The sequence below is a fragment of the Salvelinus fontinalis genome, chromosome 5 (assembly GCF_029448725.1).
Source record: "Salvelinus fontinalis isolate EN_2023a chromosome 5, ASM2944872v1, whole genome shotgun sequence".
NCBI lineage: Eukaryota > Metazoa > Chordata > Actinopteri > Salmoniformes > Salmonidae > Salvelinus > Salvelinus fontinalis.
Genome location: NC_074669.1, coordinates 21,474,822 through 21,546,910, shown reverse-complemented (window position 1 = coordinate 21,546,910; position 72,089 = coordinate 21,474,822).

Sequence of the window (72,089 nt, the reverse complement as noted above, 5' to 3'; positions counted from 1 at the left end):
TTCTTGGTCAAATATCCCTTTACACAGCCTGCAGGTGTGTTGGGTCATTGTCCTGTTGAAAAACAAATGATAGTCCCACTAAGCGCAAACCAGATGGGATGGCGTATTGCTGCAGAATTATGTGGTAGCCATGCTGGTTAAGTGTGCCTTGAATTCTAAATAAATCACTGATAGTGTCACCAGCAAAGCAACCCACACACCATCACACCACCTCCTCCATGCTTCAAGGTGGGAATCACACATACGGAGATCATCTGTTCACCTACTCTGTGTCACAAAGATACGGCTATTGGAACCAAAAATCTCAAATTTGTACTCATCAGATTGGACTCACCGGTATACTGTCCATTGCTAGTGTTTCTTGGCCCAAGCAAGTCTCTTCTTATTATTGGTGTCTTTTAGTAGTGGTTTCTTTGCAGCAATTCAACCATGAAGGCCTGATTCACGCAGTCTCATCTGAACAGTTGATGTTGAGACATGTCAGTTACTTGAAATCTGTGAAGCATTTATTTGGGCTATAATTTCTAAAGCTGGAAACTCTAATGAACTTATCCTCTGTAGCAGAGGTAACTCTGGGTCTTCCTTTCCTATGACGGTCCTCATGAGAGCCAGTTTCATCATAGCGTTTGAAGGTTTTTGGAATGTGCACTTGAAGAAACTTTCAAAGTTCTTGACATTTTCCATATTGACTGACCTTCATGGCTTGATGTAATGATGTAATGATGACCTATTTTCTCTTTGCTTATTTGAGCAAATTGCCATAATATGGACTTGGTCTTTTACCAAATATTGCTATCTTCTGTATACCACCCTTACCTTGTTACAACACAACTGATTGGCCCTAAACACATTAAGAAGCATAGAAATTCCACAAATTATCTTTTAACAAGGCACACCTGTTAATTGAAATTGTCACGATCGTCAAAGGGAGAGAGAGAGGACCAAGGCGCAGCGTGTGCAAAATACATCTTCTCTTTATTATGAAGATGAACACGAAACGAAACACTTATACAAACTATACAAAACAACAAACAACCGTGAAGCTACAAACGAAAGTGCACACACAAGCTACTTACGTTCAACATAGACAATTCCCCACAAACAGCTAAAGCCTATGGTTGCCTTAAATATGGCTCCCAATCAGAGACAACAATAACCAGTTGTCTCTAATTGAGACCCAATTCAGGCAACCATAGACTTTCCTAGATACCTACACTCAACCATAGACACAGCTAGACTTCTATACTAAACATAAACCCAACTACTCTAACCTGTTGGGGATGGGGGCGCTGTTTAGACTATTTATGCTAATTTGGTAATTTTTGAAACGGCTTCCCACAAAATCCTTGATCGTACAATATGCATTTTATTATTATTATTGGATAGAAAACAGTCTATAGTTTCTATAGGAGTTGAAATTTTGTCTCTAAGTGGAACAGAGCCCATTCTACAGCAATTTCCCTGACATGGATTCAGATTTCAGAAATGTTGGCCACTGTTCTGAAGTCAGTTAAAAAGGCACTGATATTGCTATGACTGTACGGACACTTCTTACGTCTTCCCCTGGATGCCTTTACGTGATGACGATTCCAATGGGGTCGATTGCGCGTTCACAGGCCCCACAAATGAAAAAACCCTGAAGCTAGTCATTCTTTTGGAGCTGCGTCATGCGCCTAGAGGACACCGGCCCTTTCCTGTTCCAAGCATTAGTGAAGGGGGTAATATTACTCGGGTCATGTTTCTACTCGTTATGGGAGTTAAAAACATCATAAGGTAGTTAATTTAAAGCGTTTTATAGCAATTTATATCCGTTTAGTGCGATTTTGGGACATTTATTTTTGCAACGATGTGAATAGTTGGGCACGCTTTTCAGTTCATCCCGAACGCAGTAGGCATTTCCACATGGCAAGAGGACAGCTTTCCACCAAAAGACGATTGCTCTCAAGAAAGGATCCTTTGCCCAAGATACTGATGGAAGAACAGCTCAAGGTAGGACATTTTTATTATGATAAATCGTGTTTCTGTCGAAACATTTTAGTGGCTTAGGACGCCATGTTTTATGACGTAGCTTCGCTAGGCGCAAACTGTATTGAAAAGTAAGGATAAATTAAAAAATGTTATTCCGCAATTGTATTAAGAATTAAATTGTCTATCAATCCCTGTCCACCCTATATTTTTTAGTCACGTTTATGAGTATTTATGTATAAGAGTAGATCACTGTCTAAGTGGCGCAAGGACTTTTTCTGACCAGCTTGTCTACATTTCACATTGTCTAACCATGATTTTGGTGGCTAAATATAAACATTTGCGATCAAACTCTATATGGAATGTGTAATATGATGTTACAGGAGTGTCATCGGAAGAATTCTGAGAAGGTTAGTGAAAAAATTAATATCTTTTGGCGATGTTGACTTTTATCGCTCACTTTGGCTAGAATCAATGCTGGGCTGCAATGTGCTATGTGCTACGCTAATATAACGATTTATTGTGTTTTCGCTGTAAGACACTTAGAAAATCTGAAATATTGTCTGTATTCACAGGATCTGTGTCTTTCGATTCGTGTATGCTGTGTATTTTTACGAAATGTTTGATGATTAGTAAGTAGGTAAACACGTTGCTCTAAGTAGTTTTTCTATTCCATTTGTGACGGTGGGTGCAATTGTAACCTATGCCATCTACCTGAAATATGCACTTTTTTCTAACAAAACCTATCCCATACCATAAATATGTTATCAGACTGTCATCTAATGAGTTTTTTTGTTGGTTAGGGGCTATAAATATCTTAGTTTAGCCGAATTGGTGATGGCTACTGGTGTTGGTGGACAAATAAAAGATGGTGGATTATGCTAATGTGTTTTTAGGTAATAGATGTACATCTTTACATATTGTGTCTTCCCTGTAAAACATTTTAAAAATCGGACAAGTTGACTGGATTCACAAGATCTGTGTCTTTCATTAGCTGTATTGGACTTTAATGTGTGAAAGTTAAATATTTAAAAAAAATATTTTTTTTGAATTTCGCGGCACTGGTTTTTCAGTGGGGGGGGGGGGTGTGCCGCTAGCGCCACGCTGATCCTAGACAGGCTAATAAACCCCCTAAACCTTACAACCACCCTAGACACTACAAAAACACATACATTCCCCATGTCACACCCTGACCTAACTAAAATAATTAAGAAAACAAAGAAAACTAAGGCCAGGGTGTGACAGAAATGCATTCCAGGTAACTAGTTGTTTGAAGCTGGTTGAGAGAATGCCAAGAGCGTGCTGTCATCAAGAATCTCAAATATAAAATACATTTTGATTTGTTTAACACTTTTTGGGTTACTACATGATTCCATATGAGTTATTTCATAGTTTTGATGTCTTCACTATTATTCTACAATGTAGAAAATAGTAAAAATAAAGAAAAACCCTGGAATGAATAGGTGTGTCCAAACTTTTGACTGGTGCTGTATATCAAGTATGTATCACACTGGTGTTCTTTTCCTCCCAAACACAGATCCCTCATTATCACCTACGACTGTCACACAAACCGAATGTCACCTTCTGCTGTTCAAAATGAGGTCTTTCCCTTGTGTGACATAATGATGATGATCACACTGCCTGTCAAAAAAGTATTTCTAAAAACACAAGGAAATAATGAAGGTTATTTTTGATGCTACAGGTGGGCCCTTCTCTTTTCACAGGTAACTGCCAAAAAAAAGGAAACACCATCATAAAGTGTCTTAATAGGGCGTTGGGGCACCACAAGCCACCAGAACAGATTCAATGCACCTTCGCATAGATTCTACAAGCGTCTGGATCTATATTGTAGGGATGCAACTTCATTATTCAACTTGAAATTGCATCATTTGGTGTTTTGTTGATTGTGGTGGAAAACACTGCTCCAGAATCTCTCATAAGTGTTCAATTGGGTTGAGATCTGGAGACTGATGCACACACACGCACGCACGCACACACACACACACGCACACACACACACTTTAAACCCCATATGCTCCTTTGAGACCTCTCTTTCAAAGTCACTGAAAACACTTCTTCTAGCCATGGTAGCCAAAATAATGAGCAACTGGGCATTTTTATACATGACCATAAGCATGATGGGATGTTAATTGCTGAATTAACTCAGGAACCACACCTGTATGAAAGCACCTATGTTAAATATACTTTGTATCCCTCATTTACTCAATTATTTCCTTTATTTTGGCAGTTACCTGTTTATTCCTTTACTTAATTAACTCAGGAACCACAGCTGTGTGGAAGCACCTGTGTTAAATATACTTCGTATCCCCTATTTACCCAAGTGTTTCCTTTATTTTTGCAGTTACCTGTATATTTTTGATTTCCTCAGTGGACATGAGGACCTGAACTGTGTGTGTAGGGTTGACGTGTAAACTAGATATGTAATTGGTCATCACCTGCGGTGTCTCAGACGTGGAGGTGACATGAGTCCTTGTGGTGTTATACAGACCAAAGGTCAGCTAATTTTGAGTGCATCACAGCTCCCTGAAGTCACATTCATCAGACACTGTTCTATGTCTGCACTAGTCCCATCAGTTGGATGTCACTCATTATAACCTAGGCTACACTGAACAGCCTGCATGCCCTTCATGTTAGATGTCACACATACTGTATGTATGATGCACTGTGAAAGGTAGCTATCAAGGTAGATATCATAGAGAGAATATGTGTTTAATGCTTTGAATGCTATTACTTCTGTTCTATTCACATGAAGACCAAATAAACGACTCCAATTCTTTCCAAGAAGCATGTTTCAAGTATTACAATGGCTTATCGAAAAGTTAAATTACTTGCAATTCCAATTATGCGTCATATACAGTAAAACTTGCATACAGTATAATTATTGCAAGCCAAGTCTGCGCTATAACATATGCCTCACAATAAGTCCTCGATATAGTTCATCACAGTTAGTATGAGAGCAAGTTCTCAAGCTGCCGCTTCATTGAGTTGATGCTGAGAGTAATTATATTTAGTCCTGGTACTTTTAAATATGCTTGGGCCCATTAGGTTGTGTGAAGAGGGTGGTGTACCTGACCATCTGGCAGTACCCCCTCTCTCCCATCCCTCCATCCACTCACCCAGTGCTACAGTACATACCTCCAGATTGCAATGCACTCCAACACGTGAGCTACCTGGCACAGGCCTCAGTATGACTTGGCTAACAGATGGCTCTGCAGCAGGTAATAATGACCCAAGACAAACTCTTCAATTGATTATGCGTTCGCGAGGGCATACATACAAAGTATCAGACACGTGCAAAGATAGGCATAAACCTGTGCCCGGCACATGCCCCTTTGCCCTACCCACTCGCCAAGTGCCCTTTGCCCTACCCACTCGCCAAGTGCCCTTTGCCCTACCCACTCGCCAAGTGCCCTTTGCCCTACCCACTCACCAAGTGCCCTTTGCCCTACCCACTCGCCAAGTGCCAATTTGCCCTACCCACTCGCCAAGTGCCCTTTGCCCTACCCACTCGCCAAGTGCCCTTTTAGGTGGTGGTATAATACTTTTTTGTATAAGGTTTTGCCGTTGTTGTTCTGAACCCATTGCCTGCAAGTCGTCGTCAAGTACGCCATCCCCTATCCTACCCTGTCAATTGGTTGCACCTGTTGGTCTACCCTGTACAGAGCTCTCGTGCACCAGGTTGAGCCTTTTTACCAGTCTACCCTGCACTCCTGGTATACAAACATGCATGGCTTGAGATGCGGTCACCAGTCAAATGTGTAGCTATCTACCTAGTTTAAATGTCAACAGTGCTGCCACAGCAGCTTAACATTTGATTAACACTTGATAACACTTGATTTACATCATCATCAATATTCACTCTGGTTGGCTGATATACGCAGCAGAGCAAAGCAGAAAGAAAGAGTGGAGCGGCTGCATCAACGACCCTAGCTCCGACCCAACTCCATCCCTTCCTCAGTCGGCAGCAGCATCACAGCTAACCACCATACTAAAATATCCACACAAGCCGCTAGCCAGCCAGCCATATATCTTCAGCTAGAAGATTATGAATGTTATATTATGAAGTTATTATTTAAGAGCATTGAAGATAAATTATAATCAATTAAAACAAATCAAGCTAGATAACTAGTAGATTCACATCAATCATCAACGTCAATGGTCAGATGATAGTCCACCCTCTTTTCCTGATGTCAGTCATGTCTTTAGGAGGCACTGTAACTAGCTCGTTTACAATTTGTGATGAGTGAGTGTGTTGTTGCAGAAATAAATAGGCCTATGATCATACATTTAAATTTAAAAAATTCGCTACGAGAGCAGTTGGTATCTTATACATTTGAGATGTGAATTATGAAAGTCGTTTTGTTTCCCATCAGGGTGTGGTGCACTTATTTCAGTTTGAGCATCTGCTCCCTGAAATCTCAGTTTTATTTTTTATTTATTTAACTCTATTTAACTAGGCAAGTCAGTTAAAGAACAAATTCTTATTACAATGACGGCCTACACCGGCAAAACACTAACCCGGACGACGCTGGGCCAATTGTGCATCACACTATGGGGATCCCAATCACGGCCGGTTGTGATACAGTCTTGAATCAAACCAAGGTCTGTGCACGGCCTTGCAAAGTATCACTGCTACAGTGGGGGAGATAGAGCAAAGTCAAAATCGCTGAAACACGAGGCAATGGCCAATTCAGAAATGAAAGCACACACATATGCACACACACACACACACACACACACACACACACACACACACACACACACACACACACACACACACACACACACACACACACACACACACACACACACACACACACACACACACACACACACACAATGACTAATATGTGAGATACTCTGCATTCAGAGTGAAAGCGAAAGGGTTATTCCACCGTAGAGTATAAATAGAGATATTCACACACTGTCTTTAATTTACATTCCAAAAAAGGCTCAAATTGCATCTGATGGCAGATTATGTTTATTGGGCCAGTGGAATCCAGGCAGGCTGCTCTACCTGCAGGGGCAATTACCTCTGGCCTCATATTCCACATAATGCATATTGCAACCCTACGGCTATCTGGAGCAGCCATTTTCATGCATCCACACTGAGATGTCTCACTTCTGCCACAGAGTGAGCTGGGTAGTCAGTCAACAATGGATCATGGCCCTGCTACAGTACAGCTGACTTGGTGGATGAATTCCCTTTGGTTTGCTCTTAGGGAGCATCCATAATTGTCTGAATAAGCATTACAACTTTACATCAGCCACCAGCAAGACATAAAGTACCAGTGGATGATCCTATGGGGACGTGCACCTGTCGTCTCTTTCCTCTTCCTCACTGTCCTGGTCTACCGCTGACACCTTTCCAGGGCGTCGTGAAAGCCTGTGTGATACCCAAGGTAGCCATATTTTACCTCTTAAAAGGGGTCTTTAATCTTTGGTGTGAGTCCCTGGGCTTGCTGGGCCATAATTCAAGACCCCCGTGTCAGCAGCAAGGGTTGACAGCTCCCCGTGGAGTAAGAGGTCTGGATCATTTAGAAAAATCTATATTCTCTAGCCATTAGTTTTGTTGGAGGAACGAGGTGCTTCCCGTGGGGGGGTAAGATCAGGGGTATAAGAGAGAGCCCTCTCAGCAAATAACCCCCTCTACAGTGCCATGCAAGCTCACTGGAAACTGTCACTCATGTATTTTAGAGCGGGAGTGTGAAAACATTGGGAAGAGCAGTAAGGTGAGATTTTTTCTGCTCCTTTGTATTCCAATAGGAACACTACTCAGGAAGTTGGCATTTGTCAGCTGATTGTGAGGTGGAAAGTCACAAAATCCTTTTCATACAGAGAGAGAGAAAGAAATAATCTCAGAATCATGACTATGGAAGAGATGGAAATAATCTGAGGACCTTAATTATAAAGCTCTATGGCAGAAGGGTCACAAAGGGTGAAGGTCTGCCTGAACCTGAAGGTCTGCCTCGCCTATTCTTCCACCAAATCAACTTCCTGCCACCTCGCTGAAGCAGTCACATTAACACTACACATAGAGAAAATAACACTCTCTAACCGCACCATTATTTCTTCTATTAATTAATAGTGACACAAAGTGAATCAATATTTTTCAGTGAATTCCCTGAGGGGCCAGATGAAATGATGGGGAAGCAGCAACAACGCTACATAGTGGAAAATCCCAGGCGACAGTGGAGATAAATAGAGAAGCTGTGGCTGCATTGACCAAGCCTTTATTTAGAGGTTCATAATGAAATAATCACCTCTCAATGTGTGATAGATTTTAGCTGCCCCTCGCGATTAATCATCCACTTTGTAACCAAAGATAAAAAATTATGATTGGAGAAAAGTTCACTTCCGCTTCAACCGATAGTCATAATAAAGCATTAGCATAGTTAAAACCGGTGTAAATCCATTTTAATTGATTAACACATTATGAAAAGTTTGAAATGAGCAAACGGTGGTGTTTCATTTCATGTAGCAACATGGTTGTTTTGTAATTAGTGTCTAGACATGAATTAATGAGGGAATGATAAACAATGAGCCACTTACATTATCCTTATATCCAATTATGATGTAATTACAGCCAACGGCTCTTAGTACAATGCATTGTCACAAACGATTGAGTTATGAAAACCTGTCAGACCTATCTCTGACCTTTTGCTACTGTGTACCTTCTTTACAGTAACTGGAATCCTATGTATAGCTTTATGGGCAAGTAATACCCTACAGGTAGTTCACATTTTTACCTACATTTTTACTCTACAATACATTTCCTACAGTTACATATCCTCCAGGTAAATGCCATAATAAAGAAAACATTGAGTAAATGAGGGATACAAAGTATATTGGAAGCAGGTGCTTCCACACAGGTGTGGTCCTGACTTAATTAACCTGACTTTGAAAGAGGGGTCTCAAAGGAGTGTGTGTGTGTGTGTGTGTGTGTGTGTGTGTGTGTGTGTGTGTGTGTGTGTGTGTGTGTGTGTGTGTGTGTGTCAGTCACCAGTTCTCAACCCAATTGAATACTTATGGCAGATTCTGGAGCAGCGCCTGTGACAGCATTTTCCACCACCGTCAACACAACAGAACATTATGGAATTTCTTGTGGAAGAATATAGGCGCATCCCTCTAATAGAGTTCCAGATACTTGTAGAATCTATGACAAGGCGCATTGAAGCTGTTCTGGCGGCTTGTGGTGGTCTGACGCCCTGTTAAGACACTTGATGTTGGTGTTTCCTTTATTTTGGCAGTTACATGTATATCCCAAGAGTGTTTTGGTGTTTTATTAGGATCCCCATTAGCTGTTGTGACAGCAGCAGCTACACTTCCTGTTCCTGTTCTATAACAATAGCAAAATACTGTCACTAAACAGTATTCACTTTGAATTCACCCTCATAGCCCCGCACCCAACAGATTATTCACAGTAATTTGTCAATACAAATGAAAAGTGGAAGAATTAACAACCTAATGTGTTAGACTGTTCCTAACTTCTATATACCAAACGCATATAAATGTTGCCTAATCACAGTAGGTAATCAAAACAACTCGAGTGTTGACTTAAATTGTATGTTGTTAAGTGCTGTTTTTCCCACAATGCATCACCCCGATTACTCAAAGCCAGTGTGTGTGTGTGTGTGTGTGTGTGTGTGTGTGTGTGTGTGTGTGTGTGTGTGTGTGTGTGTGTGTGTGTGTGGACGTGTCCCCACAAGAATAGCAAACAAACAACAATTTGACCAACTGGGGACATTTTGTTAGTCCCCACGAGGTCAAATGCTATTTCTTGGGGGTTTAGGGTTAAGGTTGGAATTAGTGTTAGGGTTAGAATTATGTTAAGGTTTAGGGTTAGGAGCTAGGGTTAGGAGCCAGGATTAGAGTTAAGTTGAGGTTTTTGGGTTAAGGCTAGGGTTAAGGTTAGGGTTAGGGCAAGAGTACGGGTATCACGTTTAGGTAAGACCCAGATGCAGACAGTGTAGAAGTAATAAGAGTTTATTACACCCACAAGGGCAGGCAAACAACAGGTCAAGGCAGGCAGGGGTCAATCATCCAAAAAGGGTGTAACGGGTCCAGCACGGCAGGCAGTCTCAGGGCCAGGTCAGGCAGAGGTCAAAACCCGGGAAGGACTAGAAAACAGGAGCAACAAACAGGCAGGAGCAGAGAAAACAAAAGCTGGTAGGTTCTATGATAAGAACGAACTGACAACAGACAAACAGAGAACACAGGTATAAATACACAGGGGATAATGAGGAAGATGGGTGACACCTGGAAGGGGGTGGAGACAAGCAAGAAGACAGGTGAAACAGATCAGGGTGTGACAACGGGTTAGGTGTCACGTTCCTGACCGGTTTTCTGTTATTTTGTATGTGTTTGACGGTCAGGGCGTGAGTTTGGGTGGGTAGTCTATGTTATATGTTTCTATGTTGGTAATAGGGTGACCTGATATGGCTCTCAATTAGAGGCAGGTGGTTTTCATTTCCTCTGATTGAGAGCCATATTAAGGTAGGTGTTTTCACACTGTTTGTTTGTGGTTGGTTGTCTCCTGTGTCAGTGTCTGTGTATGTTATGCCACATGGGACTGTTTCGGTTTCGGTTTCGGTTTGTTCGTTCGGTTTTTGTGTAGTCTGTTTTTCCTGTTCGTGCGTTCTTCGTTTCATGTAAGTTCTTACTTTCAGGTCAGTCTACGTCGTTTGTTGTTTTTGTATCTATTCAAGTGTTCTTCGTGTTTTCGGTTTTGTTTAATAAATATCATGTCATATAACCACGCTGCGTTTTGGTCGAATCCCTGCTCCCCCTCTTCGGATGAGGAGAAGGAGGAAGCCCGTTACATTAGGGTTAGGGATTAGGGAAAATATGATTTTGAATGGGACTGAATTGTGTGTCCCCACAAGTTTAGCTATTACAATACCGTGTGTGTGTGTGTGTGTGTGTGTCTGTTTCTCTATTTCTCCTATCCTATTTGTTATCTCAGACTGAAACCCTGGCATTGTTATTATACTTCTACTGTAAAGTATAACCCTGAGGGGGCCCTGCTGGCAGCGAACAAGAGGATCAAACAGGTCATGACCCGACCATTGAGACGATTAATACAGTTTAATACAGTTCACATGGAGTGTGGACTATTTGTACTGGAAAGGGAGCAAGAGAACTGGCTACTGTTTTCCCATTGAGCGGTATAATTGCTTGCTGACACAGTCTCGTCAGGATGCCGCCTCACCTACCTTCTCTTTTGAGTCCCGGGGATTAGGGCCTGGTCTGGAGGAAGCAGAACGTCCAGAGCTGCTGACTCGTTGAAGTGGAAATATTCATCCAAATCGGGGTTAGTGATTGCTGTTCTGATTTCCAAAAGCTGTTTTTCGGTCATAGGAAATGATGGCGGAAACGTATACAAAAAAAGTTAAAAAGTGTAAACAAACACAAAATAGCAGACTTGGTCAGGAGCCTGTAAGACCACTGCTATCCAAGCTCCATCTTGTTAGTAATGATTCATCGTGTTACGAACGGTGGTGAGTACGGCCCAGTACATCACTGGGGCCAAGCCCCCTTCCACACAGGACCTCTATGAGTCAAAGGAAGGCCCAAGAGGAAGGCGGTGTCAGAGGAAGGTCCCAAAAATTGTCAACGACTCCAGCCACCCAAGCCATAGACTGGTATCTCTGCTACCGCACGGCAAATGGTACCAGCACACCAAGTCTAGAACGAACAGGACCCTGAACAGCTTCTACCCCCAAGTCATAAGACTGCAAAACAAGACTGCTAAATAGCTAATCAAATGGCTACCCAGACTACCTGTATTGACCTTTTTTGCAATAACTCTCTTGCACTAGCTCTATGCAAACACACTGTACTCTACCCACACACTCACACATTCTTACACTGACACCCCAACACCCATACACACACACCACATACACCCACACACACATGCATAATGATGACACACACACACGCAGACAGACACACTTTCACACTCACCATATACGCTGCTGCTACTGTCTTATCTATCCTGTTGCCAAGTCACTTTACCCCAACCTACAGTATATGTATATAGCTACCTCAATTACCTCATACCCCTCCACATTGACTCTGTACTGGTGCTCCTGTATTTAGCCATGTTATTTTTACTTATTATTGTTATTAGTTTGTTTACTGTGTAGTTTTTCCTTGTGTCACTATTTCTTTTATTTTTTTTATCTTTAACTCTGCAAAGTTGGAAGTAAGCATTTCACTGTTAGTCTACACCTGTTGTTTACAAAGCATGTGACAAATAAAATGTGATATTGATTTGATTTGAGTTAGAGTGTTGTTGACATACCAATATATTATATTAGTCACAGATATAAATAGCCATGACTGGTGAAAAGAAGATGAGGTCTTTGTATCAACACTACAGTGGTGTTATGTATACCAATATCAGCATATAATCTAACCTATCATACCATGCTATTGTTGAATACCAACTAAACATATGACAGCAGCATACCACCCCACAACCCCCTGCTGGCTTGCTTCTGAAGCTAAGCAGGGTTGGTCCTAGTGTTGAAGGGCCAGTAGGAGGCACCCCCTTTCCTCTGGTTAAATAAGATAAGATTTGCCCTGTGTAGGGTGCTGTCTTTTGGATGGGATGTTAAACAGGTGTCCCAACTCTCTGTGGTATTTAAAGATCCCATGGCACTTATCATAAGAGTAGGGATGTTAACCCCAATGTCCTGGATAAATTCCCAATCTGGCCCTCATACACTCACCTAATCATCCCCAGCTTACAATTGCCTCATTCATCCCCCCTCCTCTCCCCTGTAACTATTCCCCAGGTCGTTGCTGTAAATGAGAATTTGTTCTCATTCAACTTACCTGGTTAAATAAAAGACATATTTTCATGAAAAAAAATATTTTGATGAATTTATTCATACTATTTCATCCTTTCACAAGATATAGGCCCGACACAAACCTAGGGTTTCTACCCAAGCCAGCTGGTCGTTCATTCTATCGGTTCAGTTGCCAGAGACACAACCCAGTCGTTCAGTCTTTTTGTTCTGTATCTATGGACGTGACCCAGTCGTTCAGTCTTTTTGTTCTGTATCTATGGACGTGACCCAGTCGTTCATTCTGAATGTTCCATTGCCATATTGGCTGGTTTTAACATTTTTAACCCTTGCTTGATAGCTAGCTATCTACGACTAATTTACAGTCAAGTCAAGAAGTGCAGCCAGAATAACAGCAAAGTAGCTGTATTTACATTTGTTTAAGCTGTTTTCTAGTGACATTTATTTGGATACATCCATAACAATAAGATAATGATGCGCAATTTCGCCTGAGCTCACTTGTCAGGACACTGTTGTTCAGAGGAGCTAGCCAACAACACAGCTAACACAATCACACAAACTAGCCGCACCTTGTTTCGTTTTACCTTTTTTCAATTGACATTTCTTTGTATATATCCATAAAAATGATGCCAACTGATTCATGGTTTTAACTGACTGAGAAACTCGGTCTGTCCTTCTCATCCTGACTCCAGACACATTCATTACTATGGGACAGCTGGAGATCGAATTTGACTATTGAAACAATGTTGCAAATGTCGGAAAGACAGACAGTAAGGTTTATATAACTCTCCACTTTTGAAAACGAAATGTTAGTCTAAAGGAAATGTGAGATAATGTCTAGATGCTTTTTATAGATAGCTTGGCTGGGCTGATGAGACAGTGGATCGCACAGTCAGATGGAACAGAGTAAATAGGCATTTTAATGCCATAGATTTAGCTGGTGGTAACTTGTGGAATAGACACCAGCTGGAATGAGGTTTTAACCAATCAGCATTCAGGATTAGAACCACCTGTTGTATAATTCTTTATAACGCACGGTATAATTGCACAGTATAATTAAATTGCTATGAAGTTAATTCTTACATATTCTATTTTTTAAATGCTTTGAAAGTAAAAGCTGAATTGAAAAATGTACTGTAATTTTTGAATTGGATTTTCATAATAGCAAGCTAGGATGATGGTTTGGTTGGCTAAGCCAGCAAGTCTGTTTGTTTGGTTACCAAGACAACTATGGTAGTTATCTAGCTAGCTATTCAACTTGCTAGCTACTTCAGTGGATGCTGTCACATTTCTACTGGCAAATTAATACATTTCTAGCGGCAAATATGTTAAATTATAGCCATGGTATAAAAGCGACAATCAACTCAGTGTCCCACCCTGATCTGTTTCACCTGTCTTCTTGCTTGTCTCCACCCCCTCCAGATGTTTCCCATCTTCCCCATTATCCCCTTTATATTTATACCTGTGCTCTCTGTTTGTCTGTTGCCAGTTTGTTTTGTTCATAGAACAGCGTTTTGTTTTCTCTGCTCCTGTCTGTTTGTTGCTCCTGTTTTCTAGTCCTTTGACCTCTGCCTGCCCTGGCCCTGAGACTGCCTGCCGTTCTGGATCCTTTACACCACAGGTGTCAAACTCATTCCACGGAGGGCCGAGTGTCTGCGGGTTTTCGCTCCACCCTTGTACTTGATTGATGAATTAACATCACTAATTAGTTAGGAACTCCCCACACCTGGTTGTCTAGGGCTTTATTGAAAGGAAAGACCAAAAACCTGCAGACACAAGGCCCTCCGTGGAATGAGTTTGACACCCCTGCTTTACACCCTTTTTGGATGATTGACCCCTGCCTGCCTTGACCTTTCGTTTGCCTGCCCCTGTGGCTGTAATAAACTCTTGTTACTTCTACACTGTCAACATCTGGGTCTACCTAAAACGTGATACTCAGGGCTTGATGCGTTCTCTGGAAAATAATGCAACATTGTGGAAGGTTAGTACCACTCGCTAATGTGTCGTGCAAATAATCATAAATTAATAGTGCATAATGATGACTGAGAAAGTTAGAGGCACAAAGATCATATCCCCAAAACATGCTTACCTCTCACCATTACCAATAACAGGGGAGATTAGCATTTTTGGGGCGCTGTGATATTTTTGTAACTTTATCACTCATAAATGATTATGCATAATCATGGCAGGATCCACATTAATGTAGAAGTGTTCAGAAACATATTATATTCTTATTTACAATAAAAGTAAAAAATGCTGCATTATAGAGGGAAAAAATATATAATTGTTTCACTGTCCAAATAAATAGGTACATACAAGAAGGGTACAGCATTTCCACTAACCATTAAACTAGTATCTGATAGCTCTAAGAAATTAACAATCTATTCCAAATAAAGACTAATAGCATGTTAAAATCCCCAAAATCCCACAAACCCCAATTGCAATAAAAACAAAAATGGCCGCACATTTTACATTTGCAGCAGGCCAGTATACTTCTGCCACAAGCTTCTTATCTTGTTAAGTGCTACCAAAGTTTATTTCCCAAAACTCACTTTATTCATTGGGGGGGAAAATGTTGCATGTACAGTACAGTTACACCAGACGGGGCTTCCTAAAAATACACTTTTGGAGGCAATCTACATCTCACAAAGGGGCCAAGTCGAGCAGAAGGACAAATAAATTGGTTTTCTATCGAAGGGCTGCATATTCTCTGTAGCTTAAATCAGGTCAGTGAGGCCTACCTTTCCACAGTCAAACAGCAGTGGCAAGTCAGAGTTTGGGGATGCACAGCATGGTAAAGCTTGTGAAGAGAAGAGCATATAGTGGGAACATACAACTATGTTAAATTCTGAGAGCAGATTCCAATCTAGGATACGGGAATGAAAAAGCAGGAAGTGATAACAACAGCTTGCAATTGAAGTTTCATGCTTATATGCTTGCAGCTGGGACTGCTTTACAGTGTTATAGTACCTATCATATACAGCATGAAAAAAACGACATTTTAAGATTCTTAAAGGGACAAATCCAAAGAGAATATAATTATGGTATTTGGTTCAGATTTCTCCATACGTTTTTTCTTCTTCACCCTTTTCACCTTCTGACTGTTAGGCAATGATACAGTTCATAAAATAGTTAGTTAGGGCTGGCAGTGACAGTAAACTGGAAGTGCCAGCATTTTTATACCATGGATATCTGTCTCTCTTGTGGTTGTGTCCTGCAAAAATGCCATGTATTTTAACGGAGATTGACTGCTCAGACAATAATATTGCCATTACCAAAATAAATAATTCGGGTACTTTGAATCATGACGTGAATACAGTGGATAAGCTAATAACACAAGGACAGCAAATGGGCATTGAGCTTGTCACTGCGAGACAAAAATGAAATGTAGTTTATGAAAGTTCAATTAGTAAGGCTGGTCTGAATGTATCACTTTTCATGCATCTAGTAAACTCATTATTCACATTGCTTCCTATCCCACTCATCAGCATAGCAGGTATTTATAGGGTAGTTTAAAATGTTAGCTGCCCATCATAGGGCAGCCCGTCATCAGCATCTGGCTCTGAGGAGCATTACTCAGAGACGAGACCTACCTCAAACTATTCAATAAAATTCCATATTGTATTATATCTCTGTCATTTGGTTAAGCCTGCACTCAATTTAACTGTGTATCTACAAAGGTGCTCAAACATCATATCAAGATAAGATTATACCACACAATGAAGAGACAGGAAAAGCATTAATGAAAGCATGCAGGACCAGAGCGTTTTGTCTGGGGGAGTCAGTGTAAGTAAATCAGATCTCTGTCTGAAGGTATATTTTACTAAGCTGATAGGGACATTCGTCATCCTTGACGTCTGCTCCCCTGTTTCCATGACAATGTGAAAATGACTACAAGTGGGTTTCTTTCTTTCTCAGCCATTGAACACGAATATAACCCTATAAACAGTTTGAGGTTGTCATGACATGGTCAATAGTTATAATCTCAGAGTATTACAATTTAACCAGCCCCCAACTGTATTACCGTGATTCTGATAACATTTTCCCATAACAATGAAAGTTGAATCCAGGGTTCTACGTAAAGAATGTAAGAGAGGCGCTGCACCACCTTGTGGACTGGCTGTGCCACTATGTAAAAAATACTTCATTTGTTACCATATAAGGCATTTTTTGCTCTAGATTACAGGAAATGTCTGTTACAGGTGTTAAAAAAAGAACTCTGAGTCTAGTGCCTCCTCCAGGCCTCCCCCCAGCCGTAATCAGAAGCAGCACCTAGTTAAAAAATCCTGGGGAGAACCCTAGGATCCATGTATGCACTTCACATTTGGCAAAAATCCATATTACACATGCATACAGTAGCTCCGGTTAGGATTCTGCCAACAAGTTAGAGACTCTCAGGAAATCGACAGGGAAAGTAGATTCTATATCCACTATATCCAATAACTGTATATATGAATGCCTTCAATCACCATCAATCGCCATCAATCACAACATCATTCATTCCTATGTGAAGACTCATTGAAGCCAAATCAAGTCGGTTATGATGGCATCTCATGGAGATAACATGTGCAGATGGAACTACTACAGGACGTGACGTTGTAGGCCAGCTCAGTGCTGCCCCCTATTATTGAGTAACTCAAGTTAAAAGCCTTAAAGGCCGACCGGAGTACCACATTAGCAAGACCAAATTGACCTCCCAAAAAATTATCCATTCACTATAATGGAGGATTCTGCTTTCTTCTAACAATAACTGCAGTATCGCAGTCAGCCTTCAACTTCCATGGCTTCAATGAGAGGGAAAGTTGTTCTCACCTGAGCATATTCCCTCCATCCAGGAAAGTACTGAGGTATTTGCATTGTTTTCTTATTAAACATTTGCAATTATGAGTGCCAGGGGCCCCTACTCAGTGCTCTGTGGTAAACCCAGGGACCAGGCTCAAAACGGAGCCTTCAATCTCCTGTGGCCTCTGACAGCTGCCCTGAGAGACTGCCTAGACCCATGGCTGCAGGCATTACCTCAGGTCAGCTACCCTGATACACCAGAGACCCCCCATATGCAACTGCCCGCCCCCAGAGGTAAAATATTTCATACTCTACTCGTTCATATGGGACATCTGTATTACTCCTCTTCTGTTCACAGCACTAGGGACTTGACCTTGATTGAGGCTGTTTAATCGTGTGCAGTTATTTTCTAACACCCTGGAATCCATTTGTTAATTTCACGGAATGTAATTACTGCAGAATCTTGTAAAAATCAATTTTCTTCACCACTAGGCTACCAAACCTCAATGAGTTGATGGGTAAAGTTCTTTGAATTGTGCTATGGGAAATTGTGATAAGAGCGATGGATGTTAAGGTTAACTAAATAAATGCACAAAGTACAGATTCATACATTATTCCTAGCTTGACACCCACACACTGCCAAATAACCCATGATTTCTACTAACTAAAGAAAAATAATTATAATAATAAACATAATATTTATGATACAGTTGAAGTCGGAAGCTTACATACACCGTAGCCAAATACATTTAAACTCAGTTTTTCACAATTCCTGACATTTAATCCTAGTAAAAATTCCCTGCCCACACATTTTCTATAGGATTGAGGTCAGGGCTTTGTGATGTCCACTCCAATACCTTGACTTTGTTGTCCTTAAGCCATTTTGCCACAACTTTGGAAGTATGCTTGGGGTCATTGTCCATTTGGAAGACCCATTTGCGACCAAGCTTTAACTTCCTGACTGATGTCTTGAGATGTTGCTTCAATATATCCACATCATTTTCCATCCTCATTTTGTGAAGTGCACCAGACCCTCCTGCAGAAAAGCACCCCACAACATGATGTTGCCACCCCTGTGCTTCACAGTTGGGATGGTGTTCTTCGGCTTGCAAGCCTCCCCCTTTTTCGGCCAAACAAGAATGGTCATTATGGCCAAACAGTTCTATTTTTGTTTCATCAGACCAGAGTACACTTCTCCCAAAAGTATCTTTGTCCCCATGTGCAGTTGCAAACAGTAGTCTGGCTTTTTTATGGCGGTTTTGGAGCAGTGGCGTCTTCCTTGCTGAGCGGCCTTTCAAGTTATGTCGATATAGGACTCGTTTTACTGTGGATATAGACACTTTTGTACTTGTTTCCTCCAGCATCTTCACAAGGTCCTTTGTTGTTGTTCTGGGATTGATTTGCACTTTTTGCACCAAAGTACGTTCATCTCTAGGAGACAGAACGCATCTCCTTCCTGAGCGGTATGACGGCTGCGTCCCATGGTGTTTATACTTGGGTACTATTGTTTGTACAGATGAGCGAGGTACCTTCAGGCGTTTGGAAATTGCTCCCAAGGATGAACCAGACTTGTGGAGGTTTACCATTTCTTTTCTGGGGTCTTGGCTGATTTATTTTGATTTCCCCATGATGTCAAGCAAAGAGGCACTGAGTTTGAAGGTAGACCTTGAAATACATCCACAGTTACATCTCCAATTGACTCAAATGATGTCAATTAGCCTATCAAAAGCTTATAATGCCATGATACCATTTTCTGGAATTTCCAAGCTGTTTAAAGGCACAGTCAACTTACTGTGTCAACTTCTGACCCACTGGAATTGTGATACAGTGAATTATAAGTGAAATAACTTGTCTGTAAACAATGTTTGAAAAAATTATTTGTGTCATGCACAAAGTAGATATCCTAAGCGACTTGCCAAAACTATAGTTTGTTAAATATAAATTTGTGGAGTGGTTGAAAAACGAGTTTTAATGACTCCAACCCAAGTGTATGTTAACTTCCGAACTTCAACTGTACATGTAGTGCATTTTGATTCTTCACAAAACTCTTTCACGAGACCAGTAGATGATGATGTTGAATTGACATAGCCCACTGGGCAAATACTGGTTGAATCAACGTTGTTTCCACGTCATTTCAGCAACAACAACAAAAAATATATGTGATGACATTGGATCAACATGAAAAACTGATTGGATTTGTTGGATGCATTTGCAGTCCATTTTGGTTGTGTTTTAGATTATTTTGTGCCAACTAGAAAGGAATGGTAAATAACCTATTATGTCATTTTGGAGACACTTTTATTGTACATGAGAATATTATATGTTTCTAAATATTTCTACATTAAATGTGGATTCTACCATGATTACGGAAAATCCTGAATGAATTGTGGATAATGATGAGTGAGTAAGTTACAGAGGGTCCATAGGCGTAAATCCCAGGGGGGACAGGGGGGACACGACCCCCCCATCCTGGGAAAAATATGATTTGTCCTCCTCAATATATCACTGTAAACATAACTATGTAATTCAATAATATGAATAATACGCAACGAAAGCACTTATGCTGATTATAGATACATAATAGCGCGTTTTTAAGTTTCAAAAGATTGCAACCCCCGCCCTTTGCCTCACAATGGTTTGATCCACTGCCAGTTCCTTAGCTGGCAAGGTAAGAGGGTTCGTATCTACTGTGTGAAAGGCACTCAATGCACGTAACTGAAGTGAGGTTTATCTAGTCAATCGGCCATAGCAATGTTTTTTTTATGTTGGCAGGGTTCACACACACACTAGCTGAATTTGCAGAGCTAGCACGCAAACTAAAGCAAACATTAACTATCAAGCTAGCTAGTACCTATTCCATTTATGTGGCGTCGTCAAAGATGGAATCTTTGCTATCGTCAGTTTATTCCAAGATCAGCATGCAGCTGTAGTGCTTCAAAGTCCCTGTGATAAGGTTAGCGATAAACTGAACAGAACTACACTCTCTTCTACCATTGTCTTAAATATCTTTAATGGTCTCGTTGCAAAAGCTAAATTGTCGCTAGTGAACTTTTTTATTTTTATTTTATTTCACCTTTATTTAATCAGGTAGCAAAGATTATAGCAAACACCACAGAAACGGAATTGGTCCTCGCTAGCTTTGCAAATTCAGCTATTGTTGGAAGCCAGCCAATATGAAACAAACTATATTAAAATTACGAAAGGTTGCAGCATATGTTGTGTAAATGGTGAACTCATACAGCTGTCAACACTCGTCACTGCAATCCATTTCACATTTGCTAGCTGACTAGCTAGCTACCTTATAGATCGAAGCCCATCTAGAATGATATAAGATGAGATGATAGAAGCCCATCTCCTACTGTAAATAACCTACACACTGTGTGTGTGTGTGTGTGTGTGTAGCCAGCCAGCCAGCCAGCCAGGTAGAGAAATGGCAGAAAAAAAGACGGACATCAGAGTATTTTTCAGTACACCAAAACGCAAAGTAAGAACCCTAGTAGCCTAATATCTCAAAGACTAGTTGATAAAATGTTCATAAGAAAGAAGTGAAATGCTAATGCTAATGCTAATTTTTCACAATGATGTCATTAGGCAGAGCAGGCAACAGATGGCACACAGACAGCAGAGTTGGGGACAGATATGCAGGGACAGACTGGCAGAGACAGGGAGTCTCAGGTAAGTTTGTTGAGTCTTTGTTTGGCAACATTATGAAAGGTTTTCCATTTTTTTTTGTAAAATAGGGACATAATTAGAAAATGCCATGGATACCCCCACTCTCAACTTAAACTGGTGACTGAACTCAGATTTGTTTAAGGCAATGGTATTGCTGTTGTGATTAATTGTGTAGTTTTGGGTACCGGTAGTTACGAGTATGGCAAACACCTTATTTATTTTCTAGGAGACAGACTGTGAGTCAGTGAGGGTGGTGAAAGGGAAAGAGACAGGGAGAGAGACTTCAGAGAACAATGTCACAGCCACGGTGTCACGAACGTCGTAGTGAGGAGACCAAAGCGCAGCGTAATGTGAATACATACTTTTATTGTAAGACGAATAAACACGAAGAACACTAAACAAACTAACAAAACGAACGTGAACGCTATAAACAATGAGTGCAGACATGCAACTTCACATAGACAATAACCCACAAACCAAACTGGAAAATGGCAACCTAAATATGATCCCCAATCAGAGACAACGATAAACAGCTGCCTCTGATTGGGAACCAATCTAGGCCACCATAGACCTACATAATACCTAGACTATACACACACACCTAGACATACCCAAAACCCTAGACAAGACAAAAACACACATACCACCCTCGTCACACCCTGACCTAACCAAAATAATAAAGAAAAGAAAGATAAAGAAAAGAAAGAACTAAGGTCAGGGCGTGACACACGGCAGGACCAGGTGTCACCCTTGTTGCCAGCAGCACCAGTATAGGGGACAGTGGCACAGCATTGTCCAGTTACCTCAGTGATGGCACAAAACTATATCAGCCACACCCACAATTTATAGGACCGCAAACTCTTGCCAACAGAGTGTTGACGTTTCAAGAGAGATGGTTTCGCGATTTCCCCTGGCTACATTATAATCCATCAATAAAAGGAGTGTTGTGTTTTCACTGTTGCCAAGGGTTTTCAAGCCAGCCATCTTTTGGCCAAAGAGCAGATGCTGCCTTCATTAGTGCAGGATTTAGGAACTGGAGAAAAGCCATTGAAAAATTCACAGCACATCAAAACTGCCAAACCCACCTCACTTTGTAACTGTAACAGCACACCAGCTAAATCCAATCAGTGTCCAGTTATCCAGCGCGTGGGGTAAACAGCAGGAGGAGGCAAGGCATTGCTTGATGAAAATTGTTAGTTCAGTGCGGCATGTAGTAAGACAGGGACAAGCCTTTAGAGGCCACACGGATGACAGTGGAAATTTATACCAGCTTTTGAAACTTAGGGCAGAAGAGGATGATCCCATTTTACTGAAGTGGTTAACAGAGCGTACCACAATGTACACAGGCCCCAAAGCACGGAATGAAATTCTGAACATCATGGCCAATACAGTCATTCGAGGCATTGCAGCTGAGATTAGGTCTCTTCCGATTGTACAATTTCAGTAATTGTTGATGGTACTCAAGATGTCTCTGGTGCTGAACAGGAGAGTGTCTGTCTGCGTTATGTTGACCATGACCTTGTCCCTCACAAGGAGTTTATTGGGCTATACAGGGTGTCGGAGACAACAGGCGAGGGCATTGCGAAAGTGGCAACTGATGTGTTGTTGAGGCTCAATTTGCCCATGTCTGGCTTACGTGGGCAGAGTTACGATGGTGCCTCAAACATGGCAGGAAAATACACAGGTGCACAGGCAATTGTGAGGAGGCAGCAGCCATTAGCCCTCTATGTGCATTGTGGAGCACACTGTGTAAATCTGATTACACAGGCTGGCTGCTCAGCCTCCCCACTGATCCGGGATTCCCTTTCTTGGGTTCATCAGTTAGGTGTCCTCTATGGCCAGTCAGGAAAGTTTAAGAGCATGTTTGAATCAATTGCCACGTCCAAAGATACAAATCTGACCACCCTGAAACCCCTATGTCCAACAAGGTGGACTGCGTGGAATACTGCTATTAAAGCTGTGCTAGGGCAGTATGAGCGGGTACTAAGCAGCCTAGAGGAGATGGCAAAAACTGCATCCAAGACAGCTTCAACTGCCAGTGGCTTATTCGAGCACTTCAGCAAAGGCAAGACTGTGTTGGGCCTCACACTTGCCTCTGCTGTTCTTGGAGGGCTTGGATGTCTAAACATTTCACTGCAGAAGAAAACTCAGACTGTCTCTGGTATGCAGGCTGCAGTCGAGTGTGTGTGGTCATCTCTTAGGGGCAAGAGAAATGACGAAAGCTACCTTTGACTGTATGAGAAAGCAACAACATTGATTGACTCTATTGAATCCATTGAGACGCACTCAAGATGATTTGCTGTCAAAGCAGTGGATCACTATAGGGCAGAATTTTTTTAAGTGTTGGATGGTGTGGAGGTTCAGTTTGGCGACCGTTTTGACCAGGACAGTCTAAACGTCCTGCAAAAGTTGGAAAGAGTGTTTCTCACGGGGGAGTAGGATGAGTCTCTAGATCAGTACCCAGAGGTGAACATAGATTCTCTTTCAGTGCAGATCCCACTCTTTCACAACAAATACCTCTGTAGCAGCAGTGGAGAGGCAGCAGAGGTCCTCAGGAGGCTTCCAGTGGAGGTGTGGGGGTTGTTTGACCAAGTTGAGGTGCTGATCAGAATTTTGTTTGTGGTGCCAGTGTCTTCATGTGAGGCTGAGAGGAGTTTCAGTGCACTCCGCAGGTTATAGACTTGGCTACGGGCTAGCATGGGCCAAGAGAGACTGAACGGCGTAGTTGTCTGTAATGTACATAAAGACAGGCTGGACAGTCTCGAGAGGGAAAATATCTGGCAGCAATTTGTCGGATCCATTGAAACCCGCAAACATATGTTTGATTATTTTGTTCAGTAGTGTGTATAGCAGTTGTTCTCAACCTTTTGGGGGGTACTGGAACCCCTGCATATTTTGAGGCAAGGCAGGCAAGGTTTTGAGCAGTCCTCAGGGACCTCCACCCCCTCTATATTATATGTAAAGTTACTGGAAACCTTGTGGTGCTGAATACGTTCATTACACTTTCTTATTTCACGGACCCCTTGCAATTACACCAGGGACCTCTAGGGGTCCATGGACCCCTGTTTGAGAACCCCTGGTGTATAGTATATTTGTTCTTTTGTTTAGTAGTTTTCAGTTTTTAGTACATGACAGTACACTTACTAATTATTTATTTAATGTTATTTTATTTAAAATTGCATACTTTGTGTGACATAGCTGCTGTTTGAAGAGTTGAGATACTGACTGAAGGATATTTTGGTTGATTTATTTTGGTTATTCTTTGAAGTTGTTATTTTGCTTTTAGAACTGTACTTATTTGTATCTTTTTATTCTTGTAAAGCTATTGTAGTAGACTCAGGCCAGTGGCACATATTTAATGACTATATAAATGTATCAGAAAAAGTCAAATTTAAAGGTCAATTCAACACGGAAACCAACTTTGTGATGGTTCTCAATGGAGATTATTTTAGACGAGATCACACCATGTTCATTGTATTTACGAAAACTGCACCTATACAGTGTACAGTACCATTGTCACCTACTGGCCTTTCTTGGTATTGCCATTGTAAGTACAAATACCTGCATACATACTGGACCGATAAGAAACACTGCTATAACTATTATTAGTAGTAGTATTATAATGATTTAAACATTTGAACAAGTTGGGACAACCCTTCAGTTAACTACTGTACCTATCAATTATCCAGTAGTAGTGATTATGTTTCCTGAATATACATTTAACATATTACAACGTAGGCTATGTGTTACAGAACTACTTTTGGTGTCCCCCTCAGGAATTGCTCTTGATAAAATGTCATGTAATTGTCCCCTCCAAAGTTGATATCAGATTTTCGCCCCTGAGAGGGTCAAAGATCTTAACCCCAAGACATGTCAACCTCCTCCATTATTGGTAACGGTGAGATGTTAGCATGTCTAGGGGGTAGATGCATCCAACAAGTTTGTAGACTCACAAGCTTGATGTAGTCATTGAGTGCTAGGAATATGGGACAAAATACAAAACTTTGGACCGCTACCTTTTTGAGAAACAAAGTATAATTTGTTAAACAAAATCAAATAAATTTGTATTGGTATAAAATAATTTTGACCATACAATATAGTTCAGTATTTTAATAATGTATTTTATACAGTCATTATTGCTTATCTTTACCAAGGGTGACAATAATTTCAGACACCAATAGCCACAGTATTTACTTTTTAGCTAGCACCTCTGGTATAGAAGTGTACAACACACAAGTGTTAGGGAGTAGATATATTCATTCAAGTGGGTAGATTACCACCTGTTCTAAAATGATAGACTCCTAACCTCCCTGTTGTTTACCATACTGACATACTGTACACTGAGTGTTAAATACAATAGGAACACCGTCCTAATGTTACGTTGCACCCCCTTTTGTCCTCAGAACAGCCTCAATTCGTCAGGGCATGGACTCTACAAGGTGTCGAACGTGTCCAAAAGGGATGCTGGCCCATATTGACTCCAATGCTTCCTACAGTTGTTTCAAGTTGCCTGGATGTACATAGGGTGGTGGAACATTCTTGATACACACAGGAAACTGTTGAGCGTGAAAACCCAGCAGGGTTGCAGTTCTTGACACACTCAAACCTACTACCATACCCCGTTCAAAGGCACTTCAATCTTTTGTCTTGCCCATTCACACTCTGAATAGCACACATACGCATTCTGTCTTAATTGTCTCAATTGGCATCAATAAGGGATCATAGCTTTCACCTGGTCAGTCTATGTCATGTAAAGAGCAGGTGTTCCTAATGTTTCATACACTCAGTGTAGAATCAATACAAGTTGATTCTGTTTCATTTTTTAATTAAACACTACACAAGGAAGTGATGAATTATGTTAGGCTGACAACAAAGTGAATACAAAGCGTCATTTTTTCCCTCCAGGTTGGTTTACACAGCGATTCAGATAACTTCAGGCAAATCAAAATGTAATCTAAAATGTGCTCACTCATCCTGCCGTTGCATCCCATATCTCACTCCCCATCTTGTATGTGTGTATCTTCAATTGTATCAGTCATTATAATTCCGTGAAGAAATGTGACAGCTTAATTTTCTGATCGACTTTCAAAAGCAAGTGCAAGCACATATTGCTTAAAATGTTATTATTAACATTATGGCCATTTCTAACTGACAACATTTAGTTAGTGTTTCTGTTTCAATATTGGTGTGGCATATTGGCATTATGTTTATTATGTACTGTGCCTTCAGAAAGTATTCACACCCCTTAACTTTTTCCACATGTTGTTGTGTTACAGCCTGAATTGGAAATGGATTAAATTGAGATTTTTGTCACTGGCCTACACACAATACCCGTTAATATCAAAGTTCCATTAGGTTTTTAGACATTTTTACAGTTTATTTAAAATAAAAAAATTGAAATCCTTGAGTCAATAAGTATTCATTCCTTTTGTTATGGGAAGGCTACATACGTTCAGGAGTAAACATTTGTTTAACAAGTCACATAATAAGTTGCATGGACTCACTCTGTGTGCAATAATAGTGCATGGCTACCTCATCTCTGTACCCCACATATACAATTATCTGTACGGTTCCTCAGTCGAGCAATGAATTTCAAACACAGATTCAACCACAAAGACCCGTGAGGTATTCCAATGCCTCGCAAAGAAAGGCACCTATAGGTAGAAAGAAAAGCAGACATTGAATATCCCGTTGAGCATGGTGAAGTTATTAAAATTTGGATTCTGGATCAATACACCCAGTCCCTACAAAGGTACGGGTGTCCGTCCTAACTCAGTTACCGGAGAGGAAGGAAACCGCTCAGGGATTTCACCATGAGGCCAATGGTGACTTTAAAACAGTTAGAGAGTTTAATGGCTGTGATAAGAGAACATTTAGGATGAATCAACAACATCGTAGTTACTCCACAGTACTAACCTAACTGTCAGAGGGGGGGAAAAGGAAGCCTGTACAAAATATAAATATTCAAAAACCTGCATTCTGTTTGCAACAAGGCACGAAAGTAATACTGCAAAAAATGTGGCAAAGCAATAAAACAAATTGTCCTGAAATCAAAGTGTTATGTTTGGGCCAAATCCAATACAACCCATTACTGAATACCACTCTCCATATTTTCAAGCATAGTGGTGTCTGCATCATGTTACAGGTATGCTTGTAATCATTAAGGACTGGGGAGTTTTTCCAGGATAAAAAAGTAATGGAATGGAGCTAAGCACAGGCAAAATACTAGAGGAGAACCTGGTTCGGTCTGCTTTCTACCAGACACTGGGAGATAAATTCACCTTTAATTAAGACAAAAACATAAAACACAAGGACAAATCTACTCTGGAGTTGCTTACCAAGAAGAGAGTGAATGTTCAATTTGACAGAGCTTGAAGAATTTTGAAAATAATAATGGTAAATATTGCAATCTCCAGGTGTGGAAAGCTCTTAGAGACTTAACCAGAAAGACTCACAGCTGTAATTACTGCCAAAGGTTCTTCCACAAAGTATTGACTCAGGCTGTGAATACTTATGTAAATGAGATACTGCATTTCTGTAAAGAATTTTCAATACATTAGCAAACATTTCTAAAGACATGTTTTCACTTTGTCATTATGGGGTATTGTGTGTTGGTACTGTAGGTAAGAAAAAACATATTTAAGCAATTTTGAATTCAGGCTGTAACACAACAAAATGTGGAATAAGGCAAGAGGTATGAACACTTTCTGAAGGCATTGTTTCACTAAAAACCTTGCTCAGAGTGATTTTGAAATGTTTTGGCTCCAAAACACTATCACTATTATCATTGTCTTTTGTGCTTAATCAACAGTATACATCAACAGTCTTAAACTATGCCCATAAAATCATTGCTATTGTTAAACCTTCTGTGAAGTATATTGTTGGTAAAGATAATTAAACAATCTACATAAATGTGGATTAATTAGTGGAATAACCAATCCATTAATATGCTAATTTAATCGTGCCAAGAATATGGGCTAAATCTTAATAGAGCACCTCTCTTCAGCTAAAAACCCAATGATGTGTTATATGCCATGTCTGTCTACCCAAAGGTATTTTAGTCACTTCTGATCTGATCACTTCTGTTTAGGGCATGTCTTTCAAATGACTACCTAGATTAAAACGAATTATGATATAATCAATGTGTCAATTGTGTACACATGACAGTATTTCACTAATGCACAGTATATTGCATTTTGATTTTGAGAGATTCACATACTAGTATGATATACTCTGATGTTTGTCATATTAGTAATGTATGCTTTCTGTGTCAAACACTTAACTTATTAATAAGCTTTTGTGAAAACAAAGAGCTTATGCCAACATCAGCATAAGAGTGGCATTATGTAGACCTACTGAGGTAATATAACAGTGAATTAACAGATATACATCTCTAAAATGTACATTAGAGCTAGTCACATTGGTATATATTGACTAAGTAGATGAAGATGTGTTCCTGAGTTAAAACCCTTGTTATCCCTCCTCCCATATGGTACTACGTCAGGTTTAGATTGTGCTGCACTGTATAGTCGCACGTTTTGCAAGCGCCGACCGAACTTTGCCATTTTGTGATTCTTTTGGAGTTTATCTTTACTCTATTTTTCCTAAATGTATCCGCTATCATTCTTATAACCGACAATAACTTTTTAACATCAGATCAGCAGTTAAAGTTATCCAAATTCAATAATCAAGCCCTGCTCATTATACCTTATCCAACCTTTCAGTTCCACCACCCACACATGCGATGACATCACCTGGTTACAATGATGTTTCTAGAGACAATATCACTCTCATCATCCCTCAATGCCTAGGCTTACCTCCACTGTATTCACATCCTACCATACCTTTGTCTGTACATTATACCTTGAAGCTATTTTATCGCCCCAGAAACCTGCTCCTTTTACTCTCTGTTCCGGACGTCCTAGACGACCAATTCTTATAGCTTTTAGCCATTCCCTTATCCTACTCCTTCTCTGTTCCTCTGGTGATGTAGAGGTTAAAGCCTAGCTCCACTCCTATTCCCCAGGCGCTCTCTTTTGATGACTTCTGTAACCGTAATAGCCTTGGTTTCATGCATGTTAACATTACAAGCCTCCTTCCTAAGTTTGTTTTATTCACTGCTTTAGCACACTCTGCCAATCTGAATCCTGGTTTAGGAAGACCACCAAAAACTCTGAAATCTCCATCCCTAAATACAACATTTTCAGACAAGATAGAACGACCAAAGGGGGCGGTGTTGCAATCTAGTGCAGAGATAGCCTGCAGAGTTCTGTCCTACTATCCAGGTCTGTTCCCAAACAATTTGAACTTCTACTTTTAAAAATCCACCTCTCTAAAAACAAGTCTCTCACCGTTGCCGCCTAGTATAGACACCCCTCTGCCCCCAGCTGCACTCTGGACACCATATGTTAACTGATTGCCCCTCCATCTATCTTCAGAGTTCGTGCTGCTAGGTGACCTAAACTGGGACATGCTTAACACCCCAGCCATCCTACAATCTAAGCTTGATGCCCTCAATCTCACACAAATTATCAATGAACCTACCAGGTACCACCCCAAAGCCATAAACACGGGCACCCGCATAGATATCATCCTAACCAACTTGCCCTCTAAATACGCCTCTGCTGTTTTCAACCAAGATCTCAGCTATCACTTCCTCATTGCCTGCATCCGTAATGGGTCAGCGGTCAAACGACCTCCACTCATCACTGTCAAACGCTCCCTGAAACACTTCAGCGAGCAGACTTTTCCAATCGACCTGGCCCGGGTATCCTGGAAGGATATTGACCTCATCCCGTCAGTAGAGGACACCTGGTTATTTTTTTTAAATGCCTTCCTCACCATCTTAAATAAGCATGCCCCATTCAAGAAATTTAGAACCAGGAACAGATATAGCCCTTGGTTCTCTCCAGACCTGACTGCCCTTAACCAACACAAAAACATCCTATGGCGTTCTGCATTAGCTTCGAACAGCCCCCGTGATATGCAAGTTTTCAGGGAAGTTAGAAACCAATATGCACAGGCAGTTAGAAAAGCCAAGGCTAGCTTTTTCAAGGAGAAATCTGCTTCCTGCAACACAAACTTAAAAAAGTTCTGGGACACTGTAAAGTCCATGGAGAATAAGAACACCTCCTCCCAGCTTCCCACTGCACTGAGGATAGAACACTCTGTCACCACTGTCGTGACGTTGTATTAGTTAATGTGACGACTGTTGCTCATCCAATGATTAAAGGTTTATAATTGCGTGATTAACTGAATCAAGCAATTATTAACTCATTAACCGGGCTCCATGGGAAATTACTTTTAGGAGTTTCTATTTCCCAAATTAACTCAAAGAATATCAGAATATCGATTTTACAACAGCCACTAATTAATCAGTTACCTCTACAGTCTCGTTTTGAACGTCGCATAATCCGGGAATCTGCACGGACCCGGGTCTCACCAATGAGTTCGTACCACACCAATCTTAGTTGATTATTTATTTACTAGAAAGCTAAAATGATGATAAAAGATACACATACACAAAAACACATTCTAGGCTATTGATTAGAACTTAATATAATGGGCCAACACACTATGGCACGTGTTACCCAAAATGGAGACTTAAAAGAGAGAAAAAGAGAAAGTACACGAGAGAAATATAAATTTGGGTGAGTTTGTCAGCTGTGCTTATTCTAACCCTAGCCTTGCCTCAAACTGCCGCTCTTATGGGTCAGAATATAATGATGTAATTACGTGTGGAAGGTCTCCGTGGATTCCTCGCGTGGACCGTTCAGGCTGCTCAATGACGCACTTCTCCGGCGCAACTCTGGTTGTCCTCACGATGTCAGTGTCCTTTTGGCTTAGGGTTCTGTTCCCTTGCCCTTGCTCTGGAAGGGGTCTTCTGGGGACAGACAGCTCTGTAGCTCAGAGCTCACAGCGTAGGAATGAAACAGTGTAGATACCACGATTCGATGGGGAGTGGAAGCTAGGTGGTTGGGCTTGAATTCACCGGCTTAGACACAGCTACTCATCCGTAGCTTGGGTAGAAAAAGATTTCTTTGTCTTCAAACTTGTGTTGCGTTTTGGGTTCGTTGAATTTTTTAGACCTTGGCTGCAGTTCGGGTCACTTAGTCTGATATGTTAATTCTTCACTCACAGGTTTTATACCCTCGGGTCAGAAGTGGGCGTAACCGCCTTTAGGGCAATTCTCTGCGCGTACCAAGTTAAGAGGCAAGGTCTAGATTTGATCAAATCCAATTTTAGACAACTAACTTCACATTTCATCTTTACCAAAACATTCTCTATGATTTGGACATTTTCCACACAAAGTACAATGTATAAACATCAAACATATACTAGGAAAACTCTTAACGTTACAATGTTTTCGTAATAACGTCATCTAGTAACCTTTAATAACAAAACAAAATGACATACATTTTCATATTCCATCTATCGTCAAGACCACCATTGTGGCTGACGGAAACCATTGTTCCAAAGTCCCTTTATTGCATGTTTAGTGTTCTGAGGGTGGTTCTCCATATTGAGGGTACACCGGAATGTTGTGTGGCCTAAGATTTACCAGGGGCGTGAGGGGTCAAACCCCCACATCTTCAGACCCCTAGATCTCTCCTCCTCTGTTGGGGTTGAGAGATAATCTGTGGTGTTGTGGTCTCCTGTAACCTGACCTGATCAGGAAAGTCATGACACCACCGATAAATCCACTATAATTGAGAATTTCAATAAGAAGTTTTCTACGGCTGGCCATGCTTTCCACCTGGCTACCCCTATCCCGGTCAGCAGCACTGCACCCCCCACAACAACTCGCCCAAGCCTTCCCCATTTCTCCTTCTCCCAAATCCAGTCAGCTGATGTTCTGAAAGAGCTGCAAAATCTGGACCCTTTCTTTCTAAAATTATCTGCCGAAATTGTTGCAACCCCTATTACTAGCCTGTTCAACCTCTCTTTCGTGTCGTCTGAGATTCACAAAGATTGGAAAGCAGCTGCGGTCATCCCCCTCTTCAAAGGGGGGGACACTTGACCCAAACTGCTACAAACCTATATCTATCCTACCCTGCCTTTCTAAGGTCTTCGAAAGCCAAGTCAACAAACAGATTACCGACCATTTCGAATCCCACCGCACTTATGCAATCTGGTTTCAGAGCTGGTCATGGGTGCACCTCAGCCACGCTCAAGGTCCTAAACAATATCTTAACCGCCATCGATAAGAAACAATACTGTGCAGCTGTATTCATTAACCTGGCCAAGGCTTTCGACTCTGTCAATCACCACATCCTCATCGGCAGACTCGTTAGCCTTGGTTTCTCAAATGATTGCCTCGCCTGGTTCACCAACTACTTCTCTGATAGAGTTCAGTGTGTCAAATCGGAGGGCCTGTTGTCCTGGCCTCTGGCAGTCTCTATGGGGGTGCCACAGGGTTCAATTCTTGGGCCGACTCTCTTCTCTGTATACATCAATGATGTCGCTCTTGCTGCTGGTGAGTCTCTGATCCACATCTACGCAGACGACACCATTCTGTATACTTCTTGCCTTTCTTTGGACACTGTGTTAACTTCTTGAGAATACAGGGGGTGCTGTTTCGCATTAGCATAATTGCCTCTACAGACTAAACTGCCTCTTATTCAATTATTGCTGTTACTATATGCATATAACCATATAGCATTGGATAGAAAACAAGCTATGGTTTCTAAAACCGTTCCAATTGAGTCTCTGAGTCAAACACAGGTCATTTCACAGCACTTTCCCTGAGCCTGAAAAAGATTGCAAGATGTGTATGCTCGCTTCAAAGCTCTGCCTATATATGGTCACGCCACCTATGACCCGAATGACACTTCCTTCTTCTTCCTCTGGGTGTCTGGAAGACGTCAGAGGAGAAATTTTTTGTTTATCTTGTACTGACGTGAAATAAGACCTATTTCTTTAGCGTGACCGACAACTTCCGGTTTCTGAGATGCGCGTTTTCAGAGGTGGCATTGTCTTTTGTTATGCTGACGTTACGGATGAAAACTATCTCCGTGTCGAAGTTTGTTTGATACATGTGACCATATCACCGTAATGTATGTTTTTTCAATATAGTTTAATCAGATTATTAGAATTTTTTCGGGAGTTTTGCCGTGTTCCGTTCTTTGAGTTTTTTAACTTTGGGAATTGACCGTGCCAGTCGACCAGTACCCAGGCTAAATGAAGAGGGGAGGTTGCCATTGTGAATGGATTGAACGACTCATCAGGACTAAGGACACCTTGATCAACATTCTGATGAAAGACCAGCAATAGTAAGACCCAATTTACGATGTTATTTCATATATCTGTCGTGCATGTGAACTGGTCGGGCGCGTCCAGCCGGTTCTGGCTGGCCTGGTTATGCTAATTAGCGATACATTTTGTTTTCGCTATAAAACATTTAAAAAATCTGAAATATTGTTTGGATTCACCAGATGTTGGGCTTTCAATGTCTGTACGCTGTGTATTTTTTCTGAAATGTTTTAAGACAAGTAATTAGTTATATAACGTTGGTCTCTGTAATTGTTCTAGCTGCATCAGCACTATATCAGATTGCAGCTGCAATGTAGAACTGTGATTTATACCTGAAAAATGCACATTTAAAAAAAAAAAACTATGCTATACCATAAATATGTTATCAGACTGTCATCTTAAGAATTTTTTTGTTGGTTAGTGGCTATCAATATCTTAGTTTAGCCGAATTGGTGATAGCACCTGATGGAGTAAGAAACTGTTGGAGTAAGAAAATGGTGTCATTTTGCTAACGTGTTTAGCTAATAGATTTACATATTGTGTCTTCCCTGTAAAACATTTAAAAAATCTGAAATGGTGGTTTTATTCACAAGATCTGTGTCTTTCATTGGGTGTCTTGGACTTGTGATTTAATGATATTTAGATGCTACTATTTAATTGTGACGCTATGCTAGCGATGCTAATCAGTGTGGGGGGTGTGGGGGGATGCTCCCGGATCCGGGTTAGGTACTCTGTAGAGGTTAACTTCTTTGGGCTGCAGTGGCAGTATTGAGTAGCCTGGATAAAAGGCTACAAAAAGGCTATAAAAGGCCCATTTCAAACGGCCTCGTACTCAATTCTTGCTCGTACAATATGCATATTATTATTACTGCTGGATAGAAAACACTCTCTAGTTTCTAAAACCGTTTGAATTATATCTGTGAGTGAAACAGAACTCATTTTGCAGCAAACTTCCTGACAGGAAGTGGAAAATCTGAAATTGATGCTCAGTTCTAGGGCCTGCCTATAAATGTGCTTGATATGTATTAGTATACATGCACTTCATATGCCTTCCACTAGATGTCAACAGGCAGTGAGAGAAGAAATGGAGTGTATAACATGATCTGAGGTCGAATAAAAGCTCTTGGCATGACGTGACCCCAATTTCCTGTTTTCTGGAACGCGCGAGAAGGGACCTGGTATTGCCTTCTGTAAAGCCGTCATTATAGACGATTAATATCTCCGGCTTTGATTTTATTTGATAAATGTGACAATATCATCGTAAAGTATGTTTTTTCAATATAGTTTTATTAGATTATTGAATTTTTTTCGGGACGTTAGGCGTGTTGCTTTGTCTGCATTTGTTCACGAAGGAGATCTTCATGCCACTTTGCTAGCTTTCCGTGCTAATTGACTGGAGAAGGGGACATTCTAAAACCAAACAACGATTGTTCCCGACAAAGGACCCCTTGTACAACATTCTGATGGAAGATCATCAAAAGTAGGACCCATTTTATGATGCTTTTTCATATATCTGTCGAACATGTGTACTAGTAGTTTGCGCCCAGATTTTGGGCACTCTCTAAGCTGGATGTCGTAATGAAGTTATTTTTAGAATTCTAACACGGCGATTGCATTAAGAACTAATGTATCTATCATTTCCTATACAACATGTATTTTTTAGTAACGTTTATGAATAGTTATTTGGTCAGAATAGTTGAGTGTCATAAAAATATCCGCACATTCTGGGAAAAAGATGCTACGTTAGCACAATGTATAACCACTGATTTCAGCTCTAAATATGCACATTTTCGAACAAAACATAAGTCTATGTATAACCTGATGTTATAGGACTGTCATATGATGAAGTTTATCAAGGTTAGTCAAAAATTATATATCTTTTGCTGGTTTGTTACGATCGCTAACTTTTGCTGCTGGTAAATGGCTTGTGTTTCTGGCTATTGTGGTAAGCTAATATAATGCTATATTGTGTTTTCGCTGTAAAACACTTAAGAAATCGGAAATATTGGCTGGATTCACAAGATGCTTGTCTTTCATTTGCTGTACACCATGTATTTTTCAGAAATGTTTTATGATGAGTATTTAGGTATTTCACGTTGGTGTCTGTAATTACTCTGGCTGCTTCGGTGCTATTTGTGACGGTAGCTGTGATGGTAGCTGCAATGTAAAACTGATTTATACCTCAAATATGCAAATTTTTCGAAAAAAACATAGATTTATTGTATAACATGTTATAAGACTGTCATCTGATGAAGTTGTTTCTTGGTTAGTTTGGTTGGTTCTTGGTTAATTAGGTTGGTTTTGTGCATGCTACCTGTGGTGTGAAAAATGTCTGTCCTTTTTTGTATTTGGTGGTGAGCTAACATAAATATACGTGGTGTTTTCGCTGTAAAACATTAAAAAAATCGGACATGTTGGCTGGATTCACAAGATGGTTATCTTTCATTTGCTGTATTGGACTTGTTAATGTGTGAAAGTTAAATATTTCAAAAAAATATCTTTTGAATTTCGCTCCCTGCACTTGAGCTGGCTGTTGTCATAAGTGTACCGACACCGGGCTTGCAGCCATAAGAAGTTTTAACAACCCTCCAGACGAGTTTCAATGCCATACAACTCTCCTTCTGTGGCCTCCAACTGCTCTTAAACAAAAGTAAAACTAAATGTATGCTCTTCAACCGATTGCTGTCTGTACCTGCCCGCCTGTCCAGCATCACTACTCTGGACGGTTCTGACATAGAATATGTGGACAACTACAAATACCTAGGTGTCTGGTTAGACTGTAAACTCTCCTTCCAGACTCACATCAAACATCTCCAATCCAAAGTTACATCTAGAATCGGCTTCCTATTTCGCAACAAAGCATCCTTCACTCATGCTGCCAAACATACCCTCGTAAAACTGACCATCCTACCGATCCTCGACTTCGGCGATGTCATTTACAAAATAGCCTCCAAAACCCTACTCAATAAATTGGATGCAGTCTATCACAGTGCCATCCGTTTTTTCACCAAGACAATTCCTCCTTTGGCTGCCTCTCCTTCCAGTTCTCTGCTGCCAATGACTGGAACGAACTACGAAAATCTCTGAAACTGGAAACACTTATCTCCCTCACTAGCTTTAAGCACCAGCTGTCAGAGCAGCTCACAGATTACTGCACCTGTACATCTATAATTTAGCCCAAACAATTACCTCTTCCCCTAATTTATTTATTTAGCTCCTTTGCACCCCATTATTTCTATTTCTACTTTGCACATTCCTCCACTGCAAATCTACCATTCCAGTGTTTTACTTGCTATATTGTATTTACTTCGCCACCATGGCCTTTTTTGCCTTTACGTCCCTTATCGCACCTCATTTGCTCACATTGTATATATACTTATTTTTCTACTGTATTATTAACTGTATGTTTGTTTTACTCCATGTGTAACTCTGTGTTGTTGTATGTGTCAAACTGCTTTGCTTTATCTTGGCCAGGTCGCAATTGTAAATGAGAACTTGTTCTCAACTTGCCTACCTGGTTAAATAACAGTTAAATAAATTTGAAAAAATACTGAATTCCACTCTCCATATTTTCAAGCATAGTGGTGGCTGCATCATGTTATGGGTATGTTTGTAATCATTAAGGACTGGGGAGTTTTTCCAGGATAAAAAAGTAATGAAAAAGAGCAAAGCACAGGAAAAATACTAGAGGAAAACCTGGTTTGGACTTGTTCCAACAGACACTGGGAGATAAATTCACATTTCAGTAGGGCAAAAACATAAAACACAAGGACAAATCTCCTCTGGAGTTGCTTACCAAGAAGAGAGTGAATGTTCAATTTGACAGAGCTTGAAGAATTTTGAAAAGAATAATGGGTAAATGTTGCGCTATCCAGGTGTGGAAAGCTCTTAGAGACCAACGAAGAAAGACTCACAGCTGTAATCGCTGCCAAAGGTTCTTCCACAAAGTATTGACTGAGGGTGTGAATACTTATGTAAATGAGATACTGCATTTCTGTATTTCATTCACAATACATTAGCAAACATTTCTAAAACATGTTTTCACTTTGTCATTATGGGGTATTGTGTGTTGGTAGATAAGAAAAAAAATATTAAATCCATGTTGAATTCAGGCTGTAACACAACAATGTGGAAAAAGTCAAGCGGTTTGAATACTTTCTGAGGCACTGTTTCACTTAAAAAATTGTTCAGAGTGATTTTGAAATGTTTTGTCTTCAAAACAATCATTGTGTTTTGTGACTCTTAAGGATTCCCCCCTTTTTTTCAATTTTCGCCTTAAATGACATACCCAAATCTAATTGCCGGTAACTCAGGCCCTGAAGCAAGGATATGCATATTCTTGGTACCATTTGAAAGGAAACACTTTGAAGTTTTTGGAAATGTGAAAGGAATGTAGGAGAATATAACACAATAGATCTGAAAAAATATAATACAAACAAAGAAAAAAACTAATTTTCTTTTGTATTTTTTTGTACCATCATCTTTGAAATGCAAGAGAAAGGCCATAATGTATTATTCCACCCCATCTGCAATTGAGATTTTGGCCACTAGATGGCAGCAGTGTATGTGCAACATTTTAGACGGATCCAATGAACCATTGCATGTATGTTCAAAATTTGGTATCAGGACTGCCCAAATGTGCCTAATTTGTTTGTTAATAACTTTTCATGTTCACTGTGCACTCTCCTCAAACAATAGTATTGTTTCACTGTAATAGCTACTGTAATTGGACAGTACAGTTAGAGTAACAAGAATTTAAGCTTTCTGCCAATATCAGATATGTCTATGTCCTGGGAAATGTTCTTCATACTTACAACCTCATGCTAATCGCATTAGCCTATGTAAGCTCAAACGTCTCGTGGAGGGGACACCGATCCCGAAGAGGTTTTAATCAACAGGATACATAACAAGTAATACAGTATATGCATGTAAAGTGCATTGATAGTAAATTACACAGACCACCTGTTTCTGACTCTTATACTATGCCCATAAAAGCATTGCTATTGTTAAACCTTCTGTTCAGTATATTGCCGGTAAAGAGAATCAAACAATCTACATAAATGTGGATTAATTAGTAGAATAACTGTTTGAAGAACACCAATCCATTAATATGCTAATTTAAACGTGCCAAGAATATGGGCTAAATCTTAATAGAGCACCTCTCTTCAGCTAAAAACCCAATGATGTGTTATATGCCATGTCTGTCTACCCAAAGGTATTTTAATCAATTCTGATCTAGTTGAGGGCATGTCTTTCAAATGACTACCTAGATTAAAACGAATTATGATACAATCAATGTGTCAATTGTGTACACATGACAGTATTTCACTAGTGCACAGTATATTGCATTTTGATTTTGAGACATTCACTTACTAGTCTGATATATTCTGTTATTTGCCACATTGTTAAACTCTCGTAACTACAATATTCTCAGCTTTTCTGAAACATTGCTTTTGGACAAGATACCCCCCTTGGCTATCTAACTCGATGAATTCTCCATTCATTGTGCTTCTTAATGAACAATACAAATTGTGTTCTGACTCAAGCGTAATGGTAGTCTTGACCCATTGTTCACCCGTCTTGGAATACCTGATGGTCAAATACTGACCCTTCTACCGTCTGAGGGAGTTTTCAGCTGTTATAGTGACTGTAGTGTACGTCTCACCTCAGGACAAGAAATATAACAAGCTGACACTTAATGAACTGTACGAGGCTAAAAACAAACAGGAAAACTTACATTTGGAGGCTGCTTCCTTGTCACTGGAGATTTGAATTCTGAGTCATTAAGACACGTAATGCCCAACTTCCGTTTACACGTCTCCTTCGCCACTAGGGGCGATAAAGTCCTAGACAAATGTTACTCTACCCACAAGCAAGAATACAAGGCCTTCCCTCATCTTGCTTTTGGCAAATCAGATCATGACTCGGTACTCTGTTTTTCGTTTACAAGCAAAAGCGTAAACAGGAAGTACCTGTAACTCGCTCCGTTGAGAAACGGTCATCAGAATCAGAGATAAGAATGTTGCTGTGACCATATTTCCACTACACCGGCGGTCACGAGTCATGAAGGCAGTCAAATTCCACATTACCGTTTAGTCACGGTAATGAGGCCTCTCCAAGCTCTGATGCTGCTGCTGGTCATTAGTAGCCTACCAAACTTGGTAACTGCCTGGTACTCAATACTCTATTGTCCCTCTAATCACTCTGACATCAATGCAAATTTAAAAATCTAATCAAACACTTCATGAGAGCCCATGAGGTTATGTTGCACAACATTTCTATAGGCTATGCAATTGTGGGAGAAAAGAGAGTGATGGCCACTAATCAAAAGAGGAGGATCCCATCAGCTTTCTATAGACTAGGCCTGCTATATTTATTTCTCAACTTTCCTAATATTAAGCACAATGTTTATATTTACAACAGGAGTATAGCCTACATAGCTGGCAAGAAAATAAACCATGGGAAAAAGTGTCCTCCATTTGCTATTTAAGTGCATAGATGACATGTATTTTTTTCCCGCTGCCCCTGTTTTGATACAGGTGCAGGATAATAGTCCATTCTAAATCAAAACAAATGTCACACATATATTATTTAGTATATGTAAAGACAAGATTAAATCAAGAATATTCTGATGGGTGACAATATTAGCCTATCACTTGTGAATTATATATTATCACTTGTGATTGATGCCCAGCATAAGACACGCCTTGTTTTGTTGCTGACTTTCTGAAATCATAGTCGCATACCTCATGTAGCCTAGGCCATAGGCCTACAAGGTTTTAATAAGGTTTGTATCAGAACTAAAGTGGCCATAATAACTTCTTAAAATGAAGCACATTAATCCGTTTTACAAGGGGTGTAGAGCCTAACTGGCATATTTAAGCAGCGTGTGAGTTTGAAGTTTGGGGAAGATCATTTTCACCCAAAAAATGCACCTTTATAATAAAAGCATTTCATGTATAATTGCATTTGTGGTTGCTTTTGATAATGGTGTTTTCCGCTAATGGAACACTTGCGCTTATTGCCTACTATCATGTGCGCATTGCTGCGCTTATAATGCGAAGAAAAAGCCTAATAGTTTATCAACATTTTAAGCTAAACGTTCTGATGTGTTGTGTCAGCCACATTGCATAAAAAAATATTTTTGATGCTAATGGTTATATTAATTTGGTATCTATCGCATCCCACAACTGTCCCAGACTATGTTAGGAATATTTATTTCTCGCACAGAATAGAATAGGTCGATTTCTGTACTATGGGGGATAGTAGATTGACGTAGGCTAGGGCTTTGTTGTTCGTTAGGCCTACTGATCTTGTTGGTTGACGAAAAGTAAATGTGGACAGTTCTTCTAATATCTTCAATATGCACCTCGGAATTAGATAAGGACTTGCATAGTTGCGTCCCCGATGTGTCTGTCTTCACTTGTAGCCTGTGAGAAAGACCCGATCACATGACAGAGAGCCATGTGAGTGAGAGAAGCTTCGAATTGCACAGCACTTGGGGCCTCAAAAGGCATGGATATTTTTTGCATTACAGCCACAAAGGGCATGCCGCTGTTAAATTCGAGGCATTATCAAGTAGTTGTCAAATTGTGAATGGAGTGTGTACAACCTGCCTTTCAAGCAACTTTAAAAAAATGATCACTAGAGTACGATCATGCAGCCTTACAATGTATTCAAAATCAGCTGAACTAGTGTAGCCCACAGCCATTTGGCATAGCCACATCAGGACCTAAGATAAGGAAAACAACACAAATTGGATTTATTGTGAAGGTGTAGGCTATATTACATGGATTTATTAGAAAAGGTTCTACAGCTGCACCATTGAGAGCATTTGACTGTCTGCATCACTGCTTGGTATGTCAACAGCACCTCCCTCAATCGCATGGCACTACAGAGGGTGATGTGAACAGCTCAGTACATCACTGAGGCCAAGCTCCCCGTCATCTGGGACCTCTACAGTGAACTCCAAAAATATTGGGACAGTGACAGTTTTGCTCTTGTTTTGGCTCTGTACTCCAGCACTTTGGATTTGAAATGATACAATGACTATGGAGTTAAAGTGCACACTGTCATCTTAAATTGAGGGTATTTTCATCCATATCGGGTGAACCGTTTAGAGATTACAGCACTTTTTGTACATAGTTCACCCATTTTAGGGTACCAAAAGTATTCGGGACAAATTAATTTACACAGAGTGTACAACACATTAGGAACACTTTCCTTATATTGAGTTGCACCCCCTTTTGACCCCGGAACATCCTCAATTTGTCGGGGCATAGACTCCACAAGGTGTCAAACGCATTCCACAGGGATGCTGGCCTATGTTGTCTCCAATGCTTCCCACAGTTGTGTCATGTTGGATGGATGTAATTTGGGTGGTGGACCATTATTGATGCATGCGGGAAACTGTTGAGTGTAATAAACCCAGCAGCGTTGCGGTTTTTGACACACCCCGTTCAAAGGCACATACATCTTTTGTCTTGCCCATTCACTCTCTGAATGGCACACATACACGATCCAGGTCTCAATTGTCTCAAGGCTTAAAAATCCTTCTTTAACCTATCTTCTAGATCTATGCTGATTAAGGATTAACCTATCTCATCCCAAAGATCTACACTGATTGAAGTGTATTTAACAAGTGACATCAATAAGGGATCATAGCTTTCACCTGGATTCACCTGGTCAGTCTATGTCATGGAAATAGTGTTCCTAATAGTTTGTATACTCAGTGTATATATGTATTAAAGTAGTAAAATGTATTTGGTCCCATATGTATAGCACACAATGACTACATCTAGTTTGTGATTAGGTATAATCCTGAATGAACCGTGAACAATGATGAGTGAGAAACTTATAGACGCAAAAATACAGTATCATACATGCTAACCTCTCACCATTACAATAACAGGGGAGGTTATCATTTTTGGGAGGGTATGATATTTGTGCATCTGTAACTTTCTCAATCATGGGAGCATCCACATTAATGTTGAAGTGTTTAGAAACATATTCTCTTCTTATTTACAATAAAAGTGACACCAAAATGACTCAATACATTATTTACTATTCATTCATTTTTGGGCACAAAAATAATCTGAAACACAACCAAAACAAACAGCAAATGCATCCAACCAATTTGTAAAGTCACAAGTTGGATGTAGTCATTGTTTGCTATGAATATTCTAACTATCTGAGTTGACCCTTGTATTTATTTAACATTTTTGCACTCTCTAGGCACACACACAGGACGCACAATGACACTTCAACACACAAATAACATGCACACACATTTATACTGACTCTACATACACACACACACACACACACACACACACACACACACACACACACACACACACACACACACACACACACACACACACACACACACACACACACACACACACACACTCAATACAATCTTAATTTATGCTGCTTCTATTCTGTTTATAATGCATCCTGATGCTTACAGTAGTCAACATACCCCTATACATATCTAGCTCTATAACTCTAGTATCCCTGCACATTGTAAATATGGTATTGGAACTGACCCTGTAGGGTATGTAGCTTCTTACTTTCTCGTGTTATTCTTATTTCACATTTCTTGTTCGACCTTACGTTATTTTTTAGTACTTCATTGATATTGATCACTGCATTGTTGGGTTTAGAGCTTGCAAAAAATGGCCTTTCACTGTACTTGTGTATGTAACTTTAAAACTTGAAACTTGAAAACTTGAATTTAGGGTTGGATGACATGCATCTCTTGCCCCTTAAGGCTGTCTTTCCTGATCACGCCCTTCTGAAGCCAGAGGAATCTCTGATTAATGTGTTTGACTGCCAGAAGAAAGGTAGATGTTTTGTTTGTCGATCTGTTTCCCCTCAGGATGCAAATGCAGAGCTCATTTAGCAAGATGATGGTGTATAATTAAGACAGACTCGGGGCTAGCATTACTGTGCTTGATATTTCTTGGTCCATTTTCTAATGGTACAAACTTAATGACTCAATGAGTCTCCTATCAGGGACATGGATAAGTATATGCCAGATGTTCCTTGACATATAACTAAGCAGCGTCTGCTGTGCTTTAAAGGGCAGTTCCGCCACTTTCAACCTCATATTTATTATTTCCAGCACCAAACCAGTGCCAACATGTGTGAAAACAGAGCATTTCCATGATCTGTGGTTAAAAAGATAAGGTCCTAAAACATGCTTCTGAATAGCTAGGTAGGTTTCCATCCAATTGGAGACAGATTTTCATACAAATATTCTAAAATGTGCATAAAGAAATAAACTTATTTTCCATCAAACGGACTTGTTGTGGATAATAAATCAGTATAAAAGTCAATGTGGGATGACGTAGTGCACACAAAATGTACTTGTTTGCTTAAGTTTTCATGAACCGAATAAAAATCTAAAGTTCAATGTGTTTCCATCACATTTTCACAGAAACGTTTGTGTTAAATAGAAAATGTTCCTACTCTGGTCTTGGCATATGCTTCTCTAGCCAACAGCTCTCAGATACAGTGCAGGTAGGCTAGTCTACATTATGAGATTATTATGGATAAGTAAGAGCAAGAATATTTTTATTGTGAAATGGCAGTCAAGCATCAATCATTGTGTTACTAGAATAAGACCCTCGATATTTATTGGAAAGGAGCTTCAAGATCACCGTGCACTTTCACCAACCTGTGAAGTTCATCATAGCTTATTTCATCTGCATAGTTTCCCGAGTCATAGTGGGAGGACCACACACCATATCATGTTTACTTTGGCATTATGGTTATTATATCAACATTTCTCGCATAATACATTTTACTGACACAAAAAGATCCCACCATGTCGAAAGAACAAATTATCGGTCAGCATTTATAAAATTGTCCCGAAACTACCTTTTTCCATCACAGCAGTCGTGATTTTTTTTATACGGTATAACTTTACTCGCTTAAAAACTGTGACTGGAAACGTGATTTGTGACATCACAGGGTAGGATTAAAAGTTTTTTTTTAAGTAAATTATTTCCAAATGAGTTTCTGATTATGCCATCGGGTAGAATTTTTGCTTAATCTTTTTTCAAAGTGTAGAAATGTGCAGTTTTCACATACGTACACACTGGCATTGTGCTGGATATAATGGAAATGAGGTTGAAAAGTGGTGGAATTGCAGTTTAAGCCTATGGATTTCAGAGCAGAAGCTGGGCAGAAGCTGAAGTGGTTTAAACAGACCCCTGAACTCAGATGGCAGATTGAAACATGACATTCCAAAAGGCTGCTCAATTCTGAAATATAGAGGGAAATCGAATCAAATCAAATTTTATTAGTCACATGCGCCAAATACAACAGGTGAAATGCTTAATGCTTACTATACGCCAGCAGCATACCACCCTGCATACCACTACTGGCTTGCTTCTGAAGCTAAGCAGGGTTGGTCCTGGTCAGGCCCTGGATGGGAGACCAGATGCTGCTGGAAGTGGTGTTGGAGGGCCAGTAGGAGGCACTCTTTCCTCTGGTCTAAAACTAGTTCCCAATGCCCCAGGGCAGTGATTGGGGACACTGCCCTGTGTAGGGTGCCGTCTTTCGGATGGGACGTTAAACGGGTGTCCTGACTCTCTGAGGTCATTGAAGATCCCATGGCACTTATCGTAAGAGTAGGGGTGTTAACCCCGGTGTCCTGGCTAAATTCCCAATCTGGCCCTCAAACCATCATGGTCACCTAATAATCCCCAGTTTACAATTGGCTCATTCATCCCCCTCCTCTCCCCTGTAACTATTCCCCAGGTCGTTGCTGCAAATGAGAACGTGTTCTCAGTCAACTTACCTGGTAAAATAACGGTAAAATAAAAAATAAAATAAAAAACTTACGAGCCCCTAACCAACAATGCAGTTTAAACAAACCATTAAACAAACCATTAAGCAAAGCATCACAAATATACACGAGCTACTAGAATTCCTCAAAATGAAAAAGTAAAAAAAATACCCCATTTATAAATAAATAGGCTACCAACAACTTTCCCCCACGATTTCCCTATGACAGTTCAGAGTGCCGTCACATTTCCATCACAGCCAGCTGTCCAGAGGCACATGTTCATCAAATGTGATCTAAAAGCTGTTGTGTGTTATGGGAATTATACTACATTGTACAGTATACTGTTCACACATTTGTTGTCCCCATTGTTGTGATGTGCTTTGATGTCTGAAAAGCCCCTCTCATTATTCAAAGCCATCCAACACTCAATTAACACTCCATTTGCATTATGGCACCACGCTTCTCCTGGCACTTGATTAATATGGTTGTTCCTTCTGTGCCAGTCAATCATGAATCATCCTCTCATCTGCAACATGGCAGAGTGATCCCCACTGGGAGAGGGAGCTGAGTTACTTCCTACAACAGCGTCCTTGTAAAACTTAACCTTCAGACTGGGAACGACTCAACCGGCTCATCAACCTCGACTACGCCACAACAACACACAATGGAAATGTGCTGCAAAGATAAACAATGGAGAGTTTTCAGAGTATCACACCCTGATCTGTTTCACCTGTTCCTGTGATTGTCTCCACCCCCTCCAGGTGTCGCTTATTTCCCCCAGTGTATTTATCCCTGTGTTTCCTGTCTCTCTGTGCCAGTTCGTCTTGTATGTTTAAGTCAAGTCAACCAGCGTGTTTTTCCTGTACTCCTTTTGCTATTCTCCTTTTTCTAGTTCTCCCGGTTTTGACCCTTGCCTGTTCCTGGACTCTGTACCTGCCTGCCTGACCATTCTGCCTGCCTTGACAACAAGCCTGTCTGCCACTCTGTACCTCCTGGACTCTGATCTGGTTTTGACCATTTTGCCTGTACACAACCATTCTCTTACCTACTCCTTTGGATTATTTAACATTATAAGACTCCAATCATCTGCCTCCTGTGTGTGCATCTGGGTTTCGCCTTGTGCCTTGATACAGAGGGAACAATATGACAAAGAGCTCAATTCTGTTTCCAATGTATGTTAATCTGTATCTTTATGTAAATACTGAGTAAATAGCCCACTATCATCTGCACATGCCTAGGGTTTGCATTTGGATTTCTAGATGTGCATATCAGTGTTCCTGATAATATCATATAATCTGACCATGGTTAACTTCTCCGGAATATGTGGGACGTTAGACAACCGAAATCTCATAATTAAAATTGCTGAAACATACAAGTATTATACACCATTTAAAGATAAACTTCTCGTTAATCCAGCCACAGTGTCTGATTTCAAAAAGGCTTTACGGCGAAAGCAAACCTTGCGATTATGTTAGGTCAGCGCCAAGTCACAGAAAAACATAGACATTTTCCAAAGAAGGAGAGGTGTCACAAAAGAAAGAAATAGCGTTAAAATTAACTTCTTGAGAATACAGGGGGTGCTGTTTTCGCATTAGCATAATTGCCTCTACAGATTAAACTGCCTCTTATTCAATTATTGCTGTTACTATATGCATATAATCATATACCATTGGATAGAAAACAAGCTATGGTTTCTAAAACCGTTTCAATTTTGTCTCTGAGTGAAACACAAGTCATTTGACAGCACATTCCCTGAGCAAGAAGAAGATTGCAAGATGTGTATGCTCGCTTCAACGCTCTGCCTATATATGGTCACGCCACCTATGACCCGAAACACACTTCATTCGTCTTCCTCTGGGTGTCAGGAAGACGTCAGAGGAGAATTTTTTTGTTTATCTTGTACTGACGTGAAATAAGACCTATTTCTTTAGCGTGACCGACAACTTCCGGTTTTCTGAAACGCGCGTCTTAGAGGTGCAATTGTCTTTTGTTATGCTGACGTTACGGATGAAAACTATCTCCGTCTCGAAGTTTGTTTGATACATGTGACCATATCATCGTAATGTATGTTTTTTCAATATAGTTTAATCAGATTATTTGAATTTTTTCGGGAGTTTTGCCGTGTTCCGTTCTGTGAGTTTTTTAACTTTGGACAGAATCGTGCCAGTCGACCAGTACCCAGGCTAAATGAAGAGGGAAAGTTGCCATTGTGAATGGATTGAACGACTCATCAGGACTAAGGACACCTTGATCAACATTCTGATGAAAGATCAGCAATAGTAAGACCCAATTTACGATGTTATTTCATATATCTGTCGTGCATGTGAACTGGTCGGGCGCGCCCAGCTGGTTCTGGCTGGCGTGGCTATGCTAATTTAGCGCTACATTTTCTTTTTGCTATAAAACATTTAATAAATCTGAAATATTGTTTGGATTCACCAGATGTTGGGCTTTCAATATCTGTACGCTGTGTATTTTTCCTGAAATGTTTTAAGACAAGTAATTAGTTATATAACGTTGGTCTCTGTAATTGTTCTAGCTGCATCAGCACTATATCAGATTGCAGCTGCAATGTAGAACTGTGATTTATACCTGAAAAATGCACATTTAAAAAAAAACAACTTGTAACGATAATCCTCCTCCTCTTCATCAGAAGAGGAGGAGCAGGGATTGAACCAAGGTGCAGCGCGTTGAAATGACATGATGAATTTATTTAACAAGACAAAACGAACTATACTTGAAAATGATACAAAATAACAAAACGAAAGTAGACAGTCCTGAACGACGAACTTACATACAACGTGACGAACGAAATGAACAGGAACAGACTACATGAAATGAACAAACCGTATACAGTCCCGTATGGTGCAAACATTGACACGGACACAGGAGACAACCACCCACAAACAAACACTGTGAACCGCCTACCTAAATATGACTCTCAATTAGAGGAACGCCAAACACCTGCCTCCAATTGAGAGCCATACCAGGCAACCCTAAACCAACATAGAAACAGACAACATAGAATGCCCACCCAAACTCACGTCCTGACCAACTAACACACAAAACTAAACAGAAAACAGGTCAGGAACATGACATAATCCCCCCCTCAAGATGCGTACTCCGAACGCATCACCAAAAAGTCCAGGGGAGGGTCTGGGTGGGCATCTGACCACGGTGGTGGCTTAGGCTCCGGGCGTGGTTCCCACCCCACCATAATCAATCCCCGCTTCCGTAGCCTCCCCACAATGACCACCCTCCAAATAACCCCACCTAAATTTAGGGGCAACACCAGAATCAAGGACAGCTCTGGGACAAGGTAGCTCAGGACAGAGGGATAGCTTAGGAGAGAGAGGTAGCTCAAGATAAAGAGGTAGCTCAGGATAGAGGGGCAACTCCGGACTGAAGGGCAGCTCCGGACAGAGAGACAGCTCTGGACTGCTGGGCAGTTCTGGGTATCTAGCCTTTTCAGGCTGAAGGGCAGCTCATGGCTGGCTGACGGCTCTCGACGCTCATGGCAGGCTGACGGCTCTCGACGCTCATGGCAGGCTGACGGCTCTCGACGCTCATGGCAGGCTGACGGCTCACGACGCTCATGGCAGGCTGACGGCTCACGACGCTCATGGCGCTCTGACGGCTCTCGACGCTCCTGGCGCTCTGACGGCTCTGGCTGCTCATGGCGCTCTGACGGCTCTGGCTGCTCATGGCTCTCTGACGGCTCTGGCTGCTCATGGCTCACTGGCGGCTCTGGCTGCTCATGGCTCGCTGGCGGCTCTGGCAGATCCTGTCTGGTTGGCGGCTCTGGCAGATCCTGTCTGGTTGGCGGCTCTGGCAGATCCTGTCTGGTTGGCGGCTCTGGCAGATCCTGTCTGGTTGGCGGCTCTGGCAGATCCTGTCTGGCTGACGGCTCTAGCGGCTCCTGTCTGGCTGATGGCTCTAGCGGCTCCTGTCTGGCTGACGGCTCTGTAGGCTCATGGCAGACGGGCGGCTTTGCAGGCTCATGGCAGACGGGCGGCTTTGCAGGCTCCTGGCAGACGGATGGCTCAGATGGCGCTGGGGAGACGGATGGCTCAGATGGCGCTGGGGAGACGGATGGCTCAGATGGCGCTGGGGAGACGGATGGCTCAGATGGCGCTGGTGAGACGGATGGCTCTGGCCGGATATGGCGCACTGTAGACCTGGTGCGTGGTGCCGGAACTGGAGGCACCGTGCTAATGATAAGCACCTTCCTACTAGTGCGGGGAGCAGGGACAGGGCACACTGTATCCTCAAAGCCTACTCTACCCCTGATGCGTGGTACCGGCACTGGTGACGCCGGGCTGAGGACAAGCACATCAGGATTAGTAGGGGGAGAATATATAGTGTGTACAGGGCTCTGGAGACGCACTGGTAGCTTAGTGCGTGGGGCCGGAACTGGAGGCACCGGGCTAGATGCACGCACTACAGGGAGAGTGCGTGGAGGAGGAACAGGGCTCTGGAAATGCACTGGTAGCCTAGTGCGTAATGTAGGCACTGTAGGTACTAGGCTGGGGCGGGGAGGTGGCGCCGGAAATACCGGACCGTGCAGGCGTACTGGCTCTCTTGAGCATTGAGCCTGCCCAACCTTACCTGGTTGAATGCTCCCGGTCGCCCTGCCAGTGCGGCGAGGTGGAATAGCCCGCACTGGGCTATGCAGGCGAACCGGGGAAACCATGCGTAAGGCAGGTGCCATGTATGCCGGCCCGAGGAGACGCACTGGAGACCAGACGCGTTGAGCCGGCCTCATGACACCTGGCTCAATGCCCAATCTAGCCCTACCAGTGCGGGGAGGTGGAATAACCCGCTCTGGGCTATGCACACGTACAGGAGACACCGTGCGCTCTACTGCGTAACACGGTGTCTGCCCGTACTCCCGCTCTCCACGGTTAGCCTGGGAAGTGGGCGCAGGTCTCCTACCTGCCCTTGGCCCACAACCCCTTAGCCCCCCCCCAAGAAATTTTTGGGAATTACTCACGGGCTTTTCGGGCTTCCGTGCAAGACGCGTCCCCTCATAACTCCGGTTCTTCACTCCAGTAGCCTCTGCTCTCCTCAGTGCCTCCACCTGTTCCCATGGGAGGCGATCCCTTCCAGCCAGGATCTCCTCCCATGTGTAGCAACCTTTACCGTCCAATACATCGTCCCAAGTCCATTCCTCCTTCTTGCGCTGTCCCTTACTCCGTTTAAACCGCTGCTTGGCTCTGGATTGGTGGGTGGTTCTGTAACGATAATCCTCCTCCTCTTCATCAGAAGAGGAGGAGCAGGGATTGAACCAAGGTGCAGCGCGTTGAAATGACATGATGAATTTATTTAACAAGACAAAACGAACTATACTTGAAAATGATACAAAATAACAAAACGAAAGTAGACAGTCCTGAACGACGAACTTACATACAACGTGACGAACGAAATGAACAGGAACAGACTACATGAAATGAACAAACCGTATACAGTCCCGTATGGTGCAAACATTGACACGGACACAGGAGACAACCACCCACAAACAAACACTGTGAACCGCCTACCTAAATATGACTCTCAATTAGAGGAACGCCAAACACCTGCCTCCAATTGAGAGCCATACCAGGCAACCCTAAACCAACATAGAAACAGACAACATAGAATGCCCACCCAAACTCACGTCCTGACCAACTAACACACAAAACTAAACAGAAAACAGGTCAGGAACATGACACAACTATGCTATACCATAAATATGTTATCAGACTCATCTTATGAATTTGTTTGTTGGTTAGTGGCTATATATATTTTCATTTAGTCGAATTAGTGATAGCTACTGACGCAGGAAAAAACTGTTGGAGTAAGAAAATGGTGTCTTTTGCTAACGTGTTTAGCTAATAGATTTACATATTGTGTCTTCCCTGTAAAACATTTAAAAAATCTGAAATGGTGGTTTTATTCACAAGATCTGTGTCTTTCATTGGGTGTCTTGGACTTGTGATTTAATGATATTTAGATGCTACTATTTAATTGTGACGCTATGCTAGCGATGCTAATCAGTGTGGGGGGGGGGGTGGGGGGTGCTCCCGGATCCGGGTTAGGTACTCGGTAGAGGTTAATCACTAACCTTTGATGATCTTCACCGGATGGCACTCCAAGGACTCCATGTTACACAATAAATGTGTGTTTTCTTCGATAAAGTTAATCTTTATGTCCAAAAACCTCATTTGAAATTGGTGTGTTATGTTCAGAAATGCATTGTCTCAAACAAACATCCGGTGAAAGTGCAGAGAGCCACATCAAATTACAGAAATAATCATCAACATTGATAAAAGATACAAGTGTTAAACACACAATTAAAGATAGACTTCTCCTTAATGCAACCGCTGTGTCAGATTTCAAAAATAATTGACAGTGAAAGCACACCTTGCGATTATGTTTGGTCAGCGCCATGTCACAGAAACACATACAGACATTTTCCAAAGAAGGAGAGGTGTCACAAAACTCAGAAGTAGCGTTATAAATATTCACTTACCTTTGATGATCTTCATCGGAATGCACTTCCAGGAATCCCAGTTCCACAATAAATGTTTGTTTTGTTTGATAAAGTCCATCATTTATGTCCAAATACCTCCTTTTTGTTTGCGCGTTTAGCCCAGTAATCCAAGTGCTCAATGCGCGATCACTTAGTTCAGACGAAAAGTCAAAAACGTTATATTACAGTTCATAGAAACATGTCAAACGATGTATATAATCAATCTTTAGGATGTTTTCATCATAAATCTTCAATAATGTTTCAACCAGAAAATTCCTTTGTCTTTAGAAATGAAAAGGAACGCAGCTCGCGCTCACGGCCGCGCGCCTGACTGAGCTCATGGCATTCTATCAGACCCCTGACTCAAACAGCTCTTATTCGCTCACCCTTCACAGTAGAAGCCTGAAACAAGGTTCTAAAGACTGTTGACATCTAGTGGAAGCCTTAGGAGGTGCAATATGACCCCATAGACACTGTAGGCAATGACTTGAAAAACTACAAACCTCAGATTTTCCACTTCCTGGTTGGATTTTTTCTCAGGTTTTTGCCTGCCATATGAGTTCTGTTATACTCACAGACAACATTTAACTTCTTGACGCTGGGTCATATTTTAATTTTTTTTTAAAGAACGTCCCAACGTAAACAGACTATTTCTCAGGTCCAGATCGTAGAAAATGCATATAATTTACAGATTAGGATAGAAAACACTCCAAAGTTTCCAAAACTGTCAAAATATTGTCTCTGAGTATAACAAAACTGATTCTGCAGGCGAAAACCTGCGAAAATATAACCCGGAAGTGATTTTTTTTGTTGAAATTCTGTGTTTCCTGGCCAGTCTTTCTTCCATTTAAAGGGGTATCAACCAGATTCCTTTTCCAATGGCTTCCTCAGGCTGTGACCAGGCTTTAGACATAGTTTCAGGCTTTTATTTTGAAAAATGAACGAGATTTTTCAAAAGTAGTCAGGTGTCCTCTGATTAGTGCCTGCGCGCCAGAGGGGAGCCCTCCATTTTTCTTTTCTCTCTTATTGAATAGGTTATGGTCCGGTTGAAATATTATCGATTATGTTTGTTAAAAACAACCTGAGGATTGATTATAAAAAACATTTGACATGTTTCTACGACCATTACAGATACTTTTTGGAATTTGTCGGAACAAGGCTTTGATTTTCTTTACATAACGCGCAACCCAAATGGCGTTTTTTTGGTGATAAAAGTAATATTTATCGAACAAAAATAACATTTGTTGTGTAACTGGGAGTCTCGTGAGTGCAAACATCCGAAGAGTATCTAAGGTAAGCGATTAATTTTATTGCTTTTCTGACTTCGTGACCAAGCTAACCAAGCTAATATAAGGCTAACTGTTCTAGCATTGATTGCTACACTCACAAAAGCTTGTATTTCTTTCGCTGTAAAGTATATTTTCAAAATCTGACACGATAGGTGGATTAACACCAAGATAAGCTGTGTTTTGGTGTATTTCACTTGTGATTGCATGATTATAAATATTTTAGGTAAAATTTTTGCATTTGGCGCCCTACAATTCTAGCGGTTGTTTAGGAAAATGATCCCGTAAAAGGGATCCATAGCGCAGAGAAGTTAAATAGTTGTAGAAACTTCAGAGTGTCTTCTATCCAAATCTACTAATTATATGCATATTCTAGTTTCTGGGCCTGAGTAGCAGGCAGTTTACTCTGGGCACCTTATTCATCCAAGCTACTCAACCCTTGCTCCCCAGTCCCAAAGAAGTTAACTATATTCAATAGAATACAGGAAATATTGTTCGTTTTGGCATGGATATTCAACAGTGTTTTTAAAAGTTGTGTAGGCATTCAGATGTGTAGGCATTCCAATTAGAGAGCAAAAAATAAATACATAATACTAAACAGCAGTCTACATAATTACATTTCAGACAAGCTCTTGGCCGCATTAAATTAAACAGAATGTAGTCTCCAAAATGGCTAAGGTGTAGCTCAGTGCTTATGGGTAACTTTCTCGACAATGAACTAATGAAAGTCCCAGGCTTATTTCACAATCTTTACATTTCATAAATGGTTTGGCTGCTCATATTAATAACCTGTTATGGCTGCACGCTGAATATTGAAAAAACTGGAAAATGTGTGCACATTTTCAAACGGCCTCCTAAGAAACTTTTTATTTTCCAATATGCATATATTTACTACTGTTGGATAGATAACAGTCTGTAGTTTCTAAAAAGGTTTGAATTGTTTCTCTAAGTCGAACAGAAATATTTTTACAGCCATTTTCCCAGCCGAATTGAGTTTCCCAAAATGCGATGTGTCTCTTTAAGACCTTCTCTATAAAAGTCCATTTGACTTGGGACCATATAAACACGTCAGAGGCGTTCGTCAGACTGTAATGCGGAAGTGAGAATTGAAAGGAGTCGAATATCTCGTCCCTGGACTGAATAACAGAACTTCTTGTGAGACCTGCGCAGTTAAAATAAAAATCCGGGCGCGAAGGATAATTTGATCTCGGCTTCTGGAACAAGGTAGATAACGTTGAATATGATGCCTGACTACGATATTATTTGCTACATGTCACAAAATCATCCTAAAGTATGTTTTTTCAATATACTTTAATTATATTATTGCAATTTATTCTGGACTTTAGATGTGAAACGACGGAAGAATTTTTTGAAGAAACGCTTTCTGGCGCAGCAATGCTACCGTGCTAGCTAACCAAAGAGGGAAATAATTCGTTCTGGAACCCAACTAAAGACTCTACTGGACATTGGACCCCGTTACAACATTCTGATGGAGTACCAAGAAAGATAAGACCCAATTTGGGATGCTTTTTCATATATATGTCGAACTGTTGAATGCTAACTCTGCTAACTATGCTAGGCTAGCGCTTGACTAGAATCAATGCTGCCTTATGCTAGCTTATGATGTTAGCTAATATAACGATATATTGTGTTTTCGCTGTAAAACACTTCAAAAATCGGAAATGTTGTCTGTATTCACAAGATATCTGTCTTTCATTAGTTATCCACCATATGTTTTTCTGAAATGTTTTATGAGGTGTAATTAGTAGCCGACGTTGGTGTATGTATTTTCTCTGGCTACTCCCGGCTGGATTCAGACTGTAGCTATGTATTAGCATTTTTGGGTAACATCAATGTAAAACAGATTTATAGCTAAAATATGCACTTTTTATGAACAAAACATAGATTTATTGTGTAACATGTTATATGACTGTCATCTGAGGTCGTTTTTTCTGGGCTCTTTAGGTTGGTTTTAGTTTATTTCGGTTGGTTGTGCATGCTACTTCAATCATAATTCATACTTCATAATCATAATTCATACGTGTCTGTCCACTTTTGTATTTGGTGGTGAGCTAACATAAATATATGTGGTGTTTTCTCTGTAAAACATTTAAAAAATCGGACATGTTGGCTGGATTGACAAGATGTTTATCTTTCAAATGCTGTATTGGACTTGTTAATGTGTAAAAGTTAAATATTTTTAAAAAATAGATTTTGAATTTCGCGCCCTGCAGGGGTGTCATTTTCGGTCCGAGGTCGGGCTTGCACGCCAAACAGGTTAACATACAAATTTTTTTCTCTAACCCCACTCACATATTTGCTTAAGAGCAGAGAAAACCCTGTTAAACCATGAATACGATTTTCTGTATCTTGACATAACATTCCTCTGTGGAGAAATGCTCAGAGATAGACATCTAACTGTATCTTCCTGTCCAGTGAAATTACTGTTTTTTAACCTGTTGGGCTGCAGGGGCAGTATTTAGTAGCCGGATAAAAGGTGCCCATTTCAAACGGCCTCGTACTCAATTCTTGCTCGTACAATATGCATATTATTATTACTATTGGATAGAAAACGCTCTCTAGTTTCTAAAACCGTTTGAATTATATCTGTGAGTAAAACAGAACTCCTTTTGCAGCAAACTTCCTGACAGGAAGTGGAAAGTCTGAAATCGATGCTCTCTTCTAGGGGCTGCCTATTAAAGTCCTTGTTATTTATTAGTTTAGATGCACTTCATACGTCTTCCACTAGATGTCGACAAGGAGTGAGAAGAAATGGAGTGAAAAACTTGATCTGGACTTGAATTATAGCTCTTTGTATGACGTGTCACCAGTTTCCTGTTTTCTGGAGAGCGCGAGGAGGGACCTGGATTTGCCTTCTGATAAGCTATCGTTATGGACGACTAATATCTCCGGCTTTGATTTTATTTGATACATGTGACAATATCATCGTAAAGTATGTTTTTTCAATATAGTTTAATCAGATTATTGAAATTTTTTCGGGAGTTTTGCCGTGTTCCGTTCTCTTCCGTTTGTTGACATGGAGAGATTCGCGCCACTTGGCAAGTGTGCTTGCTAAATCGAGAGGGAAAAAGGCCGTTCTAAATCCAAACAACGATTGTTCCGGACAAAGGACCCCTTGTACAACATTCTGATGGAAGATCAGCAAAAGTAGGACCCATTTTATGATGCTATTTCATATATCTGTCGTACATGTGAACTAGTCGTTGGCGCCCAGCTTTTGGGTACTCTCTCGCTATACCTAAGCTGTATGTCGTAATTAAGTTATTTTTAGAATTCTAACGCGGCGATTGCATTAAGAACTAGTGAATTTATAATTTCCTATACAACATGTATTTTTTAGTTATGTTTATGAATAGCTATTTGGTCAGAATATGTGTGTCAGAAAAAGTGTCAGAAAAATATCTGGACGTTGTGGGAAAAATATGCTACATTAGCACAATGTATAACCACTGATTTCAGCTCTAAATATGCACATTTTCGAACAAAACATAAGTGTATGTATAACCTGATGTTATAGGACTGTCATCTGATGAAGCTTATCAAGGTTAGTCAAAAATTATATATCTTTTACTGGTTTGTTACGATCGCTAACCTTTGCTACTGGGGAATGGCTTGTGTTTCTGGCTATTGTGGTAAGCTAATATAACACTATATTGTGTTTTCGCTGTAAAACATTTAAGAATTCTGAAATATTGGCTGGAATTACAAGATGCCTGCCTTTCATTTGCTGTACACTATATATTTTTCAGAAATATTTTATGATGAGTATTTAGGTATTTGACGTTGGTGTCTAATTATTATGGCTGGTTTCGGTGCAATTTCTGATTGTAGCTGCAATGTAAACTATGATTTATTGTCACGACTTCGACCGAGGCAGGCTCTCCTTCCCGTTCGGGTGGCGTTCGGCGGTCGTCGTCACCGGCCTATTAGCTGCCACTGATCCTTTTCTCCCCCTCCCTATTTGTTTATTGGGTGCACCTGTTTTGTCTGAGGGTGTAATTAGTTGGGCTTATTTAGTCAGCCGGCCCGCACGTTTCTTTGTGTGGGATTGTTTATATGTAAGTTTGGTGTTGGTTTTGTGCTTCACGTTTATCTGGACAGTGTTCATTTCCCCCCCGTGTCTGGGGTAGTTTATAGTGTACTCCCAGTGTGTTAGTAGGGTGGCCTAGTTTGTTCCGTGTTCATTAAAGAACATTTGTATTTGCACCTGCTGCTCCTGCGCTTTTCCTTTTCCTTATTTAGGTAATTCAAGTTGGTTTCTGTAGTTATTCTAGTTGCTTTGGTGAGAGTTGTGATGGTGGCTGCAATGTAAAACTATGATTTATACCTGAAATATGCACATTTTTCAAACAAAACATACGCTATACAATAAATATGTTATCAGACTGTCATCTGATGAAGTTGTTTCTTGGTTAGTGACTATTTATATCTTTATTTGGTCGAATTTGTGATAGCTACCTATGCAGGAAAAAAATGGTGGAAAAAATAAGTTGTGTCTTTTGCGATCGTGGTTAGCAAATAGAAATACATAGTGTCTTCCCTGTAAAACATTTTAAAAATCAGAAATGATGGCTGGATTCACAAGATGTGTATCTTTCATTTGGTGTCTTGGACTTGTGATTTCATGAACATTTTATTATATGATATCCCTGTCGCTTTAGGCTAGGCTATGCTAGTCAGCTTTTTTGATGGGGGGGATCCCGGAGCCGGGTTTGTGACTCGTTAGAGTTAAACCTCCACCAGATGATCCACATTGGCCTGTATGCAATTCAGGTGAAATCCCCCAAAGATCCTTAAACAACTGTGATTGTCTGAGACACAGAAGTTTTTCTACTCTCTTGGCTTCAAATACTGTTGGCCCAAGACAGAAAGAGCATGTCAGTACATTTAAAAAAAACTCATCACTACATACCATGTGTCTGCATAGAAAGCTGCCCTTGATTCGCTCTGAAGTCCTTAAGAGCTTCTTCAAAAAGTGCCTCTGTATGGTTAATGGATTTCTATAGTATATAGCCGGCTATAGCTTCCCAGAGAGATTTCGTAATGTAATTTTTTTTTATCAGCCCATAAAGCCATGTCTGCATGATCTGTTAATTGCTTTGAGCACTTGGCCCGCCGACTATTCCACTTGTTGGAAATGTCCAATTTAGAGCTATTTTTTGTCACACAGTGAGGCAGTTTGCTCATGCCACAGGCAAATTACTAGCATTAATCATTTGTAATCATTATCAGGTTTTTAGAGGTGAAATCAAAACAAACTGTTTACTTCGATACGACCAATTTAAACTGATTGTTTTCTACAAATTGCTGCTGAGATGCATTTGTATAAATGAAACAAGCTTGCATTTAGTGATATTATGAATCTATTTCTCATTTCAATGTTATTAATTGTACTAGTAAAATATTACAGAAATGAAGGCTGTACCCACAACAACAAAAAATACACCTCACATTTCCACTGCAAAAATCACAAGTGGCAGAAGCAGGCCAAACTTGACACAGTCAACAGATATTATAAACTGGGTGGTTCGAGCCCTGAATGCTGATTGGCTGACAGCCGTGGTATACCATGGGTATGACAAAACACTTATTTCTTCTGCTCTAATTACGTTGGCACCTCAGGGGATTGTGATATATGGCCAATATACCACGGCTACAAGAACAACCCTTAGCCGTGGTATATTGGCCATATACCACACCCCCCCCCCCCGGGCCTTATTGCTTAAGTAAGCTATGGTACATGAACCACATCCTCCTCCCTTTTGGTTGTGGTCTGTAACAGTTTGTTGAACATTTCCTAAACATTGAACTACTAATGTACCAATCTATGAAAACAATTTGCAGGCCTCTCCGTTTCCATTTGTGGACACAGTCCAGACGCCAACGCAGAGTGGAACTGATTCTGTGCGACTGTGATCCACACAGAATGGAACTGACAATGATTGCAAGTGGGATCGTGCCACCAACCAGCTATTGACTCCCTGAAATATTTGATACTGTACACATTGCAACTTGACAGGCTAACATGTTAAATGTTAATCCTGGTTGTAGATATCTTCCCGTGAAAATTGCTATGTCAGGAGCTAAATCTCTCCAAAGCCCAACAAAAAAGGTTTCTAAACAGATGACATTTCTATCAAACGGTCAAACATGGTAGCTATTACTCACTCTTACCACTTGCTAGAGTCTAATGTGAACTTTCAGGAAACTCTAACATGTTCTCTGTAAATTTCTGTTACAAATTCATGGAAGGAAGAAAAACATTTACTAACACTTTATTTTAATGGTCCGTAGTAAACAATGTATTAATCATTACTTCCACATTTATAAACCATTTAATTCAAATCAAATCACATTTTATTGGTCACATACACATGGTTAGCAGATGTAGCAGAATGCTTGTGCTAGTTCCGTCAGTGCAACAATATCTAACAAGTAATATCTAGCAATTCCACAACAGATACCTAATTCACACAAATCTAAGTAAAGGAATGGAATAAGAATATATAAATATAAATATATGGATGAGCAATGACAGAGCGGCATAGGCTAAGAGCGGCATTTACTAATCATAAGTAAAGTATTTTTTCAGTCTCTAATTTAAAGTGAATGTCATTTAACACTAACCCTTACCTAACCTAACATAAATTACCTAACCTAACCCTAACCCTTACCTCATTTAACCCTAAATGGTGTGCAATCTTTTTGCAAGTCTTATAAATGGTATTTTACGTACCGTTTAAAAGAAAGCGTAACCAAAAATGCTGCAATGGAAAAAATGTATGTTCTGATGTCCCAGACGTTCAGTCGGCAGCCACTACCCAAAAACATTTCTCGGCAAATGAAGACGAACCAGTTATCAGAAGAAATTAACAATCTAATTGCCTTCCTTGAATATCCAAATGTTGCATTTTACCCAAGGGTCCCAGATTAAAAGGGTAAACTGAGTTGTGTATGGAAGAGTGTGAGTAGATATCAATCCTTACCATGTGTAATCAGTTCAGTATTGTCACTGTGATGGCTCCATGGGGTGGCTTATAATGGGTCCCTATATGGCTCCTCTCTATCGTAGCCCCATACTCAGACAGAGCTTGAAAAAAGATGCTGGAGTTACGGCACGATGCAGGCTGGAAGGCCTCAAAGATGGAGAGGTTTAGAGAGCATGGGCAACTGTTCCTTAGGAACCTTAGGAATCCTTAGGAATTCACACATGCAATGTTCACGGTCTTGACTGATTGAACCTAGTGATGAGCCTGACATATGCCATGTCATAATCACATTACAGTCATTAAAAACATAATAGAGTCATTAACAACATAATAGAGATTATCCAGGTAAAAGTGGCATAAGTATTTAAGTTGTCAAATCGCTTCCTTCCTGCCCCTGTCTTGACAGTGCTGCATGTCATTACGTCACTGATGCCACTCCATCTCAGGCATCACTCACCAGCACACGCAGCGGGTGTCTTCAGTCTAGTGCTTGTGGGGAAATAGTTGTGGGGTTAAGGCACCACGTGCTTCAAACACTTGTCTGATGTCAACACTGAAGAAGGCACTACAGCAATACGACAGGATTAGGGATAAGCCCGCCAGAAGTTGTAAAACTGATGTAGTTTTATGTAGCACCATAACATGTAGGCTTACATGACCATGACCAACTGAAGCCTTGATGAAGAGGCTGCACAGATATCAGCTTCCGTGTTGAAATGGAATCTGTCATCCTGTTATGGGTGTAATTCTAGAAAAAACATACAGCCCAACAACTAAACAGGAGAAATTGCTCATCTCAACAAAAGCACCAGACTTATGTCTGTTTCAGGGTGTGGAAGCAGAGTATATCCTTTACAGCATACTATGTTAAGTGCAGCCAACACTTAAGGGCATCTGTAATTATTTCAGATTTTTCACAAGGAGTAAGCATATTCTTCACGCTCCACCGGCCCCTTGGTTTAACACGCCTCCTTGCACAAAGCAACCTCAGATGACATGAAAAAAGCACACTGATGGTTGGTAACCTCTGTCAGTTCTATATGTAATGTGGTGGGGGAATCAACACAACTCTTCCCCCCTTCATATCCTAATTCACCACGGAGACATACAGACACTTTGCCAGGGTAGGTGGAGCAGACAATTACTAAAAGTAGAGAAGCATAGTGCAACCTTTGCTGTAAAATCAAATCAACATGACATGTTTTTCTTCCACAAATGTTTTAATTTGAAAATCTTCTTCTAGTCAAAATGAGATGCAAACCTTAACTGTAAACGCTATTTTTAGAGGACCAACGGAGAGTCAAGCTGAAGAGTTAAGGGGAGACCAACTCCATAATAATGACCATGATTTTGGAATGAGATTTTTGAAGAGCAGGTGTCCACATACTTTTGGTCATGTAGACTAAATACTGTACTCCAGCAGAGGTCACAGGCAGGTCCCCCAATATCGATAATATCAACATGATGAGCACAGCAGCAACAATTGAAGAGTTTTCACGTTTGTGTTTATTCATCGGAAATGATTGCTAGTGTGGACACCTGTCATCATGTATAAAATATTACTGTTCTCAACATTTTAATTAATAGATTTTAGATGTGTATGAAAATGTGTTTTTTTGCAAATCACTATACATCCATTGTTTAGCTGGAAATGAATGCTTGTATCCTGTATATTAGACTGTTATACACTATATATACAAAAGTATATGGACACCCCTTCAAATTAGTGGATTTGGCTTTTTCAGCCACACCTGTTGCTGACAGATGTATAAAATCGAATGCACAGCCATGGAACCTTCATAGACAAACATTGGCTGTAGAATGGCCTTATTGAAGAGCTCAGTGACTTTCAACGTGGCACCGTCGTAGGATGCCATCTTTCCAACAATTCTGCTCTGCTAGAGCTACCCCAGTCAACTGTAAGTGGTGTTATTGTGAAGTGGAAATGTCTAGTAGAAACAATAGCTCAACCACGAAGTGTTAGGCCACAAAAGCTCACAGAACAGGATCGGGGAGTGCTGAAGCGCGTAGCACTTACAAATCGTCAGTCCTTGGTTGCAACACCCTGGAAGCAACGTCAGCACAAGAACTGTTTGTCGGGAGCTTCATGAAATGGATTAACATGGCCGAGTAGCCGCACACAAGCCTAATCACCATGTGGCAAGCCAAGCGTCGGCTGGAGTGGTGTAGCTGCTATTGAACTCCAGAGCATTGGAAACACGTTTTTTGGAGTGATGAATCACGCTTCACTATCTGGCAGTCCGACGGATGAATCTGGGTTTGGCGGAGTAGAGAACGCTACATGACCCAATGCAAAGTGGCAACTGTAAAGTTTGATGGAGGTGGAATAATGGTCTGGGGCTGATTTTCATGGTTCGGACTAGGCCCCTTAGTTCCAGTGAAGGGAAATCTTAATGGTATAGCATACAATGACATTCTAGATGATTCTGTGCCTCCAACTTTGTGGCTAGAGTTTGGGGAGTTTGGGACGGCACTTTCCTGTTTCAGCATGACAATGCCACCATGCACAAGTGAGGTCCATGCAGAAATGGTTTGTTGAGATCGGTGTGGAAAACCTTGACTGGCCTGCAAAGAGCCCTGACCTCAACCCCATCAAACACCTTTGGGATGAATTGGAACGCCGACTGTGAGCCAGGCCTAATCGCCCAACATCAGTGCCGACCTCACTAATGCTCGTGGCTGAATTGAAGCAAGTCCCCGCAGCAATGTTCCAACATCGAGTGGAAAGTCTTCCCAGAAGAGTGGGGGCTGTTATAGCAGGGGACCAACTCCATATTAATGACTTTGGTCATGTAGTGCATGTGGTTGTCTAACCTAGCTATCTTAAGATGTTATGCATTGACTCTAAGTAGCTCTGGAGAAGAGCATCTGCTAATTGACTAAAATGTCAAATGTAAATGTTTTACATACAGATCTCATTATTACTGTTTAGATTTTTTTTGTAATTAAATATTGATGTCACAAATATATCATTTGTGCATTTCTTTATTAATTAAAAATGTAGTTATCTGTTACATTTCACTGTGTAAAACCTAGCAGTACTACATTTTTCTCGCAGAGTATTTAGCATTTTAGAGTAATTATTTGTCACTCTAAAATGAAACTATCAAGTGATAGATTTTAAACAACTACAAGTCTATCATTGAACAACCGCATGCTTTGATTAGATAATGAAAAAACACACCAATCTATTTCATAATTTCTTTAAACAATAGAAACTAATTTAACAACATTTCTGAAAATGGACGTCTCGCGTTTTGGAATGAAACTCTTTAATTACAGCCCACTCAAGTCAGAGTGATTAGGTGATCACACTTGGCAAGGGGCTGACGAGATCACAGATAAGTCATTCCACTCACTCTATTTTCCCTAGTGTCAGACTGAACTCTCACTGCTAATGAAGCAGTCTAAAGTTCAAGGCAATAGACGGCAATGGTTCGTTTGGCAAAGCCTATGGGCAATTGAATGGATTTTTATTGGGTTTTTGGATAAACGCCGAAAATAAGGTCTGTGATAAACACAGGCTTAGGATATCTTATATGATTTGTTCTATGAGATAATCTTCATCAGCTAACGTCACTTTATTTTTTTTAAGCATTTATGTAATGAAAAAAAAGCACAAAGCACATACAAGGCTTCATAAACCATAACGGTCATGCTAACTGACTGATATTATCTCATAGATCAAAACATGTAAGATATCCTCAGCCTGTGCTAACCTCAGACCTTATTTTCGGTGTTTATCCCAAAGCCCTATTCTTTCACATTAATATTCCCCACAGTAATGAGCCAGAAGTAACTCATTTCCGTTTTTTAGGACTACAAGCTGGCTAGCTCTATAATGTCAGATGGTGTGTTTTCACTGACTCCAGCCTTAAAGAGCTTAAACAACCTGTCTCCAAATAGGAATAGACTAATATCTGTAAACAAATTGTCATGGAAAAATTCTTACACAGGGACACTCAAAGTCAATCTTAAATGAATCATTGTTTATTGTCAGCTCGCTGGAGAGGTTCCAAGCAACTCAATGCACTATAGTACACATGTCAATCAGGAGCTCTCCCTGGGGAGACCCAGCAGTTGACTTATATACGGCTATACACAGACAAGTTATAATTGCATGATTTAGCATAATTCATTAATCATTACCGTTTTCTTTCATTCATGTGACTGACCAACACTATTTTATAACATGTGACAGACCAACACCTCACGAGGCTTCTCCTCTCTAAGCTGAGACCTTGAAACTGAGATATCTTTAGTTTGTTCTCAAAACAAGGTCGTTTGTTCTCAAAACTCAGTCTGGGCGTACTGCCAAATTGCAGCTACTGATAGGTGATTTGTTACAGTCAGTCAGCCACTTGCATGAATACAAAAATTGGTTATTAGAACAGCACATGAATAGAACACAGAAATTAGATATAAGAAAAGCACAAACATTAATATTCCCATTACAAAAGCACTTCAATTTATTTGGAGTTTAATCCTCAATTTTGTCATCAGCATGTACTTAACATAATTTGGCATAGCCTACGTAATCTACATTTCTCAGTATTATGACTACAAGTCTTAAGAGATTTTATGTTCAACATTTTCTTTACATCACTTCACTATTAAGATTAAAGATAATGTACATTGGCTCTTCAAATACATTTGACTTTAGACAATCATTAGTGAAGGTGATATCACCTCAAGTAAGAGGCTACAAGATAAAAAAGAAATGCTTCAAGTGAAAATAGTTTAAAAGCTTCCTTTTCATACTTCAGTGATGACAAAAGCTGTATTCAAAACTACACTACAATTAATCTAACACTGACTTATTTCATTTAGGGAAAAAACATTATTTCTAATAAGGGTTACATTGAGAAAACCTCTCTGAAATGAAATTGCGGGTACTATTGAATGAAGCTGCCAGTTGATGACTTGGGAGGCGTCGGTTTCTCAAACTAGACACTCTAATGTACTTGTCCTCTTGCTCAATTGTGCACCGGGGCCTCCTACTCCTCTTTCTATTCTGGTTAGAGACAGTTTGCGCTGTTCTGTGAAGGGAGTAGTACACAGCATTGTACGAGATCTTCAGTTTCTTGGCAATTTCTTGCGTGGAATAGCCTTCATTTCTCAGAACAATAATAGACTGATGAGTTTCAGAAGAAGGTCCTTTGCTTCTGGCCATTTTGAGCCCGTAATTGAACCCACAAATGCTGATGCTCCAGATACTCAACTAGTCTAAAAAAGGCCAGTTTGATTGCTTTTTTAAATCAGGACTACAGTTTTCAGCTGTGCTAACATAATTGCAAAAGGGTTTTCTAATGATCAATTAGCCTTTTAAAATGATAAACTTGGATTAGCTAACACAACGTGCCATTGGAACACAGGACTGATGGTTGCTGATAATGGGCCTCTCTACGCCTATGTATATATTGCATTAAAAAATCTGTCATTTCCAGCTACAATAGTCACATTACATTACAACATTAGCAATGTCTACACTGTATTTCTGATCAATTTGATGTTATTTTAATGGACAAGAAATGCGCTTTTCTTTCAAAAACATGGACATTTCTATGTGACCACAAACGTTTGAACGGTAGTGTATACCCTCCCTGAACGCTTGAAAGAAAAAAACGCCCTCCCTATACCCAAAATAATAACTAAAACAAAGTGGATAGCGGAGAACATGTCTACCGTTTACCCTCACTTCTTAGACTCGAGCACCATTTAGATTTTACACAGGGCTGCGGGCCATAAGGTTGTCGGTTAGCAGACTACGATGAACAAGAGTAGGGGTAGAAAGATCTCATTTAATGTAACGGTTGTCATATTTTTCCTCCTCCTCGGATGAGGAGAGGCGAGAAGGATTGGACCAAAATGCAGCGTAGGTGGAATACATGATGATTTTAATAATAATAATGAAGACGAAAATATACTTTAGAAATTACAAAATAACAAAACGAAGTCAACAGACCTGAACAGGGAACTTACATAACACGAAGAACGCACGAACAGGAACAGACTGCATACACGAACGAAAACGAAACAGTCCCGTGTGGTGCGACATACACAGACACGGAAGACAATCACCCACAAACAAACAGTGAGAACAGCCTACCTAAATATGGTTCTCAGAGGAAACGTCAAACACCTGCCTCTAATTGAGAACCATATCAGGCAACACAATAAACCCAACATAGAAACACATAACATAGAATGCCCACCCCAACTCACACCCTAACCAACTAAACACATACAAAAAACAATGGAAAACAGGTCAGGAACGTGACAGAACCCCCCCCCTCAAGGTGCAAACTCCGGGCGCACAACCAAAGTCTAGGGGAGGGTCTGGGTGGGTATCTGTCCACGGTGGCGGCTCCGGCTCCGGACGTGGTCCCCACCCCACCATAGTCAATCCCCGCTTCCTTAGCCTCCTCCAAATGGCCACCCTCCAAATTAACCCCACTGGATTAAGGGGCAGCACCGGACTAAGGGGCAACACCGGAATGAGGGGCAACATCGGAATGAGGGGCAACATCGGAATGAGGGGCAACACCGGAATGAGGGGCAACACCGGAATGAGGGACAGCTCCAGACTGAGGGGCAGCTCCAGACTGAGGGGCAGCTCCGGACTGAGGGGCAGCTCCGGACTGAGGGGCAGCTCCGGACTGAGGGGCAGCTCCGGACTGAGGGGCAGCACCGGACTGGCTGGCGGATCCTGGCTGGCTTGCTCTGGCGGATCCTGGCTGGCTGGCTCTGGCGGATCCTGGCTGGCTGGCTCTGGCGGATCCTGGCTGGCTGGCTCTGGCGGATCCTGGCTGGCTGGCTCTGGCTGCTCATGGCTGGCTGACGGCTCTGGCTGCTCATGGCTGGCTGGCGGCTCTGGCTGCTCATGGCTGGCTGGCGGCTCTGGCTGCTCATGGCTGGCTGGCGGCTCTGGCTGCTCATGGCTGGCTGGCTGCTCATGGCTGGCGGAAGGCTCTGGCTGCTCATGGCTGGCGGAAGGCTCTGGCTGCTCATGGCTGGCGGAAGGCTCTGGCTGCTCCTGTCTGGCGGAAGGCTCTGGCTGCTCCTGTCTGGCGGAAGGCTCTGGCTGCTCCTGTCTGGCGGAAGGCTCTGGCTGCTCCTGTCTGGCGGAAGGCTCTGGCTGCTCCTGTCTGGCGGAAGGCTCTGGCTGCTCCTGTCTGGCAGAAGGCTCTGGCTGCTCCTGTCTGGCGGAAGGCTCTGGCGGCTCCTGTCTGGCGGACGGCTCTATCGGCTTCTGTCTGGCGGACGGCTCTGAAGGCTCAGGCCAGACGGGCGGCTTTGAAGGCTCAGTATAGACGAGCGGCTTTGCAGGCTCAGTACAGACGGGCGGCTTTGAAGGCTCAGGACAGACGGACAGCTCAGACGGCGTTGGGCAGACGGGCAGTTCAGGTGCCATTGGGCAGACGGGCAGTTCAGGCGCTGTTGTGCAGACGGGCAGTTCAGGCGCCGCTGGGCAGACGGCAGACTCTGGCCGGCTGAGGCGCACTGTAGGCCTGGTGCGTGGTGCCGGAAATGGAGGCACCGGGCTAAGGACACGCACCTTCAGGCTAGTGCGGGGAGCAGCAACAGGACGCACAGGACTCTGGAGGCGCACAGGAGGCTTAGTGCGTGGTGTAGGCACTGGTGGTAATGGGCAGGAGACACGCACCATAGGGCTAGTGCGTGGAGGAGGAATAGGGCTCTGGAGACGCACAGGAGGCTTGGTGCGTGGTGCCGGCACTGGTGGTACTGGGCTGGGGCGGGGACGTGGCGCCGGATATACCGGACCATGCAGGCGTACTGGCTCCCTTGAGCACTGAGCCTGCCCAACATTACCTGGTTGTATGCTCCCCGTCGCCCGAGCTGTGTATGCGAACCGGGGACACCATGCGTAAGGCTGGTGCCATGTATGCCGGCCCGAGGAGACGCACTGGTGGCCAGATGCGTTGGGCCGGCTTCATGACATCCGGCTCAATACTCAATCTAGCCCTGCCAGTGCGGGGAGGTGGAATAACCCGCAACGGGCTATGCACACGTACAGGAGACACCGTGCGCTCTACCGCATAACACGGTGTCTGCCCGTACTCTCGCTCTCCACGGTAAGCTCGGGGAGTTGGCGCAGGTCTCCTACCTGACTTCGCCACACTCCCTTGTAACCCCCCCCCCAATACATTTTTGGGCTTGACTAACAGGTTTCCAGCCTCGCTTCCGTGCTGCCTCCTCATACCACCGCCTCTCGGCTTTAGCTGCCTCCAGCTCTTCACGAGGGCGGCGATATTCTCCTGGCTGTGCCCATGGACCTTTTCCGTCCAATATTTCCTCCCATGTCCATGAATCCTGCGATCGCTGTTGCTTTCTCCCACGCCGTTTGGTCCTTTGTTGGTGGGTGATTCTGTAACGGTTGTCATATTTTTCCTCCTCCTCGGATGAGGAGAGGCGAGAAGGATTGGACCAAAATGCAGCGTAGGTGGAATACATGATGATTTTAATAATAATAACGAAGACGAAAATATACTTTAAAAATTACAAAATAACAAAACGAAGTCAACAGACCTGAACAAACGAACTTACATAATAACACGAAGAACGCACGAACAGGAACAGACTACATACACGAACGAAAACGAAACAGTCCCGTGTGGTGCGACATACACAGACACGGAAGACAATCACCCACAAACAAACAGTGAGAACAGCCTACCTAAATATGGTTCTCAATCAGAGGAAACGTCAAACACCTGCCTCTAATTGAGAACCATATCAGGCAACACATTAAACCCAACATAGAAACACATAACATAGAATGCCCACCCCAACTCACGCCCTGACCAACTAAACACATACAAAAAACAATGGAAAACAGGTCAGGAACGTGACATTTAAAGTAAAAGCATTGCATGAATCTATCATCGTCTTTGCAGATCCAGAAAAAATTGCCTTTTATAAGCATTTCATGCAATTCTACATAATTTTACATATTAGCTGAATCTTTTTATAATGCCACAACAATTACTGAAATTACAGGTTAAGAATGGACAGAGAGATAGCATCTCGGCCTCTCTCTGATTGAGCACTAGGTCAATGTTTTAACTAATTGACCATTATTTTATATGAAAACATGGCATATATTGTTCTCAAAGTTGCTATTTTATGTCCTGAAATAAAGTAACAACTTAGTTTATTGGCAAACAAATGTCAGTGTAGCTAGGCGGAGCATTATAATTTTTCTGTGCTGCACAGAGGTCTTATTAAACACTAGTTTCAATTAAAGGATGGCAAAGTCCTTACCGAGCATGATTTCACTGCAGCCACAGAGCCCCTACCTGACACACTGTATCTGTTAGCAAGAAAATATAGCATTTATAATGGCTGAGTAAATCATTTATTCATCATTTCGAGACCTTGGGACTATAAGGTTCTATATGATTCTGAAATAATTGGCGTTAAAGTTCTGAACCCTCATTCGTTTGAATGGTGTCAGCATTTAAACAAATCTTGTATTCTTTTTAACTTAACGACATGAATTGGGGTACTATACAGTTAGAGAAAATTGAACAGAACAAGGCTACAGTATGTCAATAACTACATTTTGACAAAAATGCAGATAGAACCTTGTCCCACGCTCTCGATTTACTAATCATTTTTCCCACATGTGTAAATGTTACTAACCTAGTTATTTACACATTTATTAACAACTTTGAAACCTTTTAAAGGCCCAGTGCAGTCAAAATTCTGACTCTATTTTTAAAAATCGTATGAAGTAATGATGAATAAACAATTTACTAATCCATTAAAAATGCTTTAATATGTGAAGCCATTATGAAGTGCAACCAGAAAGTACTCATAGGAGAGAGCACCTAAACAAAGAGACGCCAAACAGTGTCCATGTATGGTGTTGACACTTCCTAATGAAGAAACCTAAACGCAAGCCCAAGCCTTGTAATATTGGTGAGCTTTGCATCTGGGCCGAGGCTGTTATTGACTTTAACAGGAGCCATAAATCATGGGAGCAGCACAGTGTGAACAGCCCACTGCCTTAGCTAATGTGTGCACTTGCAATCTGCTTTCAGGTCACCAGTGCAGTGGAGCACACTGACTCAGATGCAATAGTAACCACAACATACCGGTTCCCACTTCTTCAGGTGGTGAATTAGCACCAATTCAATTAGGCCTATACAATAGTAGTGCACATAAAGATAAAGGCAAATTCATCTATATTTTTTTTAAAGTAGGTTAATTCTTGAGCCATATTTTGACAGTAAAATATAACAATAATTGCCTAATTGTCAACCCAAAATTCATGACAATTACTGGATTAGGTTTCATGTCAAAATACTGTATCTCGATTCATGCATTCCTGTTTGGAAATGTTTGAAGTAATAACTTATTTATTAAATACCAGTAGTCTATTACACTTCTTAATAAACCACTGTGAATTACTTTATAAGTTGATTTATCATTTTCAGTAACACTTTACTTGGATAGTCCATCTGTAGATGCTCTATAGACTACCTCTCTTATCCTACCTCATTTGCACATGCTGTATATAGATTTTTCTAGTGTATTATTGATTGTATTTGTTTATTCCATGTGTAACTCTGTGTTATTGTATGTGCCGAACTGCTTTGCTTTATCTTGGCCAGGTCGCAGTTGCAAATGAGAACCTGTTCTCAACAAGCCTACCTGGTTAAATAAAGGTGAAATAAGAACATTTTTAAAAATGTAAATATCTACAAACTGTCAGTAACATTTAACCTTTCACGCCTCTCTACCCCGGGTCCGGGAGCACCCCCCACCCCCCCCCACACTGAGTAGCATCGCTAGCATAGCGTCACAATTAAATAGTAGCATCTAAATATCATTAAATCACAAGTCCAAGACACCTAATGAAAGATACAGATCTTGTGAATAAAGCCACCATTTCAGATTTTTAAAATGTTTTACAGGGAAGACAAAATATGTAAATCTATTAGCTAACCACGTTAGCAAAAGACACCATTTTTCTTTGTCCACCATTTTTTCTCAACACCAGTAGCTATCACCAATTCGGCCAAATAAAGTTATTGATAGCCACTAACCAAGAAAAAACCTCATCAGATGACAGTCTGTTAACTTCTTGAGAATACAGGGGGTGCTATTTCGCATTAGCATAATTGCCTCTACAGACTAAACTGCCTCTTATTCAATTATTGCTGTTACTATATGCATATAACCATATAGCATTGGATAGAAAACAAGCTATGGTTTCTAAAACCGTTCCAATTGAGTCTCTGAGTCAAACACAGGTCATTTCACAGCACTTTCCCTGAGCCTGAAAAAGATTGCAAGATGTGTATGCTCGCTTCAAAGCTCTGCCTATATATGGTCACGCCACCTATGACCCGAATGACACTTCCTACTTCTTCCTATGGGTGTTTGGAAGACGTCAGAGGAGAAATTTTTTGTTTATCTTGTACTGACGTGAAATAAGACTTATTTCTTTAGCGTGACCGACAACTTCCGGTTTCTGAGATGCGCGTTTTCAGAGGTGGCATTGTCTTTTGTTATGCTGACGTTATGGATGAAAACTATCTCCGTGTCGAAGTTTGTTTGCTACATGTGACCATATCACCGTAATGTATGTTTTTTCAATATAGTTTAATCAGATTATTAGAATTTTTTCGGGAGTTTTGCCGTGTTCCGTTCTTTGAGTTTTTTAACTTTGGGAATTGACCGTGCCAGTCGACCAGTACCCAGGCTGAATGAAGAGGGGAGGTTGCCATTGTGAATGGATTGAACGACTCATCAGGACTAAGGACACCTTGATCAACATTCTGATGAAAGACCAGCAATAGTAAGACCCAATTTACGATGTTATTTCATATATCTGTCGTGCATGTGAACTGGTCGCGCGCGTCCAGCTGGTTTTGGCTGGCCTGGTTATGCTAATTAGCGATACATTTTGTTTTCGCTATA